This window comes from Lissotriton vulgaris, chromosome 4_1 (assembly GCF_964263255.1).
Source record: "Lissotriton vulgaris chromosome 4_1, aLisVul1.2, whole genome shotgun sequence".
Lineage (NCBI taxonomy): Eukaryota > Metazoa > Chordata > Amphibia > Caudata > Salamandridae > Lissotriton > Lissotriton vulgaris.
In genome coordinates this window covers 362,261,551-362,333,639 of record NC_141691.1, presented here as the reverse complement: position 1 = coordinate 362,333,639, position 72,089 = coordinate 362,261,551, and the positions used below count along the sequence as shown (strand labels likewise).

Sequence of the window (72,089 nt, the reverse complement as noted above, 5' to 3'; positions counted from 1 at the left end):
TGCCCTTCTGGCTCATGTTGAAAAAGAATTGTATTGGGTTGAGGCAGCAAATCTACCTCAATGGTGAAGTGACATTGGTGGGTCACTTAATAGATCCTCATCTGCTTTAGTTTCTTCTTTGTCCTTGCGTTGTCCTGCAGAAGGACTTGATTCTACAGAAAATAAAGTCATATTTTGAAAATATGACCAGGCCTTGTTTCTCACCTTCCACTCCATTATAGTCCATCTGAAATCACACCTAGGCCCAACCACAAACTGGGAATTCTGATTGTCAACTATTGTCATAATACTTTCAAAATCCATATCTATGTAAAAGAACTACATTTAAATCAAGTTAGATTTAAGTAATTTAATATAAATAAATTTGCAGCACAGCAATATGCAAAACAGCTCTCCAGAGCAACACAGTGCAACTGATTGTCTGGAGTCTAACATTCTATGGAAGTGTTCCAATGGATTTAGAACATGCAACAAATAATAACTCATGAATACAACCTAGATATTGCAAATGTAACATATCTACATTATATAAAATAAAAGAAACAAGTGAGGAATAAACAAGAAATATAAATGCAAATAAACTATCTAAAATAATCTACCAATTTAACAGGTAACAATCTCGAACGTGTAGAGTCCTTGACCCTATTGGCCACCGAATCATCATGTACATAAGTGGTATCAGAATAACTTGGTTGGACATTATGACAAGGATTTGGAACAATTATGTGACAATCCAAATCAACATTTTTGTCATTGGTTGAAATGATATTGGTCTTAAAACTTTCAGGACACTAAGAAACCTGTCTGATATTCCATAACTTACCATCTTGAGTTATAAGAGAGTTTCTAAAATCCTAGTGATTTTGATTGGTTTAAAGAATTTACTCACACACTTATCCAATAAGGCAGGTTTATTCATTCTCGCCCATTCTCCTACTCTAAATCTATGTTGCTTAGTATTCCATTTTCTGTCATACCAAACTTTGTGCTTCTCTTGTTTTTCCTTTACTCTTAAACCCTATTACAATCATTCCTTATATTATTTCCACATTTTTCTTTGGGCCACCATGGAAAAATATTTGAAGCTGGATCCCTGCCCTTCAAAAGGCGGAATGGACTAACTTCTGTAATTGAATGTGGTGTGATTCTATACATCCACAATCTCTCCCTCAACAAATTTTTCCAATCTTCTCTTCCCTTAATCACTTCAGAAATGTAATCCTTCAATACCCGATTGAAGCGTTCAACCTGGCCATTTTCATGTGGTGCATACAGGGATGTAGTAATGTGTTTTATACTTTGACATTTAAGATGTTCCTCCATATCATTTGAAATCAGTTGAACTCCATTATCTGTAACAATCGTTGAGGGACAACCTTCCCTAGCAAAAACTTCCTTGAAAAATTCCAAGACTTTATTGGTAGTGGCTATTGGAACCAACTTAACATCTGGCCATTTTGAATGATAGTCCACCAAAACTAAAGCATATTGTGAATCCAATGGTTAATTAAGAAAAGGACAAGATATGTCAAATGCCAATTTCTTCCAAGGTTCCTGCGACCAATCCACACATCTAAGAGGAGGAACATTGACCTTCAGCATTTTATCACTTGAAGTGCAAAGTTCACATTCTCTAACTACACGCTCTGCCATGCGATCCATTCCTGGCCACCAAAAGTAACTTCTAATTAAGCGTTTCACAGCAGACATACCTGGATGGGAATTATGTGCTAATTTAAGAATAATCTCTTGCTCTCCAACAGGTGGCACACACTTTCCACTCTTATAAATGAAATCCCCATCCAACTTTAACTCATCTGATACTTTAAAGATGGGCATATGTTCTTCAGGAATATTATTCCTCTTGGGCCAACCTTCCACCATATATCTCTTGACTACTTGCCATAAGACATCATTCTTTTCACTGTCATTCCGTGTTTCCTCTGATATATCTGAAAAGGCACCAATCACCACATCTTGAAGTGTGGTGACAATATCTACATCATCATCCTTTTCATTATAATTTAACTTGCACGGATGACGTGACAATTTCCGTTTTGAAACAATATTCCTATAATCTTGAGTTAACCTAGCAATTCTTGCGATAGAATTCCAACCACCACCAGGTGAAAGAATATTCACCAAAGGCTTATGATCTGTCCTCAAAATAAAACTGGTTCCCCAAATGTAATTTCCATAATGCTCTATAACAGATGCAAGCAACTCCTTCTCTATAACTGCATAACGCCTTTCAGTTTCATTCAAAGTTCTTGATGCAAAACACACATTCCTTTCTTCATTTCCACTTTTGTGTGACAGAACACCACCAATACCATATAGGCTTGCTTCTAACGTGATAATGCATTGTTTCTGCATGCAAAATGGCCTGAGTGTGGGTGCGTTCACAATGTCCTGTTTGATCTCATAAAAGCATCTTGTTGCAGTTCCGTCCATTCAAATAAAGCATTGTGTTTTAACAGCCTTCTCAAAGGTTCCATTTTTAGTAGCAAAGTTTGTCACAAACTTAGAATAATATTCACACATGCCCGCAAAAGATAGTAATTGCTCTTTTTTCTTAGAAGCTGGAGCATTCTGTATACCTTCAACATTAGATTTTTTTGGTACAACTCCGTCACCAGTTAGAGTATGACCTAAATATTCTACACTTTTCTTAAACATTTTACATTTGTGAGGTTTCAGAGTCAAATCATTTCTTATTAACCTATAACGTACTTCAGACAAATGTTTTAGATGATCCTGATCATTTTCTGAAAAAATTTAAATATCGTCTTGAAAACATTTGAGGAAATTATCAATGTTGGGCATTCTTGTGTACTGATATAACCCCTGTGGAGTTATGAATGCCGTTAACATTTTCAAATTATCTGTCAAAGGAACCTGATGATACGCTGATCTCAAGTCTAATATTGAAAAAACTTTGGCCCGCTCTAACATAGAAACTACCTCATTTATATTTGGTAATGGGTGACAGTCCACAATAATTCCAGAATTGAAGGCTCTTAAATCCGACAGAAGGCTCAATTTTTTATCCGGGTCATGGACCAAAACTACTGGTGAAACTGATTCAGATGTGTTGATTGGTTCAAGAATACCTTCTGTTACAAGCTCTGTTAACATTTCCTTGAGCTCCTCCCTTACATTATTCGGTACTGGTATTATTTTTTGTCTAACTGGTATAACATTAACTTTAAGGTTGATCTGAGGAAAGTACTATTTAAGTTCTCTGAAAGAATCAGTAAAAACTTCTTTGAATGTGTCCTTTACAAAGTTCTCCATATCCTCACCACCTGTAACTGAAATGTCATTAATACCTACCGATTCATCCAAAATCACAGGATCCTTAAGTCTGGGATTCAACATTATCCCCAGTTTCTATTGGTCCCTCCAACCAAGTACCTTTATTCCTTTAACAGCAATATACAGATGTATATTTTCAATTCTTATCTTAAAATGCAAGAGTATTACAAAATAACCCACCATGTCAATGTGTGAACCATAATAGCTTGCCGGATTTATGTCAGATGGAGAAATTTTATTTATATCAAAAATGTGGCTACGTTTTTCTTCAAAGTATTGTTTTGAAATTATACTCTATGACTGTGGTTCCCAAAGAGTGCACCGCGGCGCCCTGGTGCACCGTGATCAGCAGCCAGGTGCGCCGCGCCACCACGCAGGAAGTGGGTGATATAAATTGCAGCCCAAAATGCGGGGGGGTTTAAAATACCACTTTCGGAATGGTTTTGCCCAGCACACTGCCTCCATACGCTTACGTGAGTACGTACGCACGCACGTACGCGTTGTACATAAGCTGCGTAGGCTCACCATTACTGCCTTAGCAAGCTTGGAGCGTTGGAGAAACATTGCTGGTGACCCCCATGTTGTAACCTGACCTGCCCTGCCCTGCCCTGCCCTGCCGTGCCGTGCCTCGCCTCGCCTGACCCTGTTCAGAGTAGTTGCAGACGAATGCAGGAATGTAGGAATGTCGAATCATAATGCTTCTTCAATCATTTGAACAGTAGCAAGTGTAGTCGCGCGCGATTTCACTGGGCTCCACATGAAAGGCCTTCGGTTTTGCTAGTAACAGGAGATTCATGCAAAGCTTAAAAAGCGAGCCAGATGATCAAACCCTTCAGAACAGTGGCTTTTCATAGTCTTTTTCCAGCTTGTCTTCCTTGTACCCGTGTGTTCTCTGCTTTTCAGTGGGAGATAGTGTGAAGGGAAGTCTACGTGAAATGGCCGAAGGTATCAGAGCGCTTCACAATAGAACCAGTAATGATACATGAGAAAATTACAAGTGACCAAATTACAAAAGCAAACATTAAGTTACATGAGGCAAAAGTGACAATTGTGAGCAAACAAAATACAAGAGGTAGCAAAAGGTACATTACAGGGGGCGCACGGTGGCAGGTCTGGGGGGGTGCTAAATAGTACAAAATTAACCAGGACAGGTGGGAACAAAGCAAAGCACACACAAATGAAACATCTGTATTTTGCAGTCATGACTTCCACTGGTGGGTTTCCAAAAATGTATTTGCAAAAACTCTGGGTAAAGGCAAAAAGGCAAAACAAAAGAGTCTGGTGCTTTAATGCCACATCTTCATGTTATGCCCCATTTACAATGGAGTGGAGCTCAGAATTTGGAGGTATTTACCACTTCCAGTAAATACCCGCTCCTCATCTTCCAGTTTCTGCAGGTGCATTAAGTGCCCCCCCCCCTATACCACCCTGCTCAAAATCAGGGCATCATTATATGTAATTTCACCTCACATGGCTATCGTAAAAGTGCTGCACAGGTCAGGCACTTGTGGGCCTACGTGGAATGCCCGAAGATGTCAGAGCACTTCACTTCACAACAGTAATGAGACATGCGAAAATTACAAGTGACCAAATTACAAAAGCGAACGTTAAGTTACATTAGTCCGTAATATGAGCAAACAAAATACAAGAGGTAGCAAAAGGTACATTACAGGGGGACAAGTGACATGTGTGCAAGTTGCAAAAACGTACAAAATACAAGTAGAGGTATAATACTGCAATGAATGGCGGACACTCAAGCACAAGAACAAATGTTATGTAGGCAATGGTGGCACGTGTGCATGTATCTAAAGCAAACAAAATGTAAGAGGTAGCAAACAGTGTTACAAGAGAAAAGTGACGTGTGCATGTTACAAAAGAGTACCAAACACAGGTAGAAGGATAATACTGCAATAAATGGCAGACACTCAAACCACAAGAACACACTGGGAAGGCACTTCCATAGTCATGGAGAAAAGAATTTTCTGTACTGGAAGGTCTTCCTTAAGATAATAGAGAGGGCGTGAGTTACATTTGGAAGTGTCTTTGAAGGAGGCAAACTTGGAGGTCAGTTTTGAAGGCCTGGGAGGAGGTGGAGGCTTCAAAACACATGCAGACAAAATTGGTTTTCTCTGAGAAAAAGGCCCCCAAGCAGGGCGAGTTTGTCACTCCCTGGTGAAACTAGTGACTGCTAAACAGAGTGTGGCTGATCCAGGGGCCACCATGTCCAAGGGCGCCTCCATGCAGCAATATTTTGATGAACATGCTCTCTGTTCATGACTCCAGTCTATCTGCGGCTCAAAGCTGTTCTGCTGCGCTCCCATTATTGCTTTGATAGGTGCCACGCACAGTGCCTGAAGGCTCTTTATTAAGGATGTTATTTAGTTTTTGCACTAATGCAAGCGTTCTGTACTTGGTCCTTGATACCCTGTTTTGGTGCTGACTGCTGTGTGGTAAGCACGCAGTTTTACCAAATGCTGTTCCTTTGCAGTCTATCTATCCCACACATCTCTTCACTCAATTTCAGTGGGGGAGGCATGGGCCCTCTCAACCAGTAGTATGCCCACCAGGAGGTTGCAGATGGCTCAAGTCCCCTCCAAGAGTGAGAGGGAGGGCAGGAATGGAACCATAAATGCAGTGGGGGTATTCAGAATGTCCACTCCTGTCTCTCGCTCACTTTCACACACATGCTCACACACACTGATCTGCATGTACACGTTTGACAGATTTTTGCACTTCCATGTAGCTGCCTGCCCTGGTTCACTCCAGCTCCTCTCTTGCTAGTGGTCAATGAGTTATGAAGTCAGGCACATAGATTTCTCCGAATAGGCCTGCGCGGCGCAGCGTCACGCCTTTGAGCAGGTACTGAGACGCATAGTCCTGCATATAGATGCGTGACTTACATGTGTTGTACTGCACTTTTGCAGTGGTGTGTGTGTGATCCACAGCATATGCTGAATTGGTGTGGGTGTTGTAGTTACATTTTCTGTGATGGTGTGTATGTGTGTGCAACGCTGTGTTAGCATTTTTCATGCATTTGTGTGTGAATGGTAGTGTATCTGTGTGTGCAGTCTTGTGTTTGCTTCAATGACTTGAATGTGCTCTGTTGCATTTGCTACTAAGCTACTTGGATGCCTGTTTAGCTTTTGCAGAAATTGTTCGTGCTTTGCAGCATTTGCCTCTCATCCCAGCAGAGTTCATCCCATTGCATCCTGGTAAATGCAGTATGCTTACTTTCAAAGTTGCTGTAGTCTTTCACCAAAGTTGATGCAGGTAGTTCTGTTATCTCTAGACTGATTTGGATTAGAAACTATATGTCCGTTCTATAGCGTACTCTGTACTACTGTGATATGTCCTCGCCTGGGCCCAGGAATTGTTGAAGTGTGGTCTTTGGTGTTACAAATCAGTCTGATGTACACATTAGCTGCAATTTGGCTTTCTTCATTGTTTGCAAAAATGTGCCATCTTAGATTTCATTACAAAACTGAATGCTCTTTCTCTCTGTGTGGGGTACCAATAAGAATAATTAATCCAAATGGTCATCATCATCATCATCTGCTATTGGAAATTAACATCAATAATAGATCCATCATTAGAAAGAGGATAACTTTTGTTCTTCTTATACTTGTCTTACCTGGATGTTTTGTACTTCAGACTTATTATACAGTTGAGACTGGATGAGACCCGGAAGAAACCTGGAAATACTTGAGCAAAGGAAAAGAAAAGAAGACCAGGAACATTACAGATAGAAAGACCCCTCCATCTGAGTAATTCAGACACGTGGAACTGATTTCCCTCTTTCTGATTGACAATGAAGAGATTTCTAATGCCAAGTTCAAGTTCATCTTTGCAAAGTGAAGTTGCAGGTTCTTCTGACACAGACAACGGGAAACGAAAGGCCAAGTACAGAAAGTACGATGACAGGTATCTGGATTATGGTTTCACGTGTGTTCAGGTTAATAATGAGGACCATCCTCAATGTGCAATCTGTTTAAAAGTTTTGGCTCTGGAATCCATGCTTCCATGTAAACTTAAGCGGCATCTTGAAAGTCTTCACCCAAATGTGGTCGGAAAGCCAAGGGAATTTTTTGTAAGGAAAGTTGCAGAAGCCAAACTACAAAAGTCCTCTTTCTCTAAACAAACCAAAATGAATAGTAATGCCCTCCTGTCCTCATATCAAGTGGCCTATCTAGTTGCACAGAGTAAAAAAAAAAACACAATTGCAGAAGAGCTGATTTTGCCTGCTGCTGTTAAAATGGAAACAAACATGGTCGGCGAAGATGCGGGTAAAAAGCTGCTGAAAGTGCCTCTTTCTAACAATACTGTCACCCGGAGGATAAATGATATGGCTAAAGATATTAATGATCAGCTCATCTGTAATCTAAGAGGATAAGACTTTGCACTCCAGTTGGATGAAGCAACAGACAACCACAAAGACACCCATCTTATTTGCTATGTCGGGTTTCTACACGAAAAACAAATGGCTGAAGATTTGTTGTTCTGTAAAGAAATCAAAGGTGGAACTACAGGTCAAGACTTGTGTGTAGTTGTGGATGATTTTATGCAACAGAATCAAATTGACTGGGAGAGATGTGTTGGAGTTTGTACAGATGAGAGTCGTTCAATGGCAGGATGCTACCAAGGACTTCGAGCTCGCATACGATCTAAAGCGCCCAATGCTGTTTGGGCACACTGCATAATACACCGAGAAAAACTGGCAGCAGGAAACCTCAGTGAAGAACTGCATGGTATTCTGAAAATAGTCATCAAAGTGGTAAATCATATTAAAACAAGACCAATGAAAGCACGTTTTTTTGTTAAACTGTGTGAGGACTTGGGTGCCGACCACTCATGCCTCTTGTTCTACAGCAGCTCTCGGTGGCTGTCTCTTGGTAATTCCCTGCTTAGAGTTTATGAGCTGAGGAATGAAATATACCCACATTTACATGATGATGAACATTGTTTTGCTGATAAATTAATTTAAAAAAAAATAAATTTTAAAACCTTTATTGTGCAGATAGAAGCATACAAATATGGGCCTACAACCAATCAGGCCGGCCACGACACAGTATGAGAAGCACGTAATTCAATAAGGAGGTTTCCCGGCAGTCACCCAGCATTGTGCAAGCAAGTAGTTCAATCTTAGAAAAGCTGAGTACGACCACTGGAAGCAGGATCAAAAAAGGTTAATTTTATAATAGGAAGTATAGCAGGATCAGTTGCAGTTTTAATCATCTAATTACCCATAGCGGGCCATGAATCAAGCAGCAAGACATAAAGGCATCGATAAAGACGGTTATCAGCAACAGTTCACAGCAATCAGAATATAGACGCCATATTTCAAATCAGTGCCCACCGTGGCCCGTCACGTGCCCATCGACCACCTAATTATTGTACTGATACATAACGGAGGAACCAGAACAGCAACAGTAGTTAAAATCATCCTCTATACTAACCCAAGGAAGAAGAGAAAAAAAGGGAGGGGAGTACTATAAAGAAGAAAAAAAAGAACGCTGCGCTGCTGCACGCGCCCCACAGCGGTAAAGGCGCGCAAAGTGACTGAGGATCTCGGTATCGGGGGTGGGGCGTGGAGTCATGATATATGTGCAATCAATACCGTAGAAAGAAAAGTAGCTCACCCCCCATCCCACCAGCAATCACACCATGGGAGACACGCATAGACACGGCGTCCCGATAAAGAGATACAAAAGAGCCATAGAACTAAAGGGAAAACGAACAGAAAAGAGACCCCAACCCACCCACCCCACCCTGCACCCCTGCAGAAGACTACGGCCTACCCCCCCAGCAGCGTGCCTGTCGCCCTAAATAGGAAACCCGAAATGTAGGAAAAGTTAGAGAGAGGGAGAGGAAACAAAAGAGACAAAAAGGAAAAAGAACCAGGGGGAGAGGAAGCCGTCAATCAAGTCGTTCGGCCCCTGCCCCCCGCCTTCACACACATTTATGCAACATCAAAACGAAATCGACACAGTCTCAGGTATCATAAACCTTCGAGGGAATCGTCCACATTATCTTGGTTGGGGGCATTCCTCATCTCCATCCGGTAACCAGTAGTCCTCCGGGATCAAACCGGCTCACCCCTGCCCTTTCCTAGTCATCGCTACTACGCGTGGTAGAGTAGTGGGCAGCAAACATTTCAAGGTGGAAAGTCCATATGATCGGAACAAGACGGGCCAAGGGTGTAAACCAGAGGACTCCGGCAACCAGCGGCAAAGCAAGAACTTTTTGCGGCAGTCCAGACTATCCAATAGCGACAACTGGAACAGCAAACAGTGTGGGTGCAGTCTCGTCGCCCAGGAAAGTAAAGTCTCCCCCGCCAGGTAACAACGGGACCTCACCGAGCCAGTTCGAATTGGCAATCCACGCAGTTCCCCGATCAGTCGAGCAGGAACGGGCCCCAGCATGGAGCTCACACCTGCGCCCGCCACCATCAAAGCTACCTTGAGATTCGGGGCCGCAGGCGTCTGGTCTTGTCGATGCACGGCGGCAGCACTCCTCACAGCAACTGAGGGGGACGAATCAGCACACACTCGAAGTCGAGCCGCGTTCATGAGGGACGGCCCAACAGAAATGGCGGCAGACCTTCTATCGTGCACAAGGGCGTCGAGGGCCATGGTCGCGCGTAAAGACTGTAGGGCGTCAAGGACATCGCCAAGCGTGGGCTCACGCTCACAGGACCAGGCCCCCGTGCACTTCATCGACCCAAATTCGCCGCCCTGAGTAAATCCGTGACCCAGGGCGCCGGCCGCCATCTTGCAGGCCCAGCCGTGTCTCCGCACACCTCAACTTCTGGAGCGGGCTCCCAAGCAAGGCCACCGCTGGAGTCCCCTCGAGCCCCAGAAATGGCAACCTGGGGGCAGAAAGGAGAGCCACGAAAAGGGGGGACCGCCAGCGCCACCGCCCCGCGGACGCCACACGCCGACTCTGGGCACAGGGCTTCAAGATGGCCGGACAGGGCAACAAAGGGGGGATGCCTCCTGCGCGGTCTTTCCCATCCACGGCCTGCCGCGCCCCACCACAGGGCACCCCGGCTGCTGGACCGGGCCCGGTCAGTCGCCACCGGCATAACCGCACAACGGCAATCCCAGCCTACCCCTCTCCTCCACCAGGGGCCGCCCCCGACACCTTCACTCCAGCCGACCTCCACAGGCAAGTCCCCGGTCTCTACGCCGCGGACCAAGCAGGGGTACAGCTTCGGATCCGCAGCTCGCTGGAGCCCCCGGGACAGACGGTGAGTACGAGCTATGTAAGGAAAAACAAGCCCATCCATCTCATTAGGATTTGTAAGGTAAATTCGGACTCCGTTGTTTTTCCTGTTCATTGAAAAAGATATTTTATTATACAGAAGTTTTTAAACTATTGTGTGGTCCAAAAAAGTCTTGTATTGTTTCTCATTTAACAAGTTTTTATTAAACTACTGTTATCTTCTTATTTTGTTACTAATATCATTATAATACCTTGATTGCGTCCCAACTACTTTAAGGAAGACAACAGGAAGTACTCCCGAGGTCGGGCTTACATCCCACCCACCAGTAAAAAAAAAAAATGGTGGGAGCCACGGCCAACTGCCGATTAGGTCAAGGGAGCCACGGGTCAAAAAACTTTGGGAACCACTGGTCTATGGTGATTAAGCATGGGCGAATTTTGCGAATTCGCGATCCGCGAATTTGCGGATTTGCGAATTCGCGATCCGCAAAATTAGCAAATTTGTGCGAATTTGCAGATTTTTTTTTTGCGTGTTCGCTGGGTTTTTTGCGTGTTCGCAGGGTTTTTTGCGTGTTCGCGGGGCTTTTTGCGTCTTCGCGAGCCGCATGCATAGCGAAGTTACCCATGCAGTTGTTTATGGGAGAGGGAGAGAGAGATAGATAGATAGATAGATAGATAGATAGATAGATAGATAGATAGATAGATAGATAGATAGATAGAGAAAGAGAGGGAAAGTGAGAGGGAGAGAGAGAACGAGAGAAAGAAAGAGAGGCCGGACCTCTGAAGGGCCAGATTCCTGAGTTGCCCCTACAGAACATACAGCTTTTTATTTTTAGCAAAATGCATATGAAAATTGTGCTGTAAAGGTCTCTTTTAGTTTAACCCCTCCTGACAACTCAAAATGGGTGTATTTGCCATCCTCTCCCTTCTTCCTGTTTTTTTTATCTGTAAGTGCTTCCTGATGAGGTTTAATTCCTTGGACAGGTGCCTCGTTGCCTACTTGTAACTATTCGCTGACCCTGCTTCAAGGGTCAGAGCAGGGTCAGAGAATAGTTGCAAGTAGATAACGAGGCACCAGGAAGTAATTAGCAGCAGGTGTCCAAGTTGAAGTTAATTTGTTTGTAACCCTTTTGTAAAAGGTTACAAAGAAATTAGGTTCAACTTTTGCACCTGCTGCTGTAACCCTTGCTTGGCTGAAAAATCGTCCCCGCTGAATCGCGGATTTTACCGCGATTTCGCGAGATTCGCGGATCGCGAAATCGCGGAAAATCCACAAATTTGCCCGCAAAACGGATTTTACGCCCACCCTTAATGGTGATCCAGAATCAGCCATGAGACTTACCTCCACTTTCGATACTTGAATAATGCACATTGGAGAATTAGTAACAGGCATGTAATTTGAATTCTCAACATTTGGTATGCTATTCCGCAGAGAAACAACAAACCCTGATTTTGTCGGATTTTCTAATATTTTTTCCATTCCTCCATTGTTTTCACCTTGTCCAGAACACTCTATCATAGACGAAATCCTTGGGCGATATTGCGTAGGATTTTTTCTTTGATCTCTGCACCTACTTGCAAAATGTCCGACTCTTCCATAGTTTTTACACTCTATTCTAACAACTGGACATCCATTAAATGAAGACACATGGTTTTTATTGCCACACTTGTAGCAATATATATTTTCCCCATTTCTCTCAAAATCTTTCATTAGTATTGAAATGTAAATTTTGACTCGGAAAGGAATTCATATTATGTGTATCGTTCTTTATCTCATCTTGACGTTTTACTACACAAACTTCTTCAGATTTTCATTTTTATTACTAATATTCTTAACTGTATGCATCCATTTTTCTGTTTGTTCAAATGCTTTTGCTGTTGAAATAACGTTTAGGATCACCCATCACCCACAGTTGTTCCTGCGTTTTTTTTACATCTGACATGCACTATTATTTGATCTCTTATCATTTCATCACAAATGTTACCAAAGTTACAGTGTAGACTTAAGGTGCGTAAAGCGGTTAAAAAATCATCAAACAACTCATTCTCTTCTTGTATCCTGGTATAGAATTTAAACCTATTCAACGCAATATTACTAGTAGGTTTAAATCTTTTCTCCATCCTAAGCAACGCTTCATTGTACACATTGGTAGCTTCTCCATTCTCAGAGACAGTTATTTGAGGCAAGGCTCTAAAGACCATCTGTCCTTCTGAACCAAGACAATGTAACAAAATACTTTTTTTCTTTCTGATCCCATTCTTTCTCTATCTATAGCTTTCATGTCATTTATAAACTCTTCTTTCCATCTTGACCATGGTAGTGGTGGTTCCCCTTTACATTGTAAAAATGTAGCTGGTGGTTCAAACTACAATTTTATTAATAGGCAATAACTGTAAATATTTCCTTTTCATGTAAATTGTCATATATTTATATGTTTACATGTATTTAATAACTAATATACATGAGCGTAACAGTTTAATGCTCGCTTTTTTGTCTTTTTCTTTTTTAATACACCATGGATTGTATGTTGAAAATTGGTGCGCCTTAATATTATTCCTTCAGTTTCAAAATATGAGTCAATGTGCCCCATTTTTTTGTATAATTTTTTTTTTGTCAACAAGTAATTTATGACCAATCGATTTTTTTTTAGAGGTTTAATAACTTACTTGTATTTATCTTCCTTGAAATGTTCCAGAAATGCGGTTTTTAATTTTAGTAACACAGCACCCAAAGAAACCAATTGACACGTTGCTAAGGCTGTATCCAAGGAAAAGAAAATATCCCCCACGTTCTTGCGTGCTGTCGTCAGTATTACCCAGATTGCATTGCGCGTCCCAGACTGCTTCAGGCGTCTTCCAGCATTCAATGGGCTTGCGAGAATCCGCAGTGAAGAAAAAGAATGGCGCCGAAGTTCCTGAATCTGGCTCTTGCCAACACGGAGATTGTGAAACTATTGAGCCGAATTTTGAAAGATGCTTGCACTCGTTGGCTGGTAGGCACATTTATTTCTTTTTAAATATCGCCAGCATTGGAAGCAAAGAAATATTAAATATCGTCAGCGTTGGGAGCAAAAAAAATATAAATTAAGAGTACAATACCTTCATGAAACAATAGTGTTGGTTTCCTGTCTTATTCTCTGGTGTTTTTTCCCTTTTTTTTAAATGGATACCTTCCTTTCAAAGTCGGTTGATAAAAAACTGATCAGTGACAAATCGTTTTATAATGAAAATCGGAATGATTTTAAATCCAGGTTCCTCTTGAAACATCCAGCTTATAATTCTCTTGTAGATATCAATTAAACATTTTCCTCAACTTTTCTTTTGAATGAAGATCTCTAAAAATGATATCTTCCTTCAGTTCAAGAACACCACTTGTCTGTGCTGCTCTCCCTTGTTGTGAGAAGTGTTCTTTTCCCTCGTCGCCATTAAAAGAACTCCATTTAATTCATTAGATTTAAGTAATTTAATATAAATATATTTGCAGCACAGCAACATGCACAACAGCTCTCCAGAGCAACACCATGCAACTGATTGTCTGGAGTCTAATATTCTAGTGTTCCAATGGAATTAGAACATGCAACAAATAATAACACATGAATACAACCTAGGTATTGCAAATGTAACACTATGGTTCCCCCTCACACAATTGTAATCATTTTGCTGTCTTTTAATCTATTTATTTTGTCTTGATGTTCCTAAAATGTTTTGTAAATTTTAATGTTGTTCTTTTCTTGTCTGTAAAAAAATTATGTATTGCTTTAACTTAACATGCATATCGCTGATGATTCACCCGCTGCTTGTGCCATTGTTACCCAGGTTGAACAAAGGTTTACCTTTTTTACCCTAACCAGATCCTGATGGTACACATTTGATGGGCTCTTGATTTGGTTGTTACTATCCTCGATGGCCAGTATAATATATGTACCCAAATAAATCATAGATTTATGAACATAATAGGAGAGTTTAATTCTAAGGTACCAATGGCACAGAATTCCAAAATTGATGGAAAAGGGAACCGTTTTAATATTAATCTACTTGTAGCTATAGTAAGCAACAATGTCATTTAGAGGCCACCAGGGGTCTTAGCCGCAACCCCTCTGTTGCCCCCTGTGGCCCCTGGCACTGACTTGGCGATCCCTGGCCTCAGAGGTGCCAAATCAGTGCCTGTAATTCAAGGGAAGCTGCTCCTTATGGACGTCAGTTGAGGATCCACTTACCTGTTTTCTGTCAATTTTGTATTACATTAATAGTGAACAGCAGATAATTGTTCACTATCAGTGTAACAAAGAATGGATTACAATTAGCTGATGTGACTCTCCCTGGCAGCTGAGGTAAGTAAAACATGATTTTAAATGTATGTTGTGTAGTGCTTGAGGGTTAGAGTATGTTTTGTGAGACTGAGTGTCTGAATGTGTGCCTATGTGTAAGCATGCGCGTGTTAGTGAAATCAACGTTTAAATTGAGTGTGATGTCACTTCCGCTATCCCTGGCATTTTGGAGAGTTGACATTCATGATAGTAAAAGGTCTTTAAATCAAGATATAACCTTTATTTGTGTAGATTCTAAAACATAAGTAGGTCATAGACATTTTTCTATGATAATGTATTATTAGATGACCAGGTCGGGACCATTCATAGGGCCACATAGGGATATATATAGTAGTGATGAGGCTGGAAGCCATTTGTTTTTAGTTTGAAAGGTAGTTTCATTCTGTCATTACATTTCTCAATTACTTCTAATTCTCTCTCACATAATTCTTTCATGGAGGGTACTAGAAAGAGCTTAAAGGTTAATGTAATTAGTGAAGTATAGATGGCTATTCGTGCAAAGTATGACTGTGAAAATTAGGATTTCAAACTATTGTACATGTTTATTTCTTTAATAAATGGTCAAGTGACCCACTTTGTCCATCTTCCTGAGACTGGTATATGTAACAAAACACGTTTCTAAGAGTTGCAACAACACAGGACTTGACCAGACAAGGGGAAACCTTATATACATTTATGTATACATTAGCATTAGGGATGCTGCGATGTCTCAATAATAGATTTAAAATCTAACCTTTAAATAGATGCTATTTAACCTCTTAATTTATTATATAGGGTTGTCCCTAAAAAATAATATGATTAATTGTAAATAGGAATTCTTGTTTGCCATCTTTTTCATGAAAATGCTCTAGGATTACTCATACAGTTGTTTAGGGATAGGCCTTAATGATATGTAATGTTTGACTAGAGTAGTTATCTAAGTACCCCATTTCATAGTGATTTTTAATAATCATTCTGCTGATCATATTTAAGGAACAAGGGTAAATGCATCTGTTGAATATTTGATAGTGTGATGTTTAATTTGCCAAGTTCTAGTTTCACACAGTTGGATTCCTTAGGGAACATATATGACAAACATTGGGGGGACAATTCACCAAAGAAAATGTACATATGAGTAAATATGCGTGTGTGAATTTAATCTTACACTTTGTAGTACCTTTACTACTTTAAAATATTCACTATTTCTGAGTGTACAGTTACTACAAAGTGTAGGATTACATGTCTTCATCACCTGAATTCAGAGGGTTGAGCTTAATTTATGAGTGTAAAGTTACTACATGTAACTTTTCACAAATAGTCAGAGCTCTCCAACATCGCGGAGCAGAGATCTTCCCATGGTAAAGTAGATGGAAAACTTAGTTTAAAAAAAGAAAATAGTAAAAGTAGTTTTATGATAAATCATAGTGTAAATTTATTTTACATGTTTATTTTAATTGGAAAACAAAATAACTTATTTTTTATTTAAATATCTAGTTACGTTAAATATAATATATTAAACTAATATAATTTCTTTTGTGATTTATTTTAAAACATCCCACCTACAATAAATTCTTTCCATCTATTTATTATGCATTTAAAATTATAAAGCAATATATACAGGATTTATTTATATTAATGAAATAATTTAAAAAAGAAGTTACATTTGTTTTTACATTTAAAAAGGGTATTGGAGTATATTACAATAAAATAATCGTTGGATATATTTTTTAACATAAAGGTACATTTAGATATATTTTTGATCAACAAAATAAATTAGTTAATTTTAACATTGTTTCCTACTGGATTTTATATTACTTCTCTGCCTATTTTCTGAGGGAGGTTGTTGCAGCACCTTTGGATGGCCATGTTTGGTGCTGTACTTATTCCTGGTCTGATCTGGAGTACATTTACTACTGTTTTGAATTTGAATTTGAATATAATTTATAAAGCACAAAACTCATGCCCGAGGTTGTCTTGGCGCTATAGGGAGAGGGTAGAGGTGCGGAACAGTTGGAGAGAAAGCTTTCTTGCAGGGAATCGAGTGCCTCTTAGTCTTGTGAAAAAGCCAGGTCTTCAAAGACTTTCTGAAGGCAAGTATGGAGGGGTTGTGGGTCCTCTTTGGCTCTAATAACATTAGAAGAGCAGTTTCTGAATAGCAATAGGCTTACTCTTTTTAGGTGTGTATCTGTCCCTCTCTAAACATCACCTTACCTCTACCTAAACCTCACACTTACTCCACACTAAACACCTCCCATTTCATAGTAGATATTCCTCATTTATATCCACTTCACCTGGTCCCTCCCACATTTACTATTAGGGACTTATTTGGATGTTGGTTGGAAAGCTTTCTGACTAACTTCTAAGGTTTAAACTCCAATCACTGTGTTACAAAGATAGTGGTCGCAGTTTAAACTGGCCAGTTAATCCAACTGGGTTCAACGGCACAAGGAGTCCGTCAGCCAGTTGGAAAGGCCACACAATCTCGGATAGCATTTCCGCTGTCGGGATTATGATGGCACTTTCCGACAGCAGTTTCATGTCGGCCTTTCTGACATAGATTGCTGTCCGCAAGTGCCTTTGAGGGCCCCTAGATGGGCCCCCTTTTCCTCTGGGCCTCCAGTTGTGGCCATGGGGGACACCTATGGTGCCCCCCTTAAAATTTCTGCACTATGTGGCAGGCACCATGAGGTGTCCGCCACACGGTGCAGGTATTTGCAAAAACTTACATTTTTCAATGAGAGCTTGTGCTGCAGGCGGTCTTGACCCGCCGCACAAGCTCCCATTGAGAAATGGAAGTTTGCCACCTATGGTCGGGCTGTTCCCTCGCCCAAACTGTGCCGGCGGATGCAAGTCCGCCGGACATTGTAATGAGAAAAACACACAAGATGCTTGACAGAATGTTGCACAATGGCAAAACATTCACCCCTAGTCACAGATTTGGGTTTAATCCATCGCTATTTTGCTCACCAAGCCACCCCAGTTCAGACATGGCCAAACACACAAGATGCTTGACAGAATGTTGCACAATGGCAAAACATTCACCCCTAGTCACAGATTTGGGTTTAATCCATCGCTATTTTGCTCACCAAGCCACCCCAGTTCAGACATGGCCATATGCAAATCAGTCTTGACCCTGTGCCTCATGGGAACAGTCCAGATCGAACTGCCAAGCCATGTCTTCCCTAGACCGGAATCAAGCATCCTAGGACCGGTTTCTGGCTATCAGCCGTCTTCAGCCAGGATAGCTTGACTCCAGTGGCGTAGTGAGCACGGGACCCATGTCTGGGCATACCCTTCCCACATAGGGTGAACAGAAAAACACACAAGATGATGGACGGAATGTTGCACAATGGCAAAACATTAACCCCCAGTCACAGATCTGGGTTTAATCTATTGTCATGTTCCTCACCAAGCCACCCCAGTTCAGATATAGCCATATGCAAATCAGTCTTCACCCTGTGCCTCATGGGAACAGTCTAGACCGAACTGCCAAGCCATGTCTTTCCTGGACCGGAATCAAGCATCCTAGGACCGGTTTCTGGCTTTCAGCCATCTTCAGCCAGGATAGATCGACTCCAGTGGCATAGTGAGCACGGGACCCACGTCTGGGCATACCCTTCCCACATAGGGTGAACAGCAAAACACACAAGATGATGGACGGAAGGTTGCACAATGGCAAAACATTCACCCCCCAGTCACAGATCTGGGTTTAATCCATTGTTATTTTGCTCACCCAGCCACCCCAGTTCATACATGGCCACATGCAAATCAGTCTTGACCCTGTGCCTCATGGGAGCAGTCCAGAACGAACTGCCAAGCCATGTCTTCCCTGGACCGTAATCAAGCATCCTAGGACCGGTTTCTGGCTATCAGCCATCTTCAGCCAGGATAGCTTGACTCCAGTGGCATAGTGAGCACGGGACCCATGTCTCGGCATACCCTTCCCACATAGGGTGAACAGCAAAACACACACGATGAAGGACAGAATGTTGCACAATGGCAAAACATTCACCCCCATTCACAGATCTGGGTTTAATCCATCCTTATTTTGCTCTCCAAGCCACCCCAGTACAGACATGGCCATATGCAAATCAGTCTTGACCCTGTGCCTCATGGGAACAGTCCAGACCGAACTGCCAAGCCAGGTCCTCCCTGGACCGTAATCAAGCATCCTAGGCCCGGTTTCTGGCTATCAGCTGTCTTCAGCCAGGAAAGCTTGACTCCAGTGGCGTAGTGAGCACGAGACCCACGTCTGGGCATACCCTTCCCACATAGGGTGAACAGCAAAACACACATGATGATGGACGGAATGTTGCACAATGGCAAAACATTCACCCCCAGTCACAGATCTGGGTTTAATCCATCGTCATGTTGCTCAGCAAGCCACCCCAGTTCAGACATGGCCATATGCATATCAGTCGTGACCCTGTGCCTCATGGGAACAGTCTAGACCGAACTCCCAAGCCATGTCTTCCCCGTACCGGAATCAGTCATCATTGGACCGGTTCCTTGGCTTTCAGCCATCTTCAGCCAGGATAGCGTGAATCCAGTGGAATAGAGAGCACGGGACCCACATCTGGGCATACCTTCCCACATAGGGTGAACAGCACAACACACAAGATGATGGATGGAATGTTGCACAATGGCAAATCATTCATCCCCAGTCACAGATCTGGGTTTAATCCATTGTTATTTTGCTCACGAGCCACCCCAGTTGGATGCTGGTTTACAGTCCAGGGAGGGCCTGGCTTGGCAGATCCGGCTGGACTGTTCCCAGGGGGCACAGGGTCAACACTGATTTGCATATGGTTAGGTTCAAACTGGAATGGCATGGTGAGCAAAAAAACAATGGATGTAGGCCCAGATCTCTGTACTGGAGTGAATGTATGATGTTGTTCTGCATTCTGTCCATCAACTGTTGTTTTTGCATTTGTCACCCCGAGTGGGATGGGTATGCTCAGATGTGAGTCCCGTGCTCGCCATGCCACTGGATTCAAGCTATCCTGGCTGAAGCGGGCTGAAAGCCCGAAACCAGTCCTAGGATGCTTGTTTCCAGTCCAGGGAGGATTTGGCTTGGCCGTTCGGGCTGGACTGTTCCCATGGGGCACATGGTCAAGACTGATTTGCGGATGTATGACGGTACAACGCTTACCGTTACCACGCGTCCCTTTACGACGCAGTTTTAACAACGCAAGTCGTTAAACGACTTGCGTTGGGGGTGGGGGCGCTGATAGTGAATAGTTTAATTTACTATTCCAACACCAGTCCCCGTGGATAGTAGGGAAGGTGTTGGATAGTAAATTAAACTATCCCCTATCCTAGAACGCCCTCCAGCGAAAGTCGTTGTAATGACTTTCGTTGTTAAAGCTGCGTCGTAACGGTACCGCATTGTACCAGTTACGTTGTAAAGGATGTTTCCCCTGATTTGCATATGGCAAGGTTCAAACTGGAATGGCATGGTGAGCAAAAAAACAATGGATTTCTCTGTACTGGGGTGAATGTATGACATTGTTCTGCATTCTGTGCATCTACTGTTGTTTTTGCATTTGTGGAGAAGTGTGGCTCACTGGTTAGAGCGGCAGACTCTGAAGCAGAGATCAGGCCCGGGACCAGGGTTCAAGTCCCGACGTGGCAGGGTCTTGGGCTCAATGTCCGCGGACTCGATAATTCTCGCCTCAGCGCCTACTCTAATCATGGGTCCCATGCTGCAACTCTGGGCAATAGCTTGCTTAATCTCCACGATGGCCCCGGGATGCCTGGCTTCACCTTGGGGGTGCCCAGGCGGGGCATCTCACAGGGAGAGCCAGGAAGGGTTCCACAGGGTTATACAGCGCCGGGACGCCCCGTTGCTGGGGCAGCTGTGCGCTTTACAAGTATACTACTACATTTGTCACCCCGAGTGGGACTGGTATGTTCAGACGTGAGTCCCTTGCTCTCCATGCCACTGGAGTCAAGCCATCCTGGCTGAAGAGGGCTGAAAGCCCGAACAGGTCCTAGGATGCTTGTTTCCAGTCCAGGGAGGTTCAGGCTGGACTGTTCCCATGGGGTACAGGGTCAAGACTGATTTGCATATGGCTAGTTTCAAACTGGAATGGCATGGTGAGCAAAAATATGATGGATTTAGGCCCAGATCTCTGTACTGGGGTGAATGTATGACATTGCTCTGCATTCTGCCCATCAACTGTTGTTTTTGAATTTGTCACATACCGAGTGGTACGTGTATGCTCAGACGTGAGTCCCGCTGCTCTCCATGCCACTGGAGTCAAGCTATCCTGGCTGAAGAGGGCCGAAAGCCTGAAACCCGTCCTAGGATGCTTGTTTCCAGTCCAGGGAGGACCTGGCTTGGCAGTTCGGGCTGGACTGTTCCCATGGGGCACAAGGTCAAGACTGATTTGCATGTAGCTAGGTTCAAACTGGATTGGCATGGTGAGAAAAAAAACGATGGATTTAGGCTCAGGTCTCTGTACTGGGGTAAATGTATGACATCGTTCTGCCTTCTGTCCATCAACTGTTGTTTTTGCATTTGACATTGTAATGAGGGCATTAGTAGTAAACTTACATGTGTGGAAATATTCCCATAGAAAATATAGGAGAGGGGGAAACATTCACCACTAGGTTTGTGAATGTGTAAAGAAGCAAGTAAGTTGTACTACTGTAGTATTACGTTACGGACTACAAAATGCAGTTTGTGAAATTGTCCCTAGGTATCCCACAAGGGTTAATAACGGTAACATGTGGCGACTACTAAAAAGTGCTTAGTGGTAAAGAGTGATATGCATTTAGAATGAACCAGTTTACTAGGAGGTTTGTGGTCCATCTGAGCTCAAACTTCAGCGGCGACAAGGCATGAGATTCCACATTAGGTATTCTCTGATTCCTTTAGGTGATATTCTTAATTTTGTTGGGCACAGTAGTATACATGATTGAGGAATGGCAAGAGACAACCACCACTGGACAGAGAACTTTCTATGCACAAAACTCAGAATCAGGGGATATAACCAGTGTCGATGGACCTTTCACAACGCACGTTTACAGCAGAAGAACAAAGAGTTCATAACACAGGCCCGAGTTTGGTGGTGTCGAATACACAGAAGCTGTTCACTTTTAGGTTTCCATTAAATCAATTGTTCAGAAAGATGAGGCCGAGACAATTATTTGGCCATGGACACTAAGGCGCTTTTAACTTTTCATAAAAGAGGTTCATATCTAATCAAGTCTGACGGATATTCGGTTCAAACTGTACATTTTGTTTTCGGAGGTACTATCACATACATGTGTGCAGGGCCGGCCCAAGGCATGTGCAAACTGTGCACCTGCACAGGGCCGCCAAACCCCAGGGGCCGCCACAACGAGGATCTGATCGGAAGGATCACTGGCGGCCCCAATGCAGGTCGATGATCTTCAACTTCAGATGTCTGCGCCTCCCCTCTAAATACATATAACTACATTTGTGTACGTCTTGGCTTTACTTTTCACACTCCACTGCTTGGGACACAGGCTGTGTTCTCTGCTTTCGTGGATAAACTGCAGCTGTTCTGGAAACAGCAGAGGAATCCCCGCCAATACCTCTGCTCCAGCTGTCAGCCTGAGAGGACAAGGAACTGCCAGCCGAGGAGGGGGCCCCAACGAGTGGCATTCACTGACTGGTGGCACCGTCACCTCTTCTCCCTACCTGAGAGGCCCAGAGGCGAATAGGCACAGAGACCACCGCTAAATTCACCCCTGCAACAGACACCGGCTGCGTACCCAGGGGCATGAACAGGGGTGGGTAGGGCGGGGAGTGAACAAGGGGTCAGGAGCATGCAAGGGCATACAGGGACAGGAGCACCCGGGGTCAGGCACACGAAAGCAGGGGGGACACGGGAGCAGGAACACACACCTTATCTAGAGATGAGAACTCGAGCCAGAAATGCATCTTGGACTTAGTGGAAGGCCCCCCGCCCTGGCACCTTGGCACAATACACCTATTCGCACCCAGCATCTCACATACATTCACGAAGACGGACGCTAGTAAATACACACACACCTGTAAACACACACAGCTTTTCACATTCATTCACACATGCACACACACACACACACACACAATTGTGCACACACCTGTAAATACATACTCACAGCTGCAGTCACACACACACTTACAAATATGCACACACACCTGTACAGAGTCTCTCACATACCTTCACACCTGCACACACCCACATGAACACGCCTGCATGCACACAGGACTCACCATGCGCCCGATGCCAATCACAGCGCTGTATGACTTTGTTAGGGCACTGAAGTGCTAGACACATAATTCATGCAGACAGGTAATAATTTCACAACCAAGACAGCACTTTGTGCCAAGCAGAGGGCAGGGAAGTGCTACACAAACGGCAATGCAATGATGTTTACACACAGTCAGCACTTCACCCTTGTGTAGACATTGTATTCTAGACTGTGTTCTAGTGTTCCGGTCTCTTCCAGCCTCCTCCACCCCCGTGGTTGCCTTCCCCAGCCGAACCATCTCGACGTAGAGAATCCCTCCTGCCGATGCCCCCTCCCCCACCCTTTCTCTCTCTATCCAGGTGTACCTCGACTTCTCCATACCTCATAGCGCCTCTGGTACATTTTACAAGCGTCACTGAAACCCATAGCTCATGCACAACATGACTCAAAAGCACCCAACGCAGACTTTATTCCAAGTGCAGCCATCAGCACCGAGACAAAAACTTCTCTGATGTACTTTCATAAAATATCGATCCCTCTCACAGCCTCACAGAAAGATCTTTTTAAATCGAGTTATACAGTTTACAAGCAGCAGTCACAAAGAACGAAAGAGAAGATTCATAAAAACGGCACTCAGACCTATTCTGCGTTATATTTCAGTGCGGAGAGTGAGACCAAGATACCGTACGTGCACCTCCCGCCCGTCGTGCAGTGTCAGCACTGAGATCCTCATCCACACACGCCCCGTCCCCCATGAAACTCAGTTCTATCCTCCAGTATATATCCCGGTACTCCGATCCGCACACTGCCCTCCCATGCACCCCAGTCCTATCTTCAGCACCCACTTAGTTGTGCTCGCAATACAGGTGGGGGGGGGGTTTGCACGGGTTGGGGGAGTTTAAAAATAAAATACAAACCTGCCTGACTGGTCCAGGGTCCCACGTTGGCGCCTCTAAGTTCTGGAACAGTGACATGAATAACCCAGTCCTGCGCGGTGTCTGGAGACTCAGCCAATCCAGACACTGCATTAGCAGCGCCAGATACTCTCTGCCCATAGAAGACCGGAGGTTGTTGCATGAAGCAACCCTCGGTCTCCTAAGGGAAGGCTAGTAGTGCGCATGTTCGGGCTGATCGTAACAATGATCAGCCCACAACGTAACATGTGCACTATTTGCTGCTGCACTATGCTACACTGACCTGCAGGCTGTCACTCAGTCAAACACCAGCCCCACCCGAGTCCTACCCCCTTAGCGTCCGATTGCCTGGGGCGTGCCGCGTCAGTGAGCCGCAGCCGTGACTCCGGATGCGAGTTAATGTATTTTTCATTATTGATGAATGTTAGGTGACTGTATTTTCTGGAAGATGGGACAAGGTTAGTGGGGCAATTCCCCGGCCCCCCAATGGACGCACCGCCACTGGGACTCACGGAAGGAGTAGGCGAAGTTGCAGACATTCTTTAGTGAGATAGGTCTCAGGTTACCACCTTGTAATATACCTGCTTAATGAATTATGAACCATCTTTAAGGAATTGCATGGATGGTAACTGCAAGGTTTAAGTTTAGAAACAGTGCTTTTTGCTCAGTATTTCATTATTCAAATTTTTCCCAAAAGTGTTCCTTAATAAAGACAAATTAGTAGTAATTGCTTTTATACACTGTTATTAGTTTAACTACTCGTGTAGATAATTCATCTAGCATTCAGACAGTGGATGTGAAGCTCTTACATTCAGGGATTGGAAAATTCAAAACCTGGCTGCCTTCAGTCATCTTTTAAGGACTTGTGTAACCTGCACACATGTCACTTTTTCCTCCTGTAATGCACCGTGTGCAACCTCATGTATTTTGTTTGTTCACAATTGTCACTTTTGCCAATTGTAACTTAACTTTTGCTTTTGTAATTTGTTCACTTGTAATTTTCTCCTCATGTTTAACTACTGTTCCTAGCAGCGCGCGTGCCATCATTTTTGCTTTTTTTTCCAAACAGGAAGGCTTTTTTTCAAGGGCCAACAACAATAAAAGAATGATTTGAGCGGAAAGCTAGGGCTTATGGCAAGTGTAACAATGTGTGTGAATTATATGAGTGCACAAACCATAGATTGCTTAAAAACAACAAGAAAATGGCGCCTTGTTAGAACACCGCTGCTGGCATAGTTCCTTCGCCAAAACACATAACATTTCAGAGCCAACTGGATTAGGTCTTTTTTGTGGAGGGGAAGGCAGAGCAGATTTTTTGTAAGGACGAAAGGCTTCCTATCTTGGACCTCACTGGACGTGCTCCTTGTTGTTTTTGAAGCCCGCTGGGGTATTGGTACAGTGCCCTCTCACCAGTCTAAGGGAGACAGGCAGCTAGCTGGTGGCAGCTATAACTAGTGAGTGGAACAGGGGGGCTTATTTACAAGCCCCTTGCGCGACCAGTGCGTCACTTTTAATATGGGAAAAAGTGGCGCACCGGTGGCGCAAGGGGCTTGTAAATAAAATAAGCTCCAGGGTTTTTACTGGTATCCTTGGTCCATGCGGTAAGTCGTGAGGGGGTGACACCATGAGTTACCCGCACCGGGTGACACTAACCCTAGTGACGCCACTGTATATAGGCATAGAAATCATAACCATATTTAGACTTGGCTCCGCCCCGTCCAGACCCCCTCTTCCGGGGCCCCCACCTACGCTCCCTGCACAGGGCCACCATGAGCCTAGATGTGTGCTGGTGAATGCTTCTACATCCGCTGTAGGCACCATCAGGAGACTGATTTTTCAGACGATGAGAACAATGCAGCAGCGTTCACGACATTCACTGCAATCCTCCTCCGCCATTTAAAGACGTGGACATTTGTATGCATGAGAGCAGCACCGCGTATTATTCTCCAGCTAAGATTTGAATTACAAAACATGCGGTGCCAATGGGCAAAATGCAAATGACCATCGGTTAAATATACTTTTCTACAATTCCACTTCGTCTCGAACAGATAAGGTGAATATAAAGCAATAATGTCATCTCTGAAGCACATTTAAACTTGCGCGGAGATGCTTTCAAAGCTGGTCCCTTGAAGCCACAAGAAAGGATACTTTACAAGGTAGTTTGACAGCTGGCACTGATTTTGTTTTATGATCTCCAAAACATTAGCCCTTCCAAGACATGGTAATAGAGGTTTCTTCCTAATCTCCTAGACACAATGAGAAGGAAAAGCAGTTTAGAAATTGGATGTTTTCAGTTATAAACAATGCCATCTGTTCTATTTAAGGAATGACAGCACTTAATTTCTCAATGTGTGTAAAGCTTTCTGCTGCCCTAGATAGAATACTTTATAGAGATGCAGAGAGCAAAATATAATTATATCATTTCTGGCAGAATATTTTTTTCGCCTGTGATTTTCGACAATTATATTACGCTACTTGACAGCAAATGCCAACCTTTCTCAAAGGAATCCACCAAAAGGGGATTTTTCATTTCTTTCTTGCAATTATTATTTTCTCTTTCAATTCTTGTCAAAGTTACTTACAAATAGGACAATTTTAAGGTCTTAAATATTGCTATTCCCAGGACACTCAGCAACTTCTGTTGGGCTTATTTATTTCCTTTGCTGATTGAAGAAGAGGGGAGTAGCTTTTAAAAGGCACAACTTTCAATGAGGTATAGCATTTTTATAGTCTCTCTCCGAAAGGAAAATGGGTGCCATTCTTTATTAGCTTATTTGGCTTGTTAGTCCTGTATCAATTCATTTCCAAACTCCAGCTGTTTTTAGATGAGTTGCACAATCGGTATGACATTAGCCATGTTGCTTTGGGAAACTTTTACTGTAATAATGTGAAGGAACGCTGCCTCTTCTTTATGGCCAATCCTAATATTTCACCATTTTCGGACCCTATTTTTGGCTAATATGAGTCTGTGCTTTGTGGCACTGCCATTTGACCACTGTGTTGTGGCCCTAAAATGGTATTGGTAAAACTTATTCAATCCAATTAGCCTATTTTTATTTGCTGTGAGTGCATAGTAGATATTGCAGAAAATTCACCACGTGCACAGAAATTAAATATCATATTTTAGAATGTAGTGTTTATTTACATGACCCACATATATATCAAAAATATATGATTGTTAGGAACGCTTCTGTGCTCTGGCTGGGCTGCATTTTAAAAGCTCTGCAGTAACACATGACAAAGTAAGTGCCTTTACCAGGTAAGAAAATGTACTTTTATACATTAATAAATTATAGCGTAAATGTGCCTTATTAACCCACAAGGCTGGGTGCTTAATAGGTAAAAATGTGCACGTTGCATAGCTGTGTGGCGTCATGTGACTAAGGGGCTAATTACCATGGTGACGAGACAGCCACCGACAGGCTGTCAGTGGCAGTCTCACCGCCACTGAAACCACCTTCACCGCCAGCCACATGAGGATGGCGGTCGGTGTGATGGCGATTTGAAGCACTGACCAACACGCATCTGATGGGCTTCATGAGCGCGCGTGTGCAGCAGAGGGCCTCGTAATCCCTACAATGGTGGCGGTGCCTGCCAGGCACTGCCGTAGGGAATACAGTGTCTCTCCCCGCCAGCCTTTCCATGGTGGTTCACCCGCCATGGAAAGGCTGGTGGAAAGGGATTTTGGGGGTCTGTAGCAGGCCCCCCTTACCACCTGGCCCTGCGATGTGGGCACTGGGGGGCACCTATGGTGCTCCCCTACATGTCCCTGCACCATGTGCAGGCACTGCATGGTGCCTGCAACATAGTGCAGGGATATGTCACATGACCCCTTTTTGTATTGAGGCGTGTGCTGCAGCAGCAGCACCTCTGCAATACAAAAGAGAGGCATTGCGACTGCCGTGGTGAAGGTGGCATCATAATGCCTATGTCAGGACTGCTGACTGTTTGTCGGGTGGTACCGATTTCTGATTTCATCATAATGGTGTGGTGTGGCTCACTGGTTAGAGGCGGCAGACCCGGGAGCAGAGGACAGCCCGGGACCAGGGTTCAATTCCCGACGCGGCAGGGTCATGGACCAGGGTCAGCGGACTATATAATTCTCATCTCAGTGCCTACTCTAACCAGGGATCACACTCGGCAACTCTGGGCATTAGCTTGCCTCATCTCCACAACGGCCCCCCACATATGCCGGGGATGCCTGGTTTCACCTTGGAGATACCCAGTAGGGACCATCTCACAGGGAAAGCCAGGACGGGTTCCCCAGCGGTCTACTGCGCAGAGATACTCCTTCGGGAGTCGATTCTAGCGCATTACAAACCCACAATTAATTACAAACCCACAAATAATCAGCCCTTTATTACCATCAGTTATTTTCATAGTGAAGGTTTAGGATAGACATAGCAAAGGCAGACCTAGGGGTGATTTAACCCACAACAATGGAATCCCGGTGCATTTCCCGGATGCGAGGAACTAGGATAGGGGCATATTCTTTATAAAAGTCTGTTGTTAGGCCATCAAGGCATGGGCCTTATCACCAGGTATGCTTTCTATCACTTGAGAGATGTCCTCTGTTGTTAGGGGTAAATCAAGATATTCTCTGTTGGCATTGTCTAGCCATAATAATTTAATAGTATCCAGATAGGCATTAAGCTCTTCAGAGTCAGCTATGGGGATGGCAGTGTAAAGTTGGGCATAAAAAGAGGACATAACGCTCTTGAGTTCAACTGGGGAAGAAATGGTTTGGCCTTCTACGTTACGCAGCTCTGCCACATAAGGTCAAGGTTTATGAAGTAACCCTGCTAGCATTTTCCCTGGGAGGTCTCCTTCACCATATCGACAAGCTTGGCCCTCTTTACTTGAATAGTGTGTTTCGCGAGTCACCTCATCTTGGTATTCTGACAATTTGTTGCAGATATTGACTAATATGGAGGTGTCCTGAGAATGAAAGAAGTCAGATTCATGTGTATGATGGTCAGTTTGGCTATGGAGACCCCCCGCATGACTTCCTTGAAATCCTCCCATAATGGGGAGCCTGCATTATTTTCAAAATATTCAATAATGGCTGTACGTATTTCTTCCCTGAATATAGTGTCACAGTGGGCCCGGTTGCAAACACCAAGTGAATGCTCAGGGCAGAGTTTGGGGAACTTGTAAAATGAGATTTACCAGTGCATGATCAGAAAAAGTATGTGGAAGTTGAGTTAGTGATCTGGTCCAAGTCTGCGCATCTTTGGATGTTAATCAAAAGTATTCTTGACTATGTGTTATAATGTGAGGAGAGGCTTGTTACTTTGTGCACATTATAATGTGAAAGATGCCAGATATCCTGTAAGTGGTTGTCAATGATCAACTCATAATGGAAGAAGAGTTCAACCTTTTTAAAATGTGTTTTTAAAGTGTGTTTAGTGAATTTTTACTTTAAGGTTAAAAGGCAGTGCTAAATAACAATTTTGCCATAAGGCAGGATTGGGTAAGGAAACATCTCCATTCATTTCTTAGAACGTTCACAAAAGTAATATCTGATGAAGAAGGCCCTGCTATGCTAGAAGAAACATAATATTAGATTTCTTCCTGGTGCCCAAGAACTGGAAATGCTCCCAAAGTATCAGGTGGGTCACCTCTTGTTTCCCTAATCAAGGGAGGAAAAAATAGGAGGACTACTAACTACAACATGACTCACATATCCACAGAGCACAAACCCTGCAGAAGTCCGAGGAACTATGTACAGAGGTTTGCATAGGGAGGCTACACCCATACGTGGGCAAGAAAACAGGTTCACCTCATTCTGAGCTTCTTGCTGCAGCACTGTAAATGAGTTCAGCTGGACTTCTTAGTAAAGGTATCCAGCCTTGTGGAGTTGTGCCCTACAACAGCTTTCAGCCTTGCCCTACAGGAAGACCTTGAGAATCGAAAAGGTCCTAAGGTAAAACCATGAACTAGGGTGAGGCAGAAAATACATTCACATATTAAAGTGTTCTCAACAGCTATACCGAATCCAGCTTTTCTTGTTAGGAGTGATGGAGCAGGAGTTTTGTCAAAATAAACCCTGCTCGGATTTAAACCCTCAGTGACCATTTATTAACAGTGTGCTGTGAAAAATATTATTAATGAACGTTAGAATAGGGGGAAATGCTTTTGAGCATGCGTATACTGATGCATTGAACTAGGCCGCAGACGCTTTTAGCTAAAGAAAAATAAAAGACTAATGCTGCTTTTGTTCACGTTAATAATGATTGCAAGGAAAATACCAAGGGTTGTGCATGGGGTAGTGCAATGCTTGGTTGGTGTGCAATAAAAACACATTTCATGAACAATAATAAATCTTTGTGTTTGATTTCTGGGGACTGGCCAGAGGAGTAAACTTGTAAACTTGTGTACCTGATTGCCAAGGACCACGAGAGCGTTGCAGTGTCGCCGCTGGAGGCGGAGCCCCTGTGGGTGTACCGCGCCGGTCTTTCAGCAGACCGAGAGGGTTAGTGAACTACCCTTCCCAGCTGCCCTGCAACCAGGAAGAGGAGGCGGGACCCGAGAGCGCGCTGCAGGCGCTTAAATTCGACGAGCCCCACCGGCAGAGCGGGGGACTGACCAGAGGAGTAAACTTCTAAACTTGTGTACCTGATTGCCAAGGACCACGAGAGCGTTGCAGTGTCGCCGCTGGAGGCGGAGCCCCTGTGGGTGTACCGCGCCGGTCTTTCAGCAGACCGAGAGGGTTAGTGAACTACCCTTCCCAGCTGCCCTGCAACCAGGAAGAGGAGGCGGGACCCGAGAGCGCGCTGCAGGCACTTAAATTCGACGAGCCCCACCGGCAGAGCGGGGGACTGACCAGAGGAGTAAACTTGTAAACTTGTGTACCTGATTGCCAAGGACCACGAGAGCGTTGCAGTGTCGCCGCTGGAGGCGGAGCCCCTGTGGGTGTACCGCGCCGGTCTTTCAGCAGACCGAGAGGGTTAGTGAACTACCCTTCCCAGCTGCCCTGCAACCAGGAAGAGGAGGCGGGACCCGAGAGCGCGCTGCAGGCGCTTAAATTCGACGAGCCCCACCCGCGACGTGGGAGCGCGCGGGAGCGCCGGGCGAAGCCCGGGCAAAGGGCGGGCCCTCTACGGCCCTCCAAGGCCTGATAAGGCCGGGCTGGGCCAACTCCATTAAGTGTGTATTAGTTTAATACACCTTTCCGACTTAGGACCATGGCTAAATCGGGCATTGAGGCCCACACAACTGCAGAAGGTAGCTCTATCCTGGGACCTTTGGATAAATTCTTCTTCAAAGCAACCGGCGAAATAGATAGAGATCTGGCCCTGGTAGAGCGTCGAATTGCACGGCGACAATCTATAGAGCAACTTAAAAACACCATCTTAGATCCTTGTCTGACACTTACCCCTGAGCCTCTCCCACTAAATTCGACCCTGGAAAACACAGATGATGATCCACTAAATACAGATAACGTTCCATTATTGTTTCAATCTTATTTTTCCCCGAAAAATGGTTCATCCGCTCCATCCCCATTAAAATTACCCAATAATACAATCACTGCATCTACTGATCTTATCGACCTGGTCACCCCAAACCTGCCAAAGATCGCAGAGTTCGTTGCACCTGATATAATAGAAGTTCCTTCTTCTTTGGGGACACAAAAGTTAACTATGTTTCAACCATTACCCGTTGTATTAAGGTCAGATAAATCCTCACATTCCACAAATCAACCTAAAAAGGAACAGGCCATCATCCGATCTCCACCTAAAAAACGACGTAAAAGAGCCCCAGTAAAAGGGATTCTTAAAACCCAAAAATCGGCTAAGGACCAACTAACTAAAGAATTGTTACAAATTGTAGAGGGTACATCCACCTTACAGCGGGAAACACTTACTTCTTTTGTCCCTCCTACAATTAAAGACTTTGTAGACGCAATGGAACACCTTATCAAGGCACTATTAATACCAATACTTGAGAGAGTGAAGAGAATAGGCACTCAGGTGGACACCCTCTCAGGAACCTTGACTCAAAACCAAGCTGGTAAAAGGACCCAAGATGTCGTTTTGGGCTTAAAAAATGGAGACAAAACCCATAACACCGTAAAAACCACAATGCCCATAGTAAAGTCCACTACATCGATAGTTGGAGAAAAAACGTCCAATAAAGAAAAAACGATCCCGGTCCAAAATTCTACGAAGGACACGACCCCTTCAAATCAACAAAAAACCCAACCATTAGATCCAACCAAGAAGAGGGTAGCAAACCAAAATCTAGTTCCCCTCCCAAAAGCGCCTCCCAATACCCAGGCGCAATCGACACAAATAAACTCCCTCATAGCTTCGGCAAAAATGGGCAATACTCAACCCACACCAGAAAAAACTAAGTCTGTCGCCCAATACGAAAAACGCTCACGTGAAAGGTATGCCGACCTACCCCCCGCTGCATCACAGAATGTTATTGTATTAACGGGGGTCTTACCATTATCCGCTACAGGAGGGCATGAAAACCACCATAGCCTAAAAAACAAGGTGATTTTTTGGCTCAGAGAAAACAGACCTTTACCTCCTAATATAAACGGCGATATAATAATGGTAAGAAGAACAAATTGGGTCGGGATTCGCCCGAAAGACATAGAAGGGGATGTAGTAATTGTTACCTTTAAAGATCCAAGGGTCATTACACATATTACAGATTGGTTCTCTGGTTTTAACAGGGGACCAATATCGCCAAAACCCCTGGCTTACTTTTATCCTGAAGCTCTAATGCCCCCAAAGCCACATCAATCCAAAACTTATTATGACAAATTCACATTGGCACAGCCCAGAAGACCATTTCATGATAAATACCCCCCAAGGCATAGAGTAAGGGATCAGACATTTTTTCCTTTTAATGACTATATGCAATTGCCGACACCACGATATAACCCTGTGGGATATGCTCAAGCTTCACCATTCATAAATCCGTCCTGGAACTTTGCTTGTCACAACTATTATGAGCCACTCTACGGTATTGATGATGTAGAATGACTCTCACAAGGCAAAGAAGAAAACCAGGGTAGTGGGAATGCTGTTAGTAGAACTGACCATCTCTATGCCATTCAGGATGATCCGGTTGATGGGCCTGATAAAAACCCTTTAGCTAACGGGGCGAGAAATAGAGAAAAAACTATTGAAAGGGGCAAAGCTAAAAGAGCGCCAAGTTTAAGCCCAAAACCCATTGACAACATACCCTCCACCCAAAAGGGAGATAGGAATAAAACCTCCAATTTGCATTTCCTCTCATGGAATTTGGCGGGACTTTCCTCGAAAATTACATTACCAGACTGGATAAAGGTGGTTAATCAGTATTCCATCCTGTGCTTTCAGGAAACTTGGGTGATTTCTCCTATTCACCTACAGGGTTTTCAGACATTTCACTCACCGGCGTCCGTGAGTAAGCAGGGCAGACACAAAGGGGGACTCTGTACGTATATTAGTGTAGCAGTTGGCCACAGGATCAGAAAAACTTTACTTAGGGACTCATTCCAAATAATTGTTATGGATATCGCCCCGTCCCTCCTATTGTTAATTGTTAACTTTTACAACAACTTGACTGTAGAACAACTGGAGAAAGCTGTGGACAACCTACAACAAGCCCTGTTATCGATCAAAGAAACCTCTGGAGGAGAGTGTGCAATAGTTTTTATGGGCGATTTTAATTGTCACATCTGCCCAAACACAATGAGAGATGCTTGTGATATCTATGAGACACACGAATTGGACTCTGTTGATGCTATCTTCAATCATTTCCAACATACCAAATCAGGGGATCTGTTTAACAATTTCCTGACCTCGCTTAATTTGCATTTCGCAAATGAGCTTCTTCACACCCCAAGATCTCTCAAATCAACCTTTCATGGCAGAGGAACGAACTCTATCATAGACTTTATACTCTTCTCAAAAAATCATGCTCCGTTAATACTAGGCTGGGACACCCTCGACCACCCATATAGTGATCATTATCCTTTGTCCATAACTGTCGAGCTACTTACTCCAACCACAAGTCAAAATAGCCTAAAGGTTAATTATGAAAAACCAATCAAAATGGGAGCTATTAACGGATACTCTGTTAAATGGAATAATAACCACCCCAATAATCTTCTCAAAAACCTAGTCATCAAGAGGAGGGAGGAGATTCATATCTGTCTTTCTAACAATGACAACCCCAATGACATCTGTAAAGCTTTCATCAAAATTCAGGCCACCTTGAAAGAATTATTGACGAGACAGTTCAAATCAGGACCTATCATATATAAAGGGTGGTTTGATAAAAAATGTTCCATGGCTTTAAAGTCTCTGAAAAATTTGCTGCGTGTCACACCCAAACCACTTCCAGAAATACGCCAGGCTGGAATCCAATATCGCCTAGCCATTAAAAATAGAAAAAGGGCACTGAAAGTGGAAGCATGGCAGAACTTGGTGACAACATCGGAAACCCGGGACATGTCAGCCTTCTGGAAACTCATCAACACCCCCCTGCCATGGGTAACAATGCCCGAGAGGAGTTTGGACATGGCAATAGATGGCGAGACGTGGGCGGCCCATTTTCAAAAACTATATAGCAAACCCACATGCTTAAAAAATTCTACATTAGACTGCATTTCACCTCCAATCTTAAGTCCATCTCGGGAGAGTCCTTGTAAAATTGTATTCTCGTATGATGAGGTAGAACTGGCCATCAAGGAAAGTCCCTCTGGGAAGGCACCTGGACCGGATGCCATCCCAGCAGACGTGTATAAGGCAGAAATACAATTCTGGGCCCCCCTACTGACTTCTGTTTTAAACTCCATAAATACTTCTGATCTTCTTCCATCATGGGCTGAGGCAATAGTAATACCTATCTTCAAAAAAGGAGATAGGCACTCGCCATCGTGCTACAGACCCATATCCCTGCTCGATACCCTAATGAAAATCGTCGGGCGCATCATCTTGAAACGAATAACTGATTGGACGGAAGATAAGAACATACTCTCGAACTTACAATATGGTTTCCGGTCAGGCAGAGGAACAATAGAACAGACCCTCAATTTACACCTGATCATGTCCAAATATGTCGATATCAAGAAGCGAAGCTTGTACATAACGTACATAGATTTAACCTCAGCATTCGACTGCGTCCTCCATGACCAATTATGGGATATTCTAAAACAACTGGGGATAGATCCATCAATCCTCCTTTTTATCAAGGCCTTGTATAGAGAAGCCGGAGCCAGAGTCAGATTTGGCCTGAAGGGAGAGTGTTCGCCGCGCTTTAACATCAATAGAGGGGTCAGGCAGGGGTGCATTTTAGCTCCCCTGCTTTTCTCCCTTTATATAAATGCCATCGGCGAACATCTCAAAAACATCGAATGTGACTTCCCAAAAGTAGGAGGTCAACCTATCCCAATTCTGCTATATGCAGATGACGCGGCAATTCTCTCCCAGACTAGAGTGGGCCTACAAAAAGCTGTTTCAGCATTCACAGTGTTCATGAATGATAGGGGCTTGAAAGTGAACATAGGAAAAACCCATACAATGCTATGTAACAAAAGGTATAAAAAAATCCCATGCCCCGTTTTTATTGAGGGCCAAAGACTTGAGACAGTGGAGGCTTTTACATACCTGGGTATTTGTTTACATAAAAAACTATCATGGAAATCGGCATTAGAGAAGAGGAAACTTGCGTTTGTCAGAGCCATTGGCGGGCTTCGAGACTTTGCAGGAAAAATAGGGGGAAGGCCTGTAAAACAACTAATAACTATATACAAAGCAAAATGCGCCTCTACTGCCACTTATGGGGCTGGACTTTGGGGAATAGATAAAAACATCTCTTCGATACAAACAGTGGAAAATCATTTTGTAAGGTATCTTCTGGCCACCACAAAAGCAACCTCTGTGTATATGATGCACATTGAATTGGACCTGCCGTACATATCAGACATTATAAAAGCGGAGCCTCCTCTTCTCTGGCACAAAATCTGGACTACCCCCGAGACTGCTTTGAATAGAGAAGTGATTCTAGACATCTTAAAACTGGAGGAGGCCAAACACGCCAACCAATCTAAATGGCTGGCCTATGTCAAGAACTTCTTTGCGGAAATTGGGCGTCCAGAGTGGTTTACAGATCCTTTGCTATTGGAAAATATCCCAAGAAAAATCCTAAGAAAGACCCTAATGGCCCACCTGGAAACAATCAGATGGAACAAGCAAAAACATCTTAACACCATCCAGGCATATCAAAGGGTGACATCCCATAAGGGTCTACAATTATACCTTTCTACGGATTTCTCGTGTTATTCAAGGATGCTGCTTACCAGATTCAGACTGGGTTCCTTCTTCCGACTTGTAACATTCCCTACATGTAATGATTGGACTCGGATTCTTTGTCCCTGCCCTTGTGACGATATGTCACTACAATCTAATATCCACACCATTCTTTTTTGTAAATATTACGTGACATTGAGGAAAGCCCTTTTGTTACCCCTATTTAAGAGATGGGGTGTTAGGTCCTGTAAAATCGCCTTCGAGCGTCTACAAGAACTTGAAGATAGGGAGGTGATATCTACAATGGAACAGTTTTTAAAATTATTGATCAAATTTAGGAAATCCCTAGAATGATTTGGGAGATAACAATGTTGTTTTTAAATGTTATTTTTAATTGCTGTTTTTAAACGTTCCCTTATCAGTGTATTTTAACTTTTTTCTGAGTAATTGATGATTTTAAATCGAAATTCTATGTTTCTTTTTTCATCATCCTATTTTAAAATAATGTATAATAATGTATGCTTATATGATATCTCTTTTTTGAATATCGAATAAAGCTTATTTTGAACCTTTGAACCTTTGAACCTTTTGATTTCTGTAGGAAAGCAAACATGGGCCTACTCTTCTACATGCCTGTCTGTGGTTAAAATTTGGTAGAGAAATTAAAATGACCAAAAGAGCGTTTTGAATGAAGAAGAGAGATCGCAATGGCATAAATGTGACCATCATAATGTACTGTGTGACTGCCAAGCCACGGAAAAGAAATTGTTATAATCAGTATAAGCGAACAACTTCCTTCACGAGATGGCAGAGGCAAACAATGGAAGCACAAAGGCTTGATACATAAAATAAGCAGCAGGAATTATGTACTACAATTGTGTTCAAAGATATTTTCTGGAAAGGATCTGTCGTAATGCTGAAAGTTTAGGACAAAAGGACATTGAATAAAATAGTCATGATGAGAGTGGTGTGACTGTACACCCTCATCCTAAGTCAATGAGAGAAAAAGTTTATTCTCATATTGAAACAAATGTGGTTTGGACATTTGGGTTTTAGGGTATAATTGAGGTGCCTGGGGGGGTTTAGTTTAGAGAGGTTGGCTGGTGTTTAGGCAGCGGGAGATCATCGCTGTTGCCAGGTTGCTGTTTCCAGATAGAGGCATACCTGTTTCCTGATTCCTGACTTAATCTTTTCCACTCGACTCTTCTTGAGGTGCCTTACTGGAGTTACTGCCCTTTGGCCAGAGGGCAGATTTCCCTGATTCTTACTTGGGTTAGTATAGATAATATAATGAATTTGCATAATCATTTGCAAATTTATTTTGTCTTTTTTCCCCTATCCACTCCTTGAATGCATTGTTTATTTGACATGAGTTTGATTCAGTACATTGCTAATACTTTTTCTCTGTGATAATTTATGATTTACATTGTATGGCGGTACTTGATGAACATTTATTTCACATTATTCATGATAAACCTTATAAATTACCTACTGAGTCTGTTATTATTCAGTAGTATTGATAAGTACATATTATTGCTATAAACTATTCAACTTGCCAAGGTTTTTTGCCTCAGATATATACATATTGTAAGGAGAAATGCAGGTTCTATTGTGTTTTTGGTAAGTTGTGTATAAATTTGCATTACACTGAACCCCAGCGTGAAGGGATTAGTTGGGTAGTGTAAATGGGCCTTTCTTTGTGAAAAATTATTGATTCCTGATCGCTGGATCAGGAGTTTCTGGTGCAAAATCAACCCCTTTAGTGGGAACTCAGTAGAAATATTATTCTACTTTGAGAGACCCTCTCTGGCCTCAGCTCGGAAACCTGTCCTTCTAAGGAATTTTGACTTACTTTTCAGATGCTAAGGGGCTGATTTAGAATTTTGCACACACAGTACTCCATCGAAAATGCAGCAGAATTTCCTGTTCACAAACTTGATGATCTGCCTCCTACTGAGAGATGGATGGACCATCAGCTTTCCATAGATGGATCCTCTGAAGGCTCTGTTGACAGAAAGCTATCACTGATGTCCCAGCATAGTAGAGAACTGTGGAGTAAAGTCATCACAGCACCCACTCTATTTACAATGGACAATCTGATGGTAATGTTTTCTTATTTGTTGCTACAGTTTGTTGGACAGCCATCAAAACCGAGGGTGGCCAGCCATCAAATTTTGCACCTTGACAGGAAACGTTGTGACACCGATACTTATCAAGGTGCAGATATCACAACCTGCCCAGCAGTTATCCCTAAGTTTGTTGAATGGTCCTTCAGAGTGGTGGACCTAATGTCTTCTGCTGCGCTGACAGAGTACTGTCTGTCAAACTTTAAGCCTGGTCCTAAAACCTAATGTAACCACTTTGATCACAGCAACCTACTTTTTTATATAATCTCCTCTTCAACAAGGTTGTCTTGAAATGGTGACTTGGTCCCAGTCAACAGCAAGTGATTAATGTTGTTTCTCTTTCTCATCATATATATAGTTTTGCTTCCCAAAGAGGGGATTCTTGGTTTACTTGTCAATAATTTTGGGAACTGTTTATATAAAAAGCAGTTTATCATTTTGAGGATAAAGCCATGTTTTTATTGTTGAGTAGGCAAAAATCCTTTTGATTCCAAGCAGTCAGCATAGGGAGATTCCCTGGTATCCTAAATACATTTGCCTCCTTTGCCAAATCCATTATTTAAATCAAAGCTGCGAAAATGTCTGAGTTTATCTTGACAGCTTTTGAGAGCCATCGGATTCCTTTTCTTAGAGCACTTTACCTTTATTAGCAATAAAGCCACTAAGAAAAGACTGCGTTTATGGTCTCTGACACTTTGCAGGAAGAGCTTATCTAGGGAACTCAGATCTCATTTCACTTCTGTTCAGTTTGTCCAGTGGTGCAACTGATGTTGCCTTACTAAAGGCATACATGATATATGGCAGTCTGCCCTTGAAAACATATTAAATGCTGTCATGTGAAAAACATTTGAAAGGCCATTTTATCGTTCATTCTCCATCTAAACTCTTTAAGGCTTTATGGGGGTGCTAAACCCCTAGTTCCAGTACCAGTGAGTTTGATTATGGAACTATGCATTACAAAACACTGAAATTATCATATGTTTGAGAAAGCAGGACCTATTTGCATTGTCCCCCTACTCTTTAGCCCGTTTTGACTACTCGAAGCTGGTTTTCTGATTCTGATTGTGCCCTGAGCTCTGCTAACCAGACCCAGGGCCTGTGTTCTGTACGTGGTAATTAGGTATCATTACAATTGGTACTGACAACCTACCTGTAAGTCCCTAATATATGGTAGGGCTTTTAGATTCAGAGGCCCGGTAGAGTTAATACAGTTAATAGTGCACTGCTGTGCTGTCTGCTGTCATTTTAAAAGCATCCCTGCTTTGCAGGCTGCGTTTAAAAGTTACTTATATGCAAATTCGACATTTGTATTAAAGGTACTTCCAAAGTCTGAAACTATCCTAGTTTTGCATTTAAGTCACCTCTAATGTCTCCCCGATGTGCCCCAGGAGTATAAAGCCTTGTAACTATAAGCAGGGATTATATGCCTATGGAAGGAAAACACTGTCAATTTCATTTTTCCCTATTTAAGCAAAATTGCTCCATAGGCTAAAATGGGAATACTTTATTAAAATATAACTATTTGAAGAAGGGAGAAAAATATACTTCAAAGCATCAAAATGATAGTTCAGATAAATCCAACAACTTGCCACTGTTAGATTTATTATACCTATTCATAAAAGAACTTAAATAACTTTCTTTTCTGTAAACCAAAATGCAGCCTTCCAGCAGCCCTTCTCTGATTGACCAGCTTCTGCCAGGCTAAGCCAAGCTGTCTTAATGAGTTGTGAAGTGGCCTGCACTGAGAGAAAAAGACATCCTGTGGGCGGAGATTTAGGTGCAGAGTAAAAGACAGGATAGGGGTGGAATAGCCAAACTGGTCATCATAGAGGGAATGACATTTTAGAACAGCACAGTTTCACACCCTCATCCTGCTCCCTTCAGCCAGACAGGAGCCTGTGCAATTAGATTAGCAGTGGGGCTGGAAGGTAAGTGTTAGAGAAACCTAGCCTCACCAGTGGGATGGTTTTTCCAGATTAACCTTCAGGAGAGAGTTTCTCCATTTTGGATTTTGGAAGAATAGAGCTTTCTGGTCAAGAATATGCCACACTTTGGAGGAAGTGGTAATACCTGAGGGCGACACCCTACAACCCATTGGTCAGAGGTGCCCTTATGATTGACACCCAGAAACTATGGATAAAAATGGAAGAGCTTCCCAGCAACTCAGATCCCTGCCTGGATAATCAAGAGAAGGTCTACCCTGCTGGAACTCCTGGTCTGAACTTATAAGGACTGCACCTGCTGCACATTTTGGAACTATAGCCCTAGGGACTTTGCCTTGCTTAAAAAGGATTAAGGAAGAATGCCCTGAAAGCAACAGGTACAAAATAGCTACAATAGATCACTGCCCAACCACACAGAAGAAGAAGGACTGCTCTGTTGGGAACTTGGCCTGCACCGAAAGTATTGCACTCTGGATGACTGCACCTGCTTCACACTTGGAACTACAGTCATAAGGACTTTGCCTTACTTCAAAAGTGGAATAAGTGAACTTTCTGACAGCAACAGGTTAAAAGAACTCCCCCTGCATCATCGCCATCAAGAAGAACACATTCAGAGTGTGTCCAGAGGACGTTTAAGGATTTGACCAGGTGCATTGTGGGAAACATAGTCCCAGCATCCCAAGGACCATCTCAGAGCTTCTAGACCCTTAGATTGGTGCTTTGGATATTGTGAACCCACAAGAGGAACTTCAAAAAGAAGCTCCAGAAGTTTGGAGAAGTTTGGAGCAACGTTTGTAAAAAGCTCCATAAGCAGACCAGGTGCATTGTGTGAGCTTTAGTCCCAGACCTCAAGAGGCAAGCCAATGCATCTGAACCCTTGGCTGGTGCTATGGACCACTTTCCTGCTATAAGAAACACTTCTGGCAGTAAGTGTAAAAGTGTTACATAATGCGTGGCCTGAACGCTGGGCTTTGTCCCCGTCCTGCACAACCTTTTTTTAACTTTAAGCGCTATTTATTTTAAGCATTGGTTATACTTTTAATCTTTACAAATTGATACCTCTGATTCCTTACATTAGATTTTTGTTGTTTTGGTGTCATTGTAATCCTAAAAATATTTCCTATTGTTATAAATTGGTGTTGGATTTTTATTGTGTCTTACCTATTTCATGAATTGGTGTTTTAAATGCTTCGTACACCTGTCTCCCAACTTAAGCCTGCGTGCTCGTTGCCAGCTACCAAGGGTTTGAGCAAGGGAATAATTCATTGAGACCTTGACTGAACCATTTATAGTGTTTGTGGCCTTATTACTAGTAGTAGGTGCCTACGTATGACTACTAATGAACCACTTTCCAACACCAAGGATTTACAGGGGTCTAGTATGAGGACCTGGGGTAGTGAATAGCACAGTGATCATAGTAACGTGAATCTAGAATCACTAAAAGTAACTTTCCATTTTGATTTTCAATTATAAACAATTACCATTGTCAATAGAGGCACCGGAAGACAAAACGTCTGGTAGCAAATTGCAGACAGGTGATACACAAGAATTTGATATGGTCCTGTTTTAACCCTTTGAAGGGTGCACATTTTACGGATGCCTAAGACAGGCTTTTGAGGCAGGAAACTGTTCTGGTAACAGGAGGGCAGCAGCTCCCAATATGAATGTTCAGCTGAACTCAGAGGTGCAATTCCTGCCCATTCAGGTGAACCTCTCAATCAAAGTGGTCTATTGTACGGTTCCTGAAAGGAATTTCACACCTCATTAAATGCTAAGTATAGGCTGGGCAGCTGCTGCAGAGTTAATGCAAACTGACCTATTTCAAGGCCTACTCCACTCACCTAAAGTTTAAGAATCTGCAGAAGCTAAGATTCATCCGCCAGTTCCTCCAGAAGCTGATGCGTCCCACATGTATGATGTTACACAGTGAGAAGGGGATCAACCTCTGTGAAAAGGGGTTTCAGAAGAGAAAGAGAGACTTGCCTCTTTTGTTCATCACTCACTTTAAGAAATAATCTGTACTCTTTTGGACTAATTTGTGGGCTCTTGAGGGGTTTCAAGGATCACCAGCCTTTTTTCCATTGGGGGACAAGTGCGACACAGTTCCTGAGGGTGGCACCCTGCACCCCAACTTGTGACACATTCCTTTTCTGTGACATTACTGGAGAGAGACCTGTACATCAAAGCGTGCACATTTTATTTAACAGCCCCCTGGACTCGAGTCTTTTAGATTTGTCTTATTTGCAGCACCTTTGAAATAGATCCAAACACAGACAGTTAAACAAAACATACCTCCCTTTAATTATTACCTGAAGAGAATTACATGTATTCCTCCTCACCACCTTTCTCACCTTGTTTAATATGTTTCTTTCCAAAACATTAAGGGAACAAGTTCTGATCCGACTGCAGCTCAAAGAGGGAAGGGCCTGCCTCGCCCTATTTTAAAGATTTACTGTTTTTTCTCTTTTCTTTTGTCACTCAAGTTAGTTACTTGGTTAATCAAAGACTTCTCTGAAGGGAATGCACTCACCTTTCAAAGCCTTGCTTACTAACATGTGTAATAGGGCCATTTTGTTTTTGTCCTTTCTATCACATGAACTGTATCAATTCAGCAATACCGAGGTCACTGATATATAAACATAGTCAACATTACATAAACCATAAAGCTGAAGACTAGTGAAAAAACACATAAACAAAGACAAAAGTCAAAGAATGTCTAGCCAAAAATAAGACAAATTCCATGTTTCCTGTGTGCTGACTTAAAAAAAAACTGTATGAAGATGAACCACATCAAAATAAATATCTTGACTGAGGAGGCACCACATCTGGCCTATGCCTAATAATGTCTGTACAGAATCACTGGAGTGGCATTTAATGATTTGGAACTGTATTAGATAAATTTGGTGAAATGTGTCCTCTTGGGAAAAAGCTGCACCACAACTGATGGATTTCAATAATATCTCCTACTTGGTATTCTTAAGCCTTTAGACCCTTGTTAGAAATGGGGGTCTCTAGTTGGTAGAGCTATGCACCTTTGTTCAAGTAGGGACCCTTGCTTCTAGTCAGGGTATGCGGATTGAATACTTTAGATAACCCTTGCTCACCCCCTTGGTAGCTTGGCACAAGCAGACATGCTTATCCAAAAGACCATGTGTAAGGTATTTGTACCCAAACATACAGTAATACAGTGAAAACACCACAAATGGACAACACATCAGTTTAGGAAAATAAAGTAACTTTATCTAAACTAAACAAGACCAAAACAACACAAATCCAACATACATATATACATATATTACTATTACAACAGTTACTTCAAAAATAGCACTTATAGAAACAAAGAGTTTCACCTGGGCCTATAACGATGTCGTCACAGGCATATATCCAAAGTATGAAGCTGATTGTAACATGGGCAAAGCTGGGCATGGGGTCACATGGACCTCCAAATAAGTACCTTGGAAACTAAGTCAACAGATGATGCACAACGTCATGAAGGTGAGGCATAGGTGCCAAGGCAAAGCTGGTTCCTTTCTGCCACAGGAGAGGCTAGGCGTCGAGTCCAGGACAGAGGAAGTTAGGCAGCATCGGCGATGAGGAATCAGTTCCAGTGAGGCGTTTCAACTTCGAAGAGTTCGTAAAGTCACCCTTGTTGTTTATTGGTTCTGCGATAAGGGGATCCTGGCACTGGTGGTGACGGTGTTGGTGTGAGCGCTGGTGTTGGAAAGGCCAATGACTGCAGGCTCCCAAAGGCGTCAGAACTGTGGTGCATCTTACAATTCACGAGCGGTGCCCCCAGCCTGGGGTGCTTAATACTCCTTAGCACACGTTTAGTATTACAGTTTCATCAATATACATGTGTTTCCACCATACACCAGTCATACATTCAAAAAATATTTTCAGTTCCTTTTTATTCAGGCTAACGGAACCAGGCTTTTATAGCTGTGGGATGTGTGCAGCCTGCAAATGGGCATACAAAAAGAAAAAGGAATTCAAAGGACCAAACAATAAGGAACATCGTATCTACACTACTATTACCTGTCTAAGCAAATTTGTAATATACGCCTTAGACTGCAAATGCGGCAAAAGATACATAGGAAGCACTAAGAGACCACTGAGGGACAGGATTAATGAACACATCAGGGCAGTGAAACTAGGCGACATGCGCTACCCAGTGGCAGCGCACATGTCCATCTGTCCAGCACAAACATCTTACCACTCTTTCCAATTCTTTGGATTTGAACATGTACCTACCCACCCGAGAGAGGGAAATAGAGAACTTGCTCTATGAAGGAGAAAGGCAATCTGGATAATGACACTTAGAAGTGTAGAACTAGGCCTTAACATTGACCACGATCTACACTACTTTCTAGGCACATAAACAGGCTGAAAATAAACAACTGACAAACACAGAATCTGAACAAACCGAGTCTGGTTAACTAATAGGACTAACATGTATCCGTAAATCATTATAAACATGACTTAATTAAACTCGATGGATAAAGATAAGACCTTAATATAAGTCCATCATTTCTAGCACTTGGCATAGTAACCGTGTGTTTTTTGCGCTGATATTTCCAAAATGATAGAACTAAAACAAGGGTTTAAATTAATTTCCAGCTGCTTTACTGCTAACCGACACTCCGGTTACGACACAAATGAACGGACCAAATACGAGCGAACTCCCCATACAGAACCCCTTTGAGGGTTGGAATTATCACCTCAAATAATGTGAGTAAACGTCATTTAAACAATACCGAACCTATGAGTGAATACTCCTGTTACTCATGTTGGCTAAGATTTGATCTAAAGTCAATCTCCATGATTCTTCCTCACAGTGTGATACATTTCGGAAAATAGGTACCCATTGCATGATTCATAGTTATACATGCTATCACCGATCTCAATAGACGACTATGATAAATTAATAAACAATAATCACTCTGCACAGTAATTACCGACTGCACGGTGTAAAAAAGAATACCACTGGTCTCTCCATTTTCTCTTAATGGGTTCATAATCCTTCTGAATTTTCAGAAGCACTCTATGTAAACCAAATGGTCAAAATATCATTTAAATATAACTATCAATGCAACTATGTACAAGATGTTTTAACTTAGATCACCACCTGATCACACTAAAATTACCAATACTCACAAAATGTTTGTAAATGAAAATGTATATAATGGAATAATTACAAACAGTATGTCACAACATCAAATTTCTTTACCTAACAGCCTTGAGAAAGTCGTGGGTTACATTCCCTAAACAGCGAAACACGTGTCGGCTGTGACATCTCCAAAAATAAAACACCAACGACATCCCTGAATAAAAAGGAACTGAAAATATTTTTTGAATGTATGACTGGTGTATGGTGGAAACACATGTATATTGATGAAACTGTAATACTAAACGTGTGCTAAGGAGTATTAAGCATTTTGTGGCTTTTGCCGAGCTAGAAGAGGTTAAGTGGTTCTCTTCTTCTTGTAGCACCGTATTTATGTAAGCTTATCAGTTATCTAGAATTAGGAAAGGTGAACATCCCCCTGTGGCGCCAGAACCTAGCAAGTACCACTAGCCTAGCTCAAAAAAGCCCCCAGCCTGGCGGCAGGTTGCACGGTCACTGGTGGCATCTCTGACAGAGTCAGAGTAGTTTTTTTGCTTTGCAGCACCAATCACACATTTCTTATGGCACATGAACTGGAATTGGCACTCTTCTGAATGCAGGAAGCCACAGAGGAGTCCAGGTGCTGCTCAGTGGGTTGCAGGTGAAGTCTGTGTGTCCCTGAGGCTTCAGTACAGGAGGCCGGCACACAAAGACCCTTGGAGATTCTTCTTCAAGCAGGTTTACATCAATGTTTCAGTCTTTGTCCTCTCCTTGGCAGAAGCAGCAGCTGCAGGCCAACCCAGCAAAGCACACACACAAAAGGGCAGTACTCCACCTGACAGCTCTACTTGGCAGAGGTTCCTTTTGAGTCCACAAGAGATCTAATTCTCTGGGGCTTAAAGTCCAATACTTATACCACATTTTCACTGTGTTTTGTTTATGGCAAGGGACTCTGAGCCCAGTCCAAACTAATTCTGCCTTCTATGGCCTAGCTTCATTAAAAGAGATGTGTGGCAGAGGAAACACTGTCCAATCTGGTGCTAGTGAAACACCTCCCACCACTCTAAATGCAGCCAAGGTCTGTTGCACCCAGCTATTTGTCACGCAGGAAAGGCAGGACACACATCAACCCCCCCTTGTGTCCGCCTACAGTAAATAAACAGCCCCTGTCAATTCAAAACCAGACAGACAATACACAAAACAGAAGAGGCACACATAATTAATTTTTAAACAAGAAAAGGCTTACTTTCTAAAAGTGGCATTTTAAAACCCACAATTTACAAAACATCTTCCGAAAAAGATGTGTCATTAAATTCTGAGTTCAGAGAGCCTCATTACTATTTCTCTACGCTGTCCCAAAGGAAAGTTATACTTGTAAGATGTTACAAAGCAACTCTTAGGTCAGCCTATGGGGCAGATGGCGTTCAAAAGTGAAAAATTAAATGTACAGTATTTCACTATCAGAACATGTAAAACACACCAGTACATGTCCTATCTTTTACATAGACTGCACCCTGTCATTGGGGCACTTTGGGCCTACCTGAGCGGTGACTTACATATCAGAAAAGGGAAGGTAGGGCCTGGCATGTGGTTGCACTTGTCAGGTCAATATGGAAGTGTGAAACTGCATGTGCAGACACTGCAGTGGCATGTCTGAGATACATTTACAGGTCTGGGTGGCATGATCAGTGCTTCAGGCCACTAGTAGAATTGTATTTACAGGCCCTGGGCACATACAGTGCACTGTACTAGGGACTTACCAGTAAATCAAATATGACAATCATGGATAACCAATTATAATCATAATTAACATGGATAACATATACACTTTAGCACTGATTAGCAGTGGTACAGAGCCCAGACTTCTAAAGCCTACAAAACAGGTCAGGAAATAGGAGGAAGAAGCAAAAAAGGTGAAGAAAAAAGCATGAGGAAAACCCTGCAAAAAGGGCCATTTCCATCAATCCTGGCTTGCTTTGAATACAAGATGCTACAACACATTTGCAGCTGGAACTCACACTACTAGACATTGTTTCCATTGTAATTCATCCACTTAATTGGTTACTGGTCCAGGAAATAAATATTTTAAAACACTATCTTCAATAAGTTGTTCACTCTTATGTTAGCCCCTGCTTTGTCCAAGCAAAATTATGTCTGTAATGATCAGCAAAAGCCTTGTGTCTTGTACAGACTTTTAGATGTATCATTCTGTAGAGTCGTTTCCATGCAGCTTGACAATATACTTACTTTCAGTGGGTGGACTGTTGAGACTGACCCTTTCAATCTTGAAAATAATCACTTGAATATGTTGAGACCTCTTTATCCTGTGTATTCATCAGTATTTAAAGACCTCTGACTTGTCGGTCTATTTCAGACCTATTTGAAGGGCATTCGATCTTGAATTGCTCAGAAAACATCAAAATGAAACACCAATAAGATTAAGAAAAGCAGGAAAAGATGTAGGTTCTTTATATACCTACTAGTTACCAAGTAGAACTCCCTTCTTCTAGATTTAAGAAGGGAAACTAACTTAATGAAGTTTTGGAAATAGCTTAAATATGATTATTCTGTTTGTAACATCATTTTATTGTCTCTTGCTCATGCACCTCTCTAAAACTCAGTGTCACAACTCCCTTTGGTAATTGTTTTCTCAATAAATAAAAATAGTAGCACAGAGGGGAGTGCAAACTTTGTGAAATTACATATTATGAAAAATAAATTTTACCAGTACGTCCAGTAATGTTTCTCTCTGATGGGATAACGCACTCAAAAATGTTCTGATACCAGCAGGACTTTGGTTCAAGGAGAAAGTGTCTCTTGTTAAGGCAATTTCTATGTGGACCATCCACTCTTCATGGAAAATCACACTCAATTTCGCAACATTTTGCACATTTTGTGTTACAGAGGTTCTGGAATTTTGTGAGACTACTCTATGATAACAAAATTTCACACAGGAATAAATACAACAAGTGGGTATTCAAAGCTTCCCCTAAAGGTAAGACTGCTTCAATGTTTTTCAGAAAAAGCAATATGAAACTAACTGTTTCTGAGAATGATATGTTATCCTTCAATGTCATATGTTTAAATGCAGTCAGTGGAGTGGAGAGGCATTTGTGCAGATAATGTTTTCATATTTGATTGCTAGCCTTCATCTTAGGCGACTGGGCTATTCACTCTCCATAACATGTGTGATAGTATGTGTGTTGTGTGTAAGGGGTTAGGCTGAGAGACCCTCTCTTGGTTATTCACAAATTGCACAATGCTTCATGTATTTTAGTGTAGCCAACTTCAATACGATGAATATTTAAAGATGAAGCAATAATTAAGGCCCATTTAAAGGCTGGGTTAGGGATCACTTTAGTTGTAGTAATATCCCTGTTCCTGTTTCCAGTTCCCCTTTTTAAACTCCACCCTAACACCTGTCATGTATAGGTTAGAAAGACACCTATAGCCTACCAGTTCCAAGAGACAAATATATGTCATTTTTATCTTGCCCAATAATGTAACATCTCAGAGGTAGTCTGAAGAAAGCACTTGACTGGACCGACCATCTTGTAGAAAAGAGAATCTTATCCGATTTGTAAAGATTATCCTATATTCTGAGATGAAAGTTCTGTCTGATCTCTCCTATATTTCCTACCATGCTTTTTCTTGCCCTTCCCTGCATTGCCATGTTAAAAATGTTTCCCCATACAAAGATGGACAGAGGCTGCACTACAGCTAAAGACACTTTCCCTAGAATATGGGCTAAGATTAACAAATGAAAGAACTAAATCTGACAGGAAGGGGGCCAAAACATATAACAATTTCTATCATTTTAGTCGCATAGACTACATCCTAACTGATCTACAATGATAGCCACTTCTCAAAGACATTCTGGTAACAGATATAATGGAGAGTGACCACAATTACTGTGTCTCATTAAGGAATCTTTTTGCTGTACTCTGGAAAATAAATTCCACACCACAGTTTGTGCTAGAGACCCCGCAAATGATACATGACAAATCAAATTGTCCTTGGCAATAGAGTCCCCTGATCTCTGATCTTCTGTTCACATAACTTAAAATCTGTAAACCTGTCTAGTGGAATTGTTCAAAAGCTCCTCTTGTACATCACTCAAAGACATAACCACTGACATCCACAAAACATTTTAAAGAAAATTCAATCCAATTTTATTATTCCAACAACTTGTGCAAGAAGGTGATCACCCAGAGCCAAAACTAGGTTTTACATGGAGTGCAGGTTATTACGTGGGCAGTTGGGGAAGGCATTGAGAATGAAGGACATTCAGGCTAAAAGGGAATGGAGTGATGGGAGGTTGCAGGATCTGAAATTGGCCTGTACCACTGAGGATTCTATTAGATTCTGGGCACTAGCTAAATTGCGAAGGAATAGCCGAGCACCAACCCCACACAATTACATTGCCCCTTTGGGCTGGGTTGGCAATTTTTCAAATCTTTACTTACCAAGTCCTTCCTCCATTAAAGCGAATGATAAGCCAAGTGTTCCCTATTCGGATAATTGTCTTATATCATCTGAGCTCTCATTTGATCTAACTGATGTCTCTCTTGCCCTGGATGCAATTGCCATGGTAAGAGCATAAGGACCAGATGGCATGCCAGCAGAATTATTTCTGCAGGACAGAGTCAACTGGTCCAAGTATATTCTTATCCTGTCAAATGCTATTGTATTTGGCGCGCGAATACTAGACTCCTGGAAAGAACCCAGAGTCATCCCCACATATAAAAAAGGTGACATATCCTTGCCATGCAACTACAGGTCAATCAGCTTAATTGACTACATTCCAAAAATATTTGCATATCTGGTTTTGTGCAAAACACAGGAGTGGATCACTGACAATGATATCATATCAGCCTTTCAGGCTGGCTTCCACAAAAAACATCTAAAATGGATATTGTTTTTCATTTTCTCCTTTTATATTGGAGGATTGTGGAAATCGGTGGGGTCAGCATGTATGTTGCCTTCATCAGTCTCAAATAGGCCTTAGATTTGGTTCCTCTTAAGAAGTTATAGCAGGTGCTCAGTGATAAGGACGTGCCCATGAATCTTCTCACGCTATTAATCTGTATACATAAGGGAAACTATGTGCATGTTTAATGGGGGAGCCTAGGTAAGTTAACTGATCGGTTTCCCATCAATAAAGGTGCCTGCCAAGGCTGCTTCTTAGATCCCGCCCTGTTTTTTTACTCTTAAATGATATTGTTTATTCTCTTTCTAGTTTCCCAACTGAGTATCCCACTCTGGCCAGTATACAAACACCTACACTGTTATTTGCAGATGACACCTTACTGAACCCCAAGATAACGTGTGAGTATTCCGCCTTGAGAAATTCTGTTGAGAATGATGTATTTTTATTAATCGGTTTGCTTTCATGTTTGACTTTCTCAAAATAAAGCCTATTGATTGATTGCCATGTTAACTTCTTCCTAGAATATTTAACTAAACTTGGTTTAGCTCATTTTACTCTGTATTCTACAGCTTTCAAATAGGTGGTCTAATTACAATCAGTTTCAACACCAGGCAAAGAAAACTCTCACTAGACTGTTCTGAACATTTGTTAGCCAAACAGATAGCCTGCTGTGCTCCTATACCCTCTCAGCATCTGAACCGGCTCAAAAGATGACATGTGCAGATTTGTACGGCACAGTTGACTTGCTTCTGGCATGTCAGCTGTTTCACAATAGTTGTCCTTACTGCTCATGCAAAGAGCGGTACTTCCTTAACTTCAGAGGCTTGATCAAGTGATGGGGTTAGGACAACTTTCCCACTCATTATGTATTAGTCCCTCTAGACCTTGGCTAACCCTAACCCCACGTGTAAGTAGGTACGAAAAACTAAATTAGCAGGCACAAATCTTAATAAAGGCTGTTAGAAAAAGGGTTTCTAGTTAGCAGATGTATGCACCCTGTCCAAGCAGGAACCACATTCCTCGTCATGTACACACCATAAATAAACCTGTCCTCACCCTCTGGTAGCTTGGCACAGAGCAGGCAGGCTTAACTTAAGGGACAATGTGTAAAGTATTTGTGGAAACACTACAAACAGAAACACAGTGATAACACCACAAAAAGACTCCACATCAGTTTAGAAAAATAGATTATTATTTTATAAATGAAACAAGACCTAAACAACAAAATTCCAATAAGTAGAAGACAATATATTTATTTTTAAAGATTAAATGTAAGCATAGTGCTTAGAAGCAGTAAACACCTATGGGGGTTATCTGGTTGCGCTATCTGGCCGACGAGGGGTGATATCCCAAAACCGGTGCTAGTATGCTTGTTTCCAGTCCAGGGAAGGTCTGGCCTGGCAGTTCAGGCTGGGCTGCTCCCGTGGGAAGTAGGATCAAGGCGTATTTGCATATGGCTTGGTCCAAACTGGAATGGTGTGGTGAGCAAAATAAAGATGGGTTTAGCCCCAGAAATCTGTACTGGGGGTGAGTGTTTGACATTGTTCAGCATTCCATCCACATTTGTTCTTTTTGCATCTTTCCAAAAGTGACATTTCTAAAATAGCAATGTTAAGTCCAACTTTGCCCTCAAGGAGGATTTATCAATACGATTGCAATGGTATTACACAGCTACTCCTTCTCAATAAGGGATTCAGGCTTAAAAGTGTAATAAGGAATTCCCAATGTTAACCTATGAGAGGGGTAGGCCTCACAGTAGTGGAAAAATGATTTAGGTGTTTTTCATTGCCAGTACATGTTAAACTTAAAAATATATGAGCTATCTTCTACTTGCACAGCACCCTGCAGTATGGGCTACCTAGGATCTACCTTAGGGGTGAGTCTAAGGCTTGGCAACAGATTTTAAATGCCAGGTCCACATGGCAGGGTAAACTGTACACACAAGCTCTGCAATGGCTGGCCTAAGGCATGTTTAAAGGGCTATTGTGTGGGTGGCACAAACAGTGCTGCAGACTCACTAGTAGCATTTAATTTACAGACCCTTGACACAGGTAGGGCACTGTTTTAGGGACTTTCACAGTCTGGCATGATGGTACTCCCAAGTCATCATGGAAATCACCACGGTGTGGATCATAATATCAATGTATTAGAAATCGAAAATAGGTATCTTAACTAGATACAATGAATATTTGAAATATATCATGTACTACCTTGTTTACAATCTACTTTTAGTAGGAGATTACTTAAAATCTATCTACGCCTTACAATTTGTGAATCCTTGGCACACCATAAGTCTTAGTGGCCTTTTCAAGACCAATTACAGTGATTGACATCTATTTGCCAGTATTCACACTTTGTCTGGTGCAGAGTTGTTATTATAGCAACAATTGTACTGTTCTCACGACAGTTTGTAGTGTACTATGTTCTGTAGATCTGTTTCAGGTCATTTATGAACAGTCATTTTTATTGTGATAGTGAATACTCTCTGAAAAGGCCAGTTTCTGCATTGCTTATCCCCCATTGAAATCACTTCTGAAAACATCACCTTAAAAGGGTAAAAACTCAGCAACATTGAAACACTGAATAAATGAAGATGGACCGATCTGTGACATGTTCTCCTATCAAAGGCAAAGCCGGGGTAACCATCAGTATGGAAGTGCTGATGAAAAATGTGTGTGGAAATTAACCCTAATTGATGAATGCTGACTTGATTGCTTAGGATAATAGAATTAGATGGGGAAATCGATATCTTTCTGGTCTTCCTGAAGAAGGCTAAAATAGTACTAATAGCTGTATTTCCTTAGAAACTTGGATTTACTTGGATCTGCAGAAAAAATTTAACAGTGACCTTGAAATTGAAAGGGCTGACAAACTTGGCTGTCAGAGGGGGCATTGACTTTACAGCCCAGAAAGCAGAAGCTCAGGAAGGAGGGGCTGACACCATACACTGTGCTATAAAGGTGCTCTGGTCCTACCACAGCACAGAACATGCTTGCTGTCAGAAGGGACATTGAGGATGATGGAGCGAGCTTTAGAAAATATTTTATTCTAGCTCGTGATGTCCTACTCTCATAACTTGAAATAATATATTAATGAGTGTTTGCATGATTTGTTTAATTAACTCAACCTAGATTGAGTTTGCACCACACATATACACGCGGGAAACTAATTACATGTGCTCTTGTTGCATTTGCAAGTCTGTTTTGTAACACATGATTAATATTGTTTTGTCTGTTATGTCTGTCCTATTGTCTTTGTCACTATTAATATGCGGCTGATCATTCATGGCATGTGCTTTTATATGTGCTTACATGTTTGTCCTATGTTGTGTTTGTCTGTCTGTGTATTATTTAATTATCTTTTTACTCTTTCAGAAACATAAAGCGGGATTACATGAAGAATGGTAGATATTAAATGTGCTGCTTTTCTGTGTGCTTCTGCTAGGTGACTTATATTAATGGGTTAACTTTAGCTATTTAGGTACAAAACAGAATGACTTTCATTTCCTGAATTAATTATTCTTTTGTGTTTGTTTAAATAATAGTTTTTTCTGGAAAGTGACGCAAGTTAAAAGTGGTGCAGTGACGCAATCAGAAGTGGCGCAGAAAAGGCCTGCTGTTGTTGAAAGCCACATGAGAAAACCATATTTCGAAGTGGATGATAAACTTTTATTCTGAAATCACTTGACAATGAACTTCTAAAGACAACTCTGTGGAGTGGGTTTGGATGTGCCACGGAAAGCTCAGAATGGACAGGCTCAAGGTTGAAAGGAAGAGACGTGACAGATTTTGTATTGCTTGAACATCTTTGATACAAAATGTAGCAGGCTAAGGAACTGTCGTCAGGATTCTGTGCATGAACAATGGCTCTGTGTGAAAACCCGGTCTCGTGGTGGGAGATGTCACAGTTTACTGTGGCGTGAGGTGATTCAGCCAATGGGGAGCCAGAATTCAGCAAATCGAATGTGAAAAATAGTTAGCTCAGCTTAATTTAGGGTATAAGAATAGGCTTTAGCTGCAGATTTTTTGGCTTACGTTTTTGATTCCAGAGGGACGTGTTCTGCTGTCCGATGATTACACGTAAGGAAATGTAACTTTTTAAGACTTTGTTTTCAGGCGATGAGGGTAGAGACAGAGAGTTAGTTAGGTTTTGGAAATGCTCTTTTTCACTTATTTCTGTTAATGAATAATATTTTCTTGAATTAAGTTCTCTTTATAAATGCTGAATAAAACTTTCTTATGACTTTTTCTAATGCTTGCTTAATAAAGTTCCAAACCTAAGTTTTCCTGAATATGTTTGAATAAACTTTTAAAATGACAAGCTGGTTTTGTTTATTGTGACTGTCTTAAACAAACATATTAGATTCATTCGCCTCATGATTCAGCTGCTCTGTTGTTTTTATGGGCCTGGTATTGATTGGTAAGTATGGTGGTAGATAGTGACATCATTTATGCAGAATTTTAGTTGCTGCGCTGCATCAATTTGGTAGCTTCAGACAGTTATATGTTGTTTTTGACATGCATGTTAAATATATGTTGGTATAGACATAGGATTGATGTTTAACAACTGTTAAGTTTTTTTGATTATGTCAGATTGTTATATGTAGTCTTAAGGAATTTTTCCAGTGGTGTGAAAAGTTCCTGGTTAATTGCCGGCAAGGTAGTGTGACTAGAAGAGTTACACAGTGCATTTGTCTGTTTCAAAATTGTGGTATAGAATATATCACGTGTTGTGGACGTACAACACAAGTTTAGGGACCTTAGATTGTATGGTTAAATGCATAGTGAGGATTGCCTATGAAATTGTAGCATTAAGCAGAGGGACCTGGTGAGCCTGTTATAAAGTTTTCTGTGAAGAGAGTAGTAGGATTTATCCAAACTTGAGGGAAGGGTGAGATAGCGTTGTCTATTCTTATCAACGCTTGATGTTTTCTATAGTTGGTTCAAGTCCTGCCAAGAATTCATGTGTGTATGATCAGGGTTTTCTTGTTTGAAAGTGTGTGAATGGTTTGTAAAAATGAAGGGTAGGGTAAGAATTACTCTATTAGCAATTGAAACTATTCTGTGAGAATAGCGTTGTCTATTCCACACTGAGAATACTTGAATGAATGTTTAAAACTATCTCTTTGTTAGAGAAGAAGACAAATGGTTTGTTTCAATGTTGTTATTAATTGCGTTTTTATAAAAATGATTGGAAACGTTTTTGAGCCTTTATGGTAAAGAACATGCTATTTTAGAGTATTGCAAAGTGTTTTGCGCTATTTAAATGCATTTAAAAGCATTGCGCGCTATGTAAATTCATTTAAAAGTGCCCCGATCGAAAATTGTGAAGGAGGGGCTGATTTAGGAGTGGAAGCGTGTGAGGAGAGCCTGCAGCTGCAGCCTGCTGCATACGTCAGAGCCTGCCGCGCTCTGATTGGTTAGAGTGTCTGAGCAAAACGGCGCTCTCATTGGTTAAGGTGTGATAAATACTGTTTATTTTACAAGTGTTTTCTCGTTTTGATTTCTGTTTTTCTGTTGTAGATCGCGCTATATTTAAGAAAATACTGCTTAAATTGCAGGTCACATCACAGCTGATGTGTGCTGGTGAGCGTTGCACTAATCATTAATCTGGGAGTGAAGCGTAGTGTTGTGGGCTTTTATTTGCACTTGTAAACATCCCCGTTCTTTAAACATAATTTATAGATGTGCGCTAATGTTTTAACTGTGTTGCGCGAGCATTTTGTGAAGGAGGGGGGCTGGAGCGAGTGAAAGAGCTGTCAGCGCGTCAGCCGCCGCGCTGTTATTGGTTAAGTGCTCCGTCGCGTCATAGCGAAGCCGCGCATCCATTGGGTGCTGACGCGTCGCGTCAGAGGCAGTGCTGCGCTCTGATTGGGCAAAGCTTCGAGCCGCGTCTCATTGGTGAGGCTCCGGTGCTTTGTTAATTAAAGATTTGGGCGAAGCATTGTGAGCTGCGCTTAGTGTTGCGCGCATCGCATTAGAGGGACGCGTGTGAAAGAAATTGACTCTGCGGTGGTCGTAGAGGGAGACGCCCTTTGTTCCTCGTGATAGAACAGGGTCGCGCACCCATTGGCTGGTGACGCGCACACCCCTGGTTCCCGGTGCATCATGGAGAGGTCGTGCACCCATTGGTTGTTGACGCGTAGCGTCACACAAGGGCCGCGACCTCATTGGTTGAGGCTTCGTGAGCCTCGAAGTTGTTTTAAAAAGGGATTTCCTGCATAAACATTATACTTGTGCCTGCTGCTTGGGGATTTGAAAAATTAAGAAGCAGGCTGGATTTCAGTGTCAGTGTTGTTAGGCCTTGACCTTATTGGTTAAGGAAGGTTTTGTGAGCCATTGGGCGAGGCTTCGTGAGTCGCGCTAGGATTGGGCGAGGCTCTCTCGAGTGTTATCAAGGAGCTGGCTGTGACGTGTGCTGTAACGAGCTGTGACCTGATTGGTCAGACCTTCGTGTATGATTAAAAACTTTTTATTTCCTTTGCAAGGGAGTGCTGGTGAGCGCTGATAGCGAAATCGCGCTACACTTTGTAGAGTTTAGGCTGGCTGGTTTGAGGATTGATTTATTATTCCTCAAGTAGAGTAAGCTGTGTCCTGATTGGCTGACGACGCCGCAGCGTCATAGAAGGGCCGCAACCGGATTGGTTGAGGCTTGGGTGAACATTGTGGTTGGCTGAGCGCTGTGCAGCCACACGCTGATTGGCTGAAACACTTGTGCTGATGCACATTGTTTACTTTTTGACGAGGTTTTAATTTACTACGCTGATATTGCCCAGAGCTTGTTTTTAAATATTTGATCGTTTTTTCATATTTACCACAGTATTGGGAAGCGGAATTTGCTATAAATTAAGTGGATAACATAGCAGGTACCCAGCAGCAAAGGTGATTTGAGCAAGAACATTGGTAATATTAAATATTACAAAATTAAGTAAAAATAATTGCCATTAGGGTTGCAAATAAAATTATAGCATTAACAGCACTGTACATTAGAAAAGCGAGCATATTTAGGCTTACTTTTCACAGGTATATGTTCCAGAAGGTGTGTAAGTGAAAAATAAGTACATTTAAAACACATGTGATTATATGTTGGTATTTATTGTTGTAAATAAATATTTTGCGTTGCTATTGTTTTTGCAAATTTATGTTTTTCTTTCCAGGTTTATTAAAATTAGCAATGCAGGTAAATTAGGAGTTATATTAAATTAATAAGGTTATAAAGTTTTACTTCACTTGACCTTGTCAAATTAATTAATTAATTGATCAAGCAAACGCTATTAGGCCAATTAAGTGAACGCAATTACTTATTGTAATTATTTTAAATTGAGATTATTTTAATAAAGGTAAGTATATTAAAACATGGATCAAAATTATCAAAAGAAGAAGAAAACGTTTTTCTGCCATCAGAAAATGAAAAATATATTTAAAAGGGTTGTTGCTACATGTGAGAGCAAATTAATTAATAAACAGGTGAGTAATGAAGTAACTAGTAAGCATAATAAAAATACAGATGATAAAGATGCAGTTTTAAACGACACATATTCTGAAAGAATACCACCTCCCCCAAAAGAAATGATTTTTAATGAAAATTCGATTCCCAAATCAGCAAATGTAAACAATAAACACGTCAGAGAAGAATTAATTGATGATTTTAAAAATTATGTTGTAAATACAGATAAGGACAGAAATAAAAGCAGATCCCCAGAACAGATTAATGTGACGCCAAGAAAGCAGATTATTGTAAAACCAAGAGTCCCAGTTCAGATTAATGGAGTCCCAGTCCAGACCCTTTCTCAAGGTGTCACAACAGGTAGGTATGATGAGATGCCTAGTATTTCTGCAATTAATATTCCTGATCATGTAAGTTCTACAAATGATTTAATGGAGCAGTTAAAGTCAGACATGGAAGCAGTGACAGTTCCTGTGGTAATTGGACCTGTTCCCCCAGTGCTTAGAAAAGATGAAACTAGTCCCACAGCTCTAACGGTTTCAATTCAAAAGTTTGCGGAAAAACGTTATTCTAATGTACCTGAAAAAGAGCTAGTAATGATTCCAACTCAGCAAGAGAGAGTGATGACTCTAGCTTTACCTAGTGAAAACTTTGACGTTGACCTGATTGACTTGACACAGCCTGGTGAGTATAAATTACTGGATAATACAATCAGTACAGACAGATTAAAAAGATTACAGGATGATGAGGACATGGAAGGCTTGCACAATACAGGTAGGATTGCCTCTGTCCATATAAAAGATTTAATTTGGGCTTTGAGAAAAAGGGGTAGTCTGAATAAATGGAAAACAAAATGGACAAAGAAAAAAGAGAAGGAAAAAGCGACCTTAGCTTTTGTAGGAGAGTGTAAAAATTCACAGATGCAGAATGAGATAAATGTTATAAATCAACAGAAGAGAGGTTTATATGTATCTCAGAAGCCACAGAGACGGAGTCATATAAAGAATATGCCAGCCAGCCCGATTTGGGGGGATAGGAAAGCCCTCACACACCGACCTAGTCAGTGTCATGCTTCATCATAGGGCCCCACCTCGGAGGTCGAATACCTCCTTGGTGTGCTACGACGCCAGAAGACTGCGGAGCAGGTTGTGTGTGATTAGGCGTGTAGTGAAAGATAAATTAAAGGTGTCTAATGGGTATCTCAAAAAACTTTATTGGTAGATCCCTATAGCACGATTAAAAAGGACTTATGTGATTGGCTTTAAATTCAATCACATAAGTCCTTTTTAATCGTGCTATAGGGATCTACCAATAAAGTTTTTTGAGATACCCATTAGACACTTTTAATTTATCTTTCACTACACGCCTAATCACACACAACCTGCTCCGCAGTCTTCTGGCGTCGTAGCACACCAAGGAGGTATTCGACCTCTGAGGTGGGGCCCTATGATGAAGCATGACACTGACTAGGTCGGTGTGTGAGGGCTTTCCTATCCTCCCAAATCGGGCTGGCTGGCATATTCTTTATATGACTCCGTCTCTGTGGCTTCTGAGATACATATAAACCTCTCTTCTGTTGATTTATAACCTTAAACCGGGGAATAAGAGAGAGTTTCTCAATCTCCCTATCTCTCCAATTGTTTCTACGAATGAGATAAATGAGCAGCGACAGCTGCTGAATCAACAGCTACAAATTCAGCGACAGGTGGTGATTCAGCAGAATGAGATACCTCCGCCGCCATTTTTAAATTATGTTAATGAGCAGAAATACAATACAGATACAGGATTCAGTGGAGACAAGGAAAACAGACCTGATCCAGTTAAAGTTACAAACAAGCAGGGAAACACATTTCCTAATGTTCCACAGTACAAGATGAAGCCAGAAACAATTCCTGTTATTGAAACATTCATTAAGGAGGGTGTCCTAGAAGAGATTGAGAACAGTCTTTGTAATTCACCAGATATGGGAATTAGAAAGCCAAATGAAATGTGCAGAATAGTACAGGACCAGAAAAAGGTTAATGAGATAATTATACCTTGTTGTCCTATTGTGCCCAACGCAGCAGAGATATTTTATCAGATACCACATGAGGCTGAGTGGTATTGGGCTCCAATGCACCCAGAGAGTCAAATAATTTTTGCTTTCAGGTTCCAAGAGAGAATTCCTAGACAGGTAACTATTGAGAGAATTAAAATGATTCAGGCAATAGAATCCCCAAAGTCACAAAAACAGGTAAGAATGTTCCTAGGCATGGTTGGATACTTTTGCCAATGGATTGGTGCGTTCTCAGTGTTTGCAAAACCATTGCAGAGACTGACAAAATCAGATATAAAAGACGCAATTGTCCTGACAGAAATAAAGCTCGAGGCCATTGAGCAATTTAAAAAGAGTTTGAGTGAAGCTCCTGTTCAGACTTCAACAAAGAAATTGAGCTTCTTGAAAAACTAACAGTGATAAAATTTGCTGCAAATGGAGAGGAAAATAATTTTGTCTCAAAAGGCAATGTGCACGCAGGTACCATTGTTAAGTCTTGTGCTCAGGAGTGGGTTGCGATCAATGGGGAAAAATTCAATGAACATGTTTCATGCATCCTCATACTAATCTTTGCAATTCAGACATGGCAAGAATTAAAACAATTACAAGATGAGGCACATGTTGAGGAGAAAAACACATGGCTCAAAGAAGGTTGCAGACAGCGAGAGGAAGATGAAAGGGTTTACAAAGATAGCGGACCTATTATGCCCAATTGCATGATTGCTGACATGGCACGGATGTACGTTGATTCAGGTCATTTAGGAAAAACACAATGATTCAACTGAAAAACAATGCAGATAAAAAACAATTGAGAATTTGGGAACCATAGGCCGGGAGGGTGGTTCATTTGCAAAAATTCAAATAGATTTCTTTGAAATGCCCCAACATAACAAACTGAGATATGTCCTAGTCATCATTTGTTTACTTTCAAAATGGTTAGAAGCTTTTCCAACAAGAAAGAATGATACAGTTTCTGTATTCCATCAGTTGGGAACAGATGTGGAAAAGGAGCACGCTCATGATTTATTGCCAAGAGACTTGGTCAGAACAAAGGTTCATCGGAGGAGAAACTGTCTAGTACCCAGGTGGCAGGAAGCAAGTCAGGTGACAACAGATACTGGATGGATGCATATCAGTAATACCCTTTGTGCACCTGCACCTGATAACACTGATGAAGTTAGTGAAGACATTGCAACTGATTCAGACTCTGAAGAAGAAATTTCTAAAGAAAATCCAGATCTTGAAGATCGACAAGGTGGTCGACATCTGGATGAGGATGTCAATGTGAATGAAACATTGAATGAAGAGGATCTAGAGATTGTGATTCTAGATTCAGAAAATGATGAAAATCTGCTAGAAAAAGAATCTCAAGAAAAAGAAGAAGATTCAGAAGCAGAAAATTCTGAGCAAGAAGATAATCAAGTCCAGGGAAGTATTGAAAAGCAGAATAGTAGCTCAGTGTGCAGGAACAAGAATCCTGAAACTGGGAAGCTGAAGGTGATCCCTGAAGTAGAGGAAGAATTACCAAGTACCAGCTGTAAGGATGATGTTCCTAATGGAGTGAAGCTGCCAAGTAAAGAAGTTCCTAGGTACGGATTTGAAGTCTCAGAAACAAATACAGATGGGAGTGATGAAGAGTCTGAAATAAGAAAATTCAGAAAAAGGGCTTGGAAAGCTGAATGTAAAGAAAGCAAGCCTAAAAAGAAACTCTTGAGAAAAGGTGATGTTTGGCCTAAAGATTTAAAATTCAAATATGAAGTGTCAAGTCAGAAGAGTGATTCAGACAAAAAAGAGCAAGCTGAATAGAAAATTGAAGTGATTACCAAGAAGAGCAAAAGACCATTGAGACCAAATGTAAAATACAAGTCTTCAGAATGGGCCTACATAACTATCCCTCCAATAGTTGGGGAGCGCAGTAGCAGTCAAAATGGTGACAATGACTAGGTTTAGTTTTCTTTAAGTTGAGGTTTATTTTTGGCGTAAGGCTGAAAAAATTGTGTTAGGGTGACACAAGGTCGAAGAAATTGTGTTAGCTGGAAACACTTTTATGTAAGACGCAAGGTCGAAGAAAACATGTTTTAGAATTTGAGAAAAAAAAAAAGAGGGGGTATATACTATGCACTAATTTTTTTAAAATTTTCAAAAATTTACTTTTTTTGTTTTTTTTGTTTTGTTTTATACTACTCAGATTGATATTTGTTTTGTTGGTGCAATTCAAAATGTAGTTATGCAATTTAAAACTTAGTTACCTAAATTCATTGGGGGTTGGGGATTCAAAGGTGGAAAGGATCCAACTTAGCTAAATAAAGAAAGGGTAAAGGATACAGAATTAGTAAGATATAAGACTCAATACAAATTATGAGATAGATGAAATTAGAGCTTAAAATACTAATCCAGAGTAAGCCTGAAACATGTTCAAAAGATAAAATTTTAAGTAAATTTTTTGGGTGTTGTTTGGTGATTTTGAAATCACCAGATGAGGGAGTTGATGGAGCGAGCTTTAGAAAATATTTTATTCTAGCTCGTGATGTCCTACTCTCATAACTTGAAATATTATATTAATGAGTGTTTGCATGATTTGTTTAATTAACTCAACCTAGATTAAGTTTGTACCACACATATACACGCGGGAAACTAATTACATGTGCTCTTGTTGCATTTGCAAGTCTGTTTTGTAACACATGATTAATATTGTTTTGTCTGTTATGTCTGTCCTATTGTCTTTGTCACTATTAATATGCGGCTGATCATTCATGGCATGTGCTTTTATATGTGCTTACATGTTTGTCCTATGTTGTGTTTGTCTGTCTGTGTATTATTTAATTATCTTTTTACTCTTTCAGAAACATAAAGCTGGATTACATGAAGAATGGTAGATATTAAATGTGCTGCTTTTCTGTGTGCTTCTGCTAGGTGACTTATATTAATGGGTTAACTTTAGCTATGTAGGTAGAAAACAGAATGACTTTCATTTCCTGAATTAATTATTCTTTTGTGTTTGTTTAAATAATAGTTTTTTCTGGAAAGTGACGCAAGTTAAAAGTGGCGCAGTGACGCAATCAGAAGTGGCGCAGAAAAGGCCTGCTGTTGTTGAAAGCCACATGAGAAAACCATATTTTGAAGTGGATGATAAACTTTTATTCTGAAATCACTTGACAATGAACTGCTAAAGACAACTCTGTGGAGTGGGTTTGGATGTGCCACGGAAAGCTCAGAACGGACAGGCTCAAGGTTGAAAGGAAGAGACGTGACAGATTTTGTATTGCTTGAACATCTTTGCTACAAAATGTAGCAGACTAAGGAACTGTCGTCAGGATTCTGTGCATGAACAATGGCTCTGTGTGAAAGCCCGGTCTCGTGGTGGAAGATGTCACAGTTTACTGTGGCATGAGGTGATTCAGCCAATGGGGAGCCAGAATTCAGCTAATGGAATGTGAAAAATAGTTAGCTCAGCTTAATTTAGGGTATAAGAATAGGCTTTAGCTGTAGATTTTTTGGCTTACGTTTTTGATTCCAGAGGGACGTGTTCTGCTGTCCGATGATTACACGTAAGGATATGTAACTTTTTAAGACTTTGTTTTCAGGCGATGAGGGTAGAGACAGAGAGTTAGTTAGGTTTTGGAAATGCTCTTTTTCACTTATTTCTGTTAATGAATAATATTTTCTTGAATTAAGTTCTCTTTATAAATGCTGAATAAAACTTTCTTATGACTTTTTTTAATGCTTGCTTAATAAAGTTCCAAACCTAAGTTTTCCTGAATATGTTTGAATAAACTTTTAAAATGACAAGCTGGTCTTGTTTATTGTGAATGTCTTAAACAAACATATTAGATTCATTCGCCTCTTGATTCAGCTGCTCTGTTGTTTTTATGGGCCTGGTATTGATTGGTAAGTATGGTGGTAGATAGTGACATCATTTATGCAGAATTTTAGTTGCTGCGCTGCATCAAGGACTTCAGAACCAGAAAGATTGAGACCAGGAAAGGACCAGGAAAGGGGCTCTAGCACCAACACCATGCTATAAAGGTGCCCTGGTCCTCCTGCTGTGCGGGACGCGCTTCCAGTTAGACAGGGTATTAGGGACTTCACAGAACAGAAAGAATCAACCCAGGAAGGAGGGCTGGACATCAAACTCTGTGCTATAAAGTTGCTCTGGCCATCCAGCAGTGTGGGATGCGCTTGCTGTGAGAAGGGACACTGGAGACGACACGGACAGAAAGCATCATCCCAGGAAGGAGGACCTGACATCACATGCCATGCTATAAAGGAGCTCTGGTCCTGCTGGAGCGTGGGACGAATGCAAACATGTCTGGGCACATGACCTGGTGAAGACTAGGCTAAAAGTGGGCCTGTCTGTGTCTGATTGCACCCTATCAAGACCCAACAGGGCCAGCTCTCTTGGTCTTGCTCTGAAAGTCAACAAGATGGGTAAGCACAACATCTCACTTCCTCAAAGAAACAATAAGCAAGCATTTAAAGGGTTTGATATATTGCCCTTTCTGGTATCTGAAATGGGCTCTGTTACCCATGGGAATATAATAGCGGAAGAGGAATTGGGTTTAGTGTCAAATGCTACTAAGAATGGGGAATCTGTGGGTCCCATGTCATCGCCTGTTTCCAATCCTATTGTTCTTATTACAGCCGCAACATTAGACAGTAATCCTCAAATCATACAGACCACTGTACACCACCCCTGGAATAAGGACCCCAATGTACCATATAGTGTGGGGAAAATTAAACCAAATAGGAGCAGGGGGTCCTGGGTCAGGTACACTGATTGTCAGAGGCCAAGGTAGGGATGGTGTGTCCAATCAAGAGCTGGATATTAAAATCAGTATGCTTTCTGGAAACTTAGAAACTTTTGTTGCTAAATCTTTTGCTACATGCAATGAGAGGATTGCCAAATTAACCTTTTATTGTTACTCCCATGTGGTGCTGATAATGCCCCCAGAAGAACAAATAGCAAAAGGTCCAATAGATTCTTAAGCACAACATTTAACTTCGGACTCCACACATTCCAGCCAGTCTATGAACCTTAAAAAGGAATATATATATTAAGGATGATGTAGGAGGGTGCATAAGGAGGCACACAGAGAAGGAACATGGCCCACATCATATTTTTTAATAATGGTTCACCAGCTTTGCAAACTGGCACCTGAAAGGAAGATAGAGGAGCAGGTCATTGTGGACTGGGGGAAAATAACATCTTACAGAGAGATTTGCTTGATGTACCACCTGCTGCATCTTTTTTTGTTCTTGTTTTCTGGAGATCTGGATCTTCAAAACTTTTCTCCCATTTGAAAAACAAAGTTGTTCACTGGATCGTTCGAAGGCAGATTGGGTCACACGCCTTATTTGTATAAATATATTTATATGGTGTGAAGAGTTCCATGGGTGGGCAGGACTCCCAAAACTACAAATACTGACTTTGTATTGGTGAATTTTCTTAATGCTCATATTGCTGGTCGTTTGTAAGTTGAATTTAATGTTAAAAACAGAATTGTTTCTGGAATTACACTCTTACCCTTGGGGTTCTTTTATAAACACCTTCAACCAAGTACTTCTGTAACATCTCAAGAGCCAGCTACACAATGCAATAACATGGTTTTCAATGTTCCAATAAGTAATTGTGAGGTATTGAACAATTTAGATGTCAATGAATGACAGCCCTGTTGAAGTCGAATGTTAGAGTTACCATTATAAGAGTGGTCATTCTATCTTTACTCCGAGAGATTCTGTGTTAGAAGATAACGGGTCTAGGGAGTAAAAATGACTTTACTTGTTGACTTTACTACAAAATTACAATATTATAATTTTCAGTAAAAATGAGAGGTCAGCAACAGTTTATTTTTGGATAGCTATTGTAGTTTTTCTGTTTCACCAATTAGATCATCTATGGAAGGTATAAGGAGGTTTGATAGTTATAATTTCTCTAAGCCTTGATTGTAACAACAGTTAGACACTGGATTGTCCAAATTACTTGCAGTTTATCTGACTTTCTCTAATTCATGCCGACTTTTGATTGTTAATTTTTATAATGTGAAAAGTCGAATAAGTCTATTAAGTACTGCAGAAGATATTCACTGCATAAAAGGATTATTAGAAAGTATTATAAACATTAAGGGCCTGATTCCGATGCGATTAGGAAGGCCACCTAATGGCATTTGCTCCTTCCAAATTGGATCAGGAATGTATCTTTCAGACTGCATCGTAAAGGTTTCCGACTGACCCAGTATGATGTGAGTTAGGCATTAGGAGTATCCCAATCAGACCAGGCAGCATTTGGAATGACCGAGCCGTATGGAGCAGAATCGTACATCTCTACAGGTAGCGTTTCCAAATGACTGAGTATGATGCTGGATTCGGACAGCCTTTCTGGATCGTGCCTTACGACTCAAATCGGCAGTCGGAATCAGACTTTGGGGGCCCATAGCGGGCCCCCGTACACATGGAGCCTTCTGAATGGGGTCCATGGGTGTACCCATGGGTGCCCCTTTACCAGCCATGCACAGTGTTACAGGCACCAGGGAGTGCCTGCCCCCTGGTGCCCGATTTTCCCCAGACTCCCCTTTCTTCAATCGGAGCCTATGCATTTGGTTGGCACATAGACTCCCATTTGAGTCAATGGGAGTCCGACCCAATTGTATCTGGAAGCATCAGATGCATCATACTCAGTCGGTTTGACTCTCCTGATCCGAGTGGGTCAAAAACCATTTCCAAACACATTTGGTTGGGAAGATTTCCTAACTGCATCAAAATTGGGCCCTTCATTGGGATATATCCCGGTAATACTGTTGGGCGATTTCACTTTACATTCAGATAAAAGCATTTGAATCCAGTTTCTATCTGCATCAGTCCTCACTTTTTTATTCTGTACAGGGTGAATTGATGAACATGATTATTAATAATTGTAATCTTACCCCATTGGACTATGGTATTAAAAGGGACACATCTACCTTTACAGGCAGGTAGCAGTTCACAGTAACCGATTATATATTTGAATCATCTGAGTTGGAACCACTACTTCAGAAGTAGGAAGTCCTCTGGGATTTTTGGTATGACCATAATCCATTCTTTGCTTCATTTTCTTGGGAAACTAAATTTACACCTGTGGTTTATTTGACTGGAGTACTGAAGACCACATGTGATCAGGGTCGAATATTTAAATGGAAGAACATTTGCCCTAAAATTTTCCACACAACATTGATTAATATTTATTTTTATGCCAAATTGGTGTGTCTTGCCACCAGCCAGTAGATTGAAATATAAATATGGATATTAGGCAGCAAGTTGGAAATCATAAACAACTAAGGGGACGCCATAATCTGTACCACTGACGTGGTTTGGTCATCCTTGTTTGAGGGCCAATTGTGAACTTATAATGGTGCTGCGAGAGATCCCTAGAGACAGGGCAAGAGTAACATCCTGCTTGCAAGTCTGAGTAGTGACAAAAACAAATTTTTGGAGAAAGTTAATTGCTGATTTTTTAAGCCTAATTTGTGTTCCTTGTTAATGCAGCATATTCTGACAGATGTCTGCATTAGGTACTTCCAGCCTATCTGAATGGGGTTCCGCTGGATTTGTTGTTCAAGTTTAATACTTTGTTATGGGCCCCGTTATTACTAATCATATAAATGCAGCCATTAGACATAGATTCCCAGCAGAGTGGGCTAATTCATTCATCATTCCCGTCTATAAAAAAGGTTCTCAAGATGATCCCCGTTTCTATCAGCCTATGTTTCTCATAAACTATTTTGTGAAGTTTTAGGGAGGGCGAACTTTGAAAGGCTGAGATTGTGGGTAAGTGCACACCGGGTTTTGTCAGATGCACATTACAGGTTTCGAAGTGGTAGAGGGGCGTTGGACCAATGTTTAAACCTGTATTTTAAGGTCGAGCATTCGAGACCTCTTGTATATACTTTAGTATATACTTATATGTGTAGGTACTTTGTGTGCTCCGGAGATCAGCCCTAGGGCTTCTCTGCTTCCGCTTAAGGACTTTTTTCTGTTCAACTGCCTCTATTTAGCTGTCTTGATAGAAAGCAAACAGTAAAGGTCAGTAAATTACCAGAATTGCTTTCTGCTGAGGAACTTTCTATTTTTAGGTTTTCTGGCAACTGCCTCTACTTAACTTTCTTGATAGAAAACGACCAGCAGTAAAATACCAGAATAACTTTAGCATTCTCTAGATTCCAGTCCATAGAAATTTCACAAGCACCCCTAGACGATAATATATTTTTTTAATTTTGTATTTTCAGTGATATGTTCACCGGAGACCCTGATTTTATAATAAAAACAGAGCTTTGGACTATACCATTTTCAGCTGAAAGGTGATATTTCTGTCCATGTGTTCTTATACCTGGCATGTCACGCAGTTTGGTGCTTACCTTCCCTCCATGTTAAAGAACAGTAGATGTTTCAGCACCCAGGCTAATGTGCTGCATAGCTAAATACATTTAAGGTCCCAAAGGCAAGACTGATTGCATTGCAAATGCCTATTTAATTAACAAATGGACTGTGGCAAAAGAAGGGGCAATGCATCATTCCTTCATGACTTAGCTCTGCATTCGGCAGGATAAATAATGACAAGATGTGGTCTCTTATGTTGGAAATGGAAATCTATAATAATATTGTTTTGTTCTTGAGGAATCTAAATTCCGAGTTATCAGTCTTTATAAGATATGGGCTAAGAGGTAAATGTACCAGAATTTTTCCTTAAAGAGGACAGGGCTGTATCTTGGCCCCCTTCTTGTTCACTTTATGTTGTTAACAAGTTGAGACAGGTTTTGGCAGATGGGGGACGTGGCATGCCCATTATTGGAGGATGACATGTGCCGGGGCTCCTCTATGTAAATGGTGCTGTTCTGGTTTAGAGAACATTTCAGGGTGTAAAGTGACTAAAAGATAACGTCATCAATTATATGAATAGTTTGGATCTGAGCATCAACATTTTTAAGCTACACAGTATAGGAATAGGTCTCAGATGTACTAGAAGTCAAACACACTATAAGTGTAGTGTTCTTAGTAGGATGAACTACTTTCTGTATTTAAGTGTCTTATTTGATTCATCCCTTCATTGCTCACCCTTGATTTGAGCTCGAAGAGATGCTTTCGTTGGAAGTATTTCTTCAGTCTTTGGTTTTGCAACAAGATTGAGGGGTTAAGGCGTGGAAGCTATGGGCCTTATTTACGAAGGCCTTACAACACTTTTTGTCACACACCGGTGGTTTAAACAATGCACCACGTTGCACCATATTTACAAAGCCTTGTAAAGCCCTGTGCCACATTATACCTACATCAGGTATAATGTATGCAGGGCGGGTGTTCCCAGAGAGAAAGGGGCGTAGAAGTGTCGCAGTAAAATCTATGAGATTTCAATGCAACACTTCTAGGACTTCTAGGACGTCACTGTGTCAAAACCTTATGCTTGCCTAATGGAAGGAGTAAGGGTGACGCAATGCCATAGGCAGAGGCCTACCCCATGCATTGCTGGAGTTGCATCATGCTTGCAATGCAACTCCAGCAATGCATGACTTTTGTGGAGACAGATACATCAGGATTCCAGACGTATCTGTCGTTCCTTGCACGCTTGAGCCCTGTACATTAAGTACGGCGCATCCATGCGCTTTGAAAACTATTGCATTGCTGCGAGGCCTCCGGGTAGTTTATGCGCTATATAAATATCATTTTTCATTTCATTTATCACAGCAATGCAACAGTTTTCATAAATGAGACTCTATGTCGGAGATCTATGTTGTCATAGCAGTGTATAGAAGTGATGTGAAGGGTTTACATTACTGACCAACAGACCGTTGAGAATGCGCTCTTCAAATATCTACTTTCTCTCCCTCAAAGCATGGTAACATGCATGATACATAGGAAAAAGACCCTTATTGTTGTGGGGTATGGTATGGCTGAAACCCGAGCTAGAATTTAACAAGATGGTCTTCAAAAACTCTGTGGATCTGGAATACCCTGGCTAGAATATGTATTGGCTGGTTTTAAAAAGCTAAGTCGTTCTGATCTGTTATATAACACTAATGGCATAGATAAAGCAGAAAAAGTCTGGGTAAAAAATACTTTTATGACACAAAAACAGGATGAACAAGAATCGGGAGCTTTGTTGAAACATCCACCAGGTCATGTGTCATCATCAATAGAACCGTATTTATTACTTCACCTGTCTAATACTCACTGGCTTCTCATGACTCTTTCTAGATTAAATATGTTGCACCACTTGCTGCGTGTGGCAAAGAGTTGGTCAAGAGAGGAGGTTCGTGTTCCCTGTCAGTGTGACTTTTTAGCCACACAGGATACGCTGCATTTTGTCTAGATTCGTCCTTACTATGAGTATTTGCAGAAGCATTTTCTGAAACCTGTATTGGTAGACATGAATTTTAAGCAAGCCAGGCCAGCACTATTGTATTTGCAGATTTTAAATTATGTTAATATTTGTTTAAATGTTGCTTTTCTAACTGGGGCAGTTAGATTTAGGAATACTATGTTATTAAGTTGATGAAATGTATTGATTAACTTTTGTGGTTTTAATTTGTTTTACACCGAATAAAGTTATTTTTTGTTGCAGTAGACAACAGCAAAAATTGGAAGAGAGACCCACGCCAATGGTGCCAGGTCTAATTTAGAAGATTATAAATTCAGATTGCCAGCTTGTCATGCTATGTCTAAAGAATGAGCTTGTCACGTTTCCCACTCCTGGATTGTGGAAATCAGTAAGGGAAGTCTCAGTGCGTCAAGAACTGTATCTATATGGATTGAACATCATCAGCGCTGAGGCCCTGTCATCAAGGATGTAGATAATTTCACTTTTTACATCAGTGAGAGTAAACTCTCAACTAAGCAGAAATCCAGGCTTTCAATCAACAAAGATTGATGGACTTCAAAGATTTCCTGGAATCAGGGACCTTTGTATGAACATTGCATTTGGTGAAAGTGGCCGCAATTTGCACACCAACGTTAATGGGATGCATTAGTATTAGTAATGTAAGTTGTAAATTGCACCCCACTATGATTTGCTGCTATCGTAAGTATAGTGACCTTCTAGGTTCAAGACACCACCATGTCTGTGATTGCTTTTAAATTAAACACTCATATATTTTTTTTATCCAGCCCATTTGCCTTAAAGTAAAACTAGATGAATTTTAAAAAAAAATAATGAGAAGTTTCACAAACTTTTTTTTTTAGTACTAAGCAAAGGTTCAATGAACCACTGCCTACTCCCAAAAAATGTTTTTTCAGTATTCTCAAATAGGATAGGCTCCCTCCTTTGAGGTGTCAGTATCATATCAATGGTTTGCAACCTACATTGGGGTTGCAACTCATTGAAACATACCTTACAGAATCATTGTAGGGACACGCTAAAATCCCCTTCCAATTTGTGACTTGGTATGCATTCAGAAACAATTCTCTAACATGTTACTCAATCGAAATATCGGTTTTATACTTACCCAGTAGATATGTACGAGTAGGTTGCTTCCCAAAATACTGAATCATAGTGCGTTGCAATTCAATCGACCTCATTAATATTAATGAGTTATCTCATAAATTTAGACCCACTACAATGTGCTGCCATCACAGGGATGGTGACCTCCTCTGGTCATATATGCAATCGGAAATTTTTAATTGCAGCATGTTTTCCTTAAAGAAACGTAGATTTTTTATAAACAAATAGTGAAAATTGTCGCAAACTTTTTTTAGGATGGTACCACTACTTACCCCTAAAAAATATTGCTGTCCTTCTGGGACCCTTTCCCATTTGCGAATGGATTTCCACCTCTTTTGAGGTGTCATTAACCTCTCAATGTCTTTATGATCTTGCTCTGTTTTCTGGGTTTTAAACATTCAATATTTAAATTGGACTGACCTTGTTATGGCGACATTTCTTTGGTGTCATCTGAATTAAATCATTTCCCCAAAAATTGTATTTAACGCCGAGCTACTATTTTATTGAAGGGGCTTCTACCAAAATGACAGCTTCCCCCTGGCTCCCTAACATCAATATGACATCCAAGCAGTATTTAGGAAATTTCAGACTTTTTCATGTATCACACAGTGGGCTAAAGGGCCTCTACGCAGGAACACCCACCTTTGGTAAGCAAGGGATTCCTACTTTTACAAGCCCCTTGCGCTACTGGTGCCTCACTTTTTATATGGGAAATGTGAGATACCAGAAGTGTAAGGGGCTTTTAAATAAGTTTTGCAGTAGGAATCCATAGTAAGGGGGGGCCTCCAAGCATCAAAGGGACCCATTGAAATTGACACT

The 72,089-nt window shown here is 41.6% G+C and overlaps 1 long non-coding RNA gene across 1 annotated transcript; it reads left to right on the top strand.

Moving 5' to 3' along the window:
* The first annotated feature begins 13,396 nt into the window (after positions 1-13,396).
* On the top strand, positions 13,397-50,726 carry LOC147718754 (uncharacterized). Its single transcript, XR_015310007.1, has 3 exons — positions 13,397-13,532; positions 48,303-48,393; positions 50,638-50,726. It is a non-coding gene; the product is annotated as an uncharacterized LOC147718754 (long non-coding RNA).
* Positions 50,727-72,089: the final 21,363 nt, after the last annotated feature.